Below are 72,089 nucleotides of genomic sequence, written 5' to 3'. Positions count from 1 at the left end.
TATATATATATATTGTAATATATATATATAATAATAATAATATATATTATTATTATTATATATATAATTGAAGCACAAAGTGTCTTCTCAGGCCACAGATCATTTCATCTTCTGTTGTTCTTGCCAAGATGTGATCTAAGGCCTGCATCTGTCTGTCAGTCTGTCCATCTCCCTCAGTTGTACTTACGTTAACTTTCTCAGTTGTCAGCAAACAATCAGACTTTCTCAACCACTTAGTGTTTATTCTTACCAAGCAACTCCGAGTCTTCTGCACAATGGCTTCTCATGATCTTGCTTCTAGTCCACCCCCATCTTCTTCACTGACTTATGCTGTATTTTAGATCAAATTCTTGTTTATCTTTTTAATTTTGGGGACTGAAAGTAAAGCACTGGATTAGGATTACAAGACCCACAGGACGGCATCGGGCACCCTGTCAGTGCTAAGGGAGCACACCATGTTCAGCATCCTCCTGTCTCCATACTGAAGTCTCAGCAGCCAGTGGTAGAATTGTGGTCAGGAGTATTTTTTTTTTACTGTGTTCCTTTCAGCTGATATAATGAGATGGGGGTGGCGGGAGAGATGTACTCACTTCTGAAATCTGCAGAAGTCTATCCAAAGCTTTCTCTTGCTCTTACATTTTGGAGATGGTGACTATTGGAATGTAGGATTCTTACATGTCACAAAGCCAACCTTCCAGACCCTTGGGATTAGAACACATCTCAAAGCTGTCTTCCTGCTTTGGGATTAGTGGGGCTGCAGGGGAAACATCCCCTTTCATCGTCCCTTTGACTCCATTGTCCTTCAGCTCTTCAGGTCTCTGCTTTCCCTCATCAGGTCACAGCAGCATCCCTAACCCGCCGATCTGCCTACCTCTAACTGTGGTCCTCATCCTTTGAGTGTTGATCATTCAGAAAGCCATCTGAGCAGAGCAGTCCTGCTTATAGAACAATGGTCAGGTCTATCTCTAGCCCACAAACCATGGCTTGCTCCACCTTATCTGCAGAATCGGACCTCAGGTTTTCAGATGATACCTAAGAAAAGGCAATGCAACAACAGGTGGCTCCGTCTACCTTTCCTATCTATTCCTCTCCACTTAGTGGAAAAGCCATTGTACAGAAGACTCAGAGTTGCTCTCTAAGAATAAACACTACGAGAAGGTTGGCGTTGTGACACAGTACCCCCTCATCTTATGCCAGACATGTTCCACCCATTCCCTGGCATGTCCTTCCACTTAGCTCTTCCATCTGTCTGAATGATCTCTTTTCAAGTGTCCCCAGTCAGGAGCCTGCCTGTTAAATCCCAGGGCAAATCCTTCCTTATTTATGAACATTCCCTTAGCCACCTCACTGTCTTGGTGATGTCTCTCTCTTTTGTGTGCTTCATACTAATTCCTACTAAAGAGATCCGTGCTCTGACTCATCTCCTCCTCAGTGGTGCAGCTCATTTGTAGGGAGACTGGAGCTGCTCCCCTCTGAATCTCAGCACCAGCATTTTACATTCAAGAACAACCTGAACAATGCACTTGAATCTGGAGATGTCTCCAAGTGGACTGTCTCATGGGTGAGCACCCCATTGCATCTTCCATGACCAGTGTTACTTTGTGATGATTCTCTTTCTGGAGCATGAGAAATCAAGTGGATGAATTGTTATAAAATGTAGCTTTTGCCAAATTAAACTCAGTAAAATAGTGGTTAAAGAAAACTTGGATTTATGGCATTAAGTTTGTTTTTTTCCTTTGTTTGTGTGTGTGGTGTGTGTGCGTGTGCGTGTGCGTGTGTGTGTGTGTGTGTGTGTGTGACAGAGGGGGGAGTGAGTGTCTCACATTATAGCCTAGGCTGAACTCATGGCAACCCTTCTGCCTCAGCCTCCCATGTGCTGGGAATTATAAGCATAAGCCATCACTTATGGCTTATGGCTGGTCTTAACTTCTAGCTATGTAATGACAATTTTTGGTGTGTGTATGGGTTAACAAACAAAATAGAAAACTTAGAGTACAATAAATTTCTAATTACTCTTTCTTCTATAATCCACAGCCCTCACTTCAAAGGTTGTCACAAAGAAAGACTTGGTAGCAACCTTATCAGCTCACTGTGGACTGATTAATTATAAAAACAACAAACAAGCAAACAAAACCCCTGAGAGGTGGTGGCAAGTGTCTTAAATCTCAGCACTCGGGAGGCGGAAGCAGGCACATCCTGTGACTTTATGAGTTTGGGGCCAGCCTGGTTTACAGAACTAGTTCCAGGACAGCCAGGGATACACAGAGAAACCATTTTGAAAACAACAAAACCCCACTATTTTTAAAAACACACTCATTTTAACAGCGTGCTTCTGACCCTGGGACTGAATGTTAAGCCCACTGTTATCACCATTATAGGGTCCCTGAAAAGGCTTCTTCAGGAGGTTCTAATGTCTGTTGAAGGAGTTCAGGAAAACCAGGAGTCTCTAAACTCTTAAACAGCAGAACTGAAGAGTTACCTTGAAAACAAAAGCTTAATTCAAGAGAGGCTTCTATTATGTGCCTTTATCAGCTCAAATATTTATCCCTGGAAGAGAAGACCAGTGAGGCAGGGCTGGCCTCTGTCTGTCTGTCTGTCTGTCTGTCTGTCTGTCTGTCTGCCTGCCTGGTCTGCAACATTTTACTGAGCATTGTACTGAGGTTTCAGTAGTCTGCCACTTCTTTTGACAAACTTCTGCTTGCTAGTGAGATAACTGACTGGCATCCTCAGTTTACACTTCCAGTGTAGCTGCAGATAATCTTCTCTTTTAAATCAAAGATGATAAATGGTCCATGTTATAGAATGAACACTACATCCCACACAACAGACTCATAAATTAAAGTGCTGACCTCTACTCGAAATGGAGGTGCCTAAGAAGCCAAGCCTACCCATCCCTCCCTCCAAGGCTTAGCACCGGAAATCGTGAAAACACACAAGCGTCTGCTGTTTACCCTTCTGGCCTCTAATGCTTTATTATGACAGCCCACAAAAGACGTAGTTTTAAAACCCATCCTTGAGCAGGTCTTAGTGGATCAGGCTTTGATCCCAGATACTTTGGAGGATGAAGAAGCTTTTAAGGACTGCCTAGGAAACCTGGTGAGACCTTGTGTCTTAGGGTTTTGTTGCTGTGAAGAGACACCATGACGATGGCAATTCTTGTAAAGGAAAACATTTAATTGGGGCTGTCTAACAATTCAGAAGTTTAGTTCATTATCATCATGGCAGGAAGCATGGCAGCATGCAGATAGACATGGTGCTGGAGAAGGAGCTAGGACTTCTACATTGGGATCTACAAGCAGCACAAAAAGACAGTGAGCCACTAGGCCTTGACTTGAGATTCTGAGACTGCAAGGATCACCCCAATGATACCACACCTTCTCCAACAAGGCCATAACTCCTAATAGTGACACTCCCCATGAATCTATGGGGGAAAATTTTTATTTAAATCACCACACCTTGTCTCAGAAGACTATAAAAAGGAGTCTGGGTTTCAGCTCCATGGTAGAGAGGATGCCTAGCATGGGCGAAGTCTGCAATGGCCCCCAGCCTCTCAAAGAGATCTAAATATCAACTTGGTCCATGTGCTTCCATTCACACTTTATCCCTTTTATATAAGAGAAAATATACTCTTCATTGAAAAGAGATTAGCAGATACTAATTAAATATCACAATAGATTCTATTGTGGCATTTTCTAAAATGCATATAATGTTATTTGATGACATTCACCCATCTTCCTTATCCTTTCTTGCCCTACTCCAATTTTTGCTGATCCTTTTCTTCTTTCCAACTAATTCCCCTTCGAGGTGATGCCTTGTTTACCAGAGTGTGGCCAACCTATTGGTTGCCTCTTCCTCTACCTGGCAACCCTAGCTTCCTATAGCTTCTCAGAGAGTTGCATTGATGACACTTCTGTTCCACTTCTCTGGAATCACATGGCTCCGCATTTTTCTTGGGGTGGCGATTAGCAGAGCTGTGAGGAATGCAATAAGCCAGTAGCTGTGCTGTCTTTGACGCCACAGTTCTGACCCATTCTTTATTTTAGTCTTTACTAAAATTTGCCTGTCACCAATTTGAGATTAGATGTCGTGTTTCCAGGGAAAACAATCAAAAGATCTTAAAAATATTGTCACCATGCATAGGTGGGTATTCTAGCATAGGGAATAATTTAGCAGCCTGGGACTCCACTTGGTTTGAGTTATGCACACATCCCAATGCTGTTTGACAGCCTAGGACCTTTGCCTGCATGTGTTGTGCAAACATACCTCTTCTAAAAATGCACAGAGAAACCTAGGATCCTTGCTTATACATACCATGCATACACACCCCTATCTGAACAATGCATCTAGCAACTTAGTAAGACAGGATCTCCACCTAAAGTAAGCTGCACACATACCCAATTCTGAACAATGGATAAGTTTCTCTTGAACAACCATCAAACTTGGCTCTATTCTCTCATACTCTGCTTATGTTCAGGTATAAGAATAGAAAGGCCAATCTTGCCTGAACTGGTTTTGGTTACACGTGAAATAAGGCAAACAGTGTTCAAAGTGAGTTTTAGGAACACTTATTTGCCATCTTATGTCTGTGCATAGTTGGGCATACATATGATCAAAACAAGATGCATTGTGGGAAGTAAGATGTAAAGCAGAGAAATGGTATATAACTTAATGTGTAAATCAAAATAGAGGACTGCCCTCTCTATGCCCCTTAGCAACCAAAGCCTTCTCTTGAACCCCATAATAAGAAACCTCAAATAATAAATATTTGGGGTCCCCAAATACCTTCACTCATGTGGCCTGCTGCCACACATGACAGCTGCTCCGATCTGTTCTATCAGTTTGCTTTGAATAACAGTCCCTTTGTATAAAGGTATCTTCACAAGTCTGTGTGAACTTTTATTTCAATTCTCTGAGTAAAAGGGTAAGACCTGTAGACATCCTCTGACCATTGAGTAACACAGAAAAGTAATGCTTTTACACAGCTAATCAAATAAGGTTCAAAGGATTAATAGGCTGATCTGAAATTATACTATAATCTCCACAAGAGCTGATAGAATTCCTTTTAGCCATTCCAGGATGCTTCTGCCTCAGCAAGTTGGAAATCTAACCATTAATGTTGCCTTTATCATGTCTCCTAACTCTTGTACCTCACCAGTTCACATTCCCTGGAAAGGCAAGCACGGAACTTACCTCAAACAGTGTGTAAATAAGAAAACAAAACCAGAAATAAAGTTGGAGAGCACTCTAAACTTCAGTATAGAAAGAGCAAGGGGGTTTTCAAAGAACCTGGACAAGCCTGTTGGCTGCACCTGTACCTCAATCCTCATCCACCCACGTGATGGTTTATATCTGCTTGACCCAGGGAGGGACACTGTTGGGAGGTGTGGCCTTATTGGAGTAGGTGTGAGTATGGGCTTTAATACTTTTGTCTTAGCCGTCTGGCTGTCAGTATTTTGCTAGTATTCTTCAGATGAAGACGTAGAACTCTCAGCTCTGCCTGCACCATGCCTGCCTGGACATTGCCATGCTCCTGCCTTGATGATAATGGGCTGACCCTCTGAACCTGTAAGCCAGCTCCATTTAAATGTTGTCCTTATAAGGGTTGCCTTGATCATGGTGTCTGTTCACAACAATAACACTCTAAACAAGACAACCCAGAAACATGTTTTTCTATTACTTCCCACATAAATGTAGTCCTTGAGCAGATCCACCTGTAGGGACACAGAAAAGCAGGGTGCATTAGGACTCTGAGCTCTAATACTGGTTTCTCTTCAAATCACCTAGGTCCATGCACCCTTGTCTTTCATCTTGCTTGCTTTCCTTTCCCCGTCTTGCTAAGATAACAATGTGCTTTGTAGCCATAGAAACCGTTTCCAGAGCTCTTCCATCTTGAGGTCAGCATTCTTACTTTCAAGGTGTTTAACCCACATGCTCTTGCACCCAAAGCCAAAGTGACTTACCAAATACTCATACAACTCCTTCTGCTGAAGGAGTGCAGGGAGGGAGCCTAAGGGAGGGGTGGTGACCTAGAGGAAAGAGCTAAGGGCAGTTCCTTCGCGTCTGCTATTCCAATTTCTTCTTTTGTGTTTCTCATAGAAATGGAGGCATTTTTAATAAGAAGCTTAAAACTCATATGCAGCTTGCATGTCTGAATGAAAATTGGCAGCCTATATTTGACTATTTAATGGAAAGCTTTATTCATTGCTTATGCAGTTAAAAAAAATCCATTCTTTTCTACAAGGTCAAGAGTCATCTGATGCACATAGTAAGATCAGCATTATATAAGCCGAGTATCAGTCTAGGACACATGAAGACACACACTAACACACACTAACACACACAATCATTCACATGCACCACAGAATTACAGTCTGAAGATAACCACCTTGTAAACAGCCTGTATTTGATCAGAAAGGATGAGATTCTTACGTAAAAATGGATTGAATTTTGAGTCAAGAGTTCTCTCAGTGAACACTTTGAGACTGTACCTTATATTGATGCCTCAAAATAGGGGGAAAAACCATAAACAAGTAGGGGCTAATGACCAAACCATGCCAAGAGCAAGAACTCTGAAATAAACCATTTCTTTAGTGCCTTCCAATAGGCATCAAGTTGGTGTCCTGTCCAATGGCAGGGCACCTGCTCCACGGCGGTGAATCCCCGGGGTCAATAACCTTTTGGGCAGATAATAACCTTTAAAATCTGTCCTAAAAATAGAAGGAAAAAAAAAGAAAGGAAAATGGTTAGAGATTGCTAGTCACTCATAGCCAATGAAAGAACACCCCAGACTCAACCTATTCTACATAATTATCATACGAGAAACACAATAATAAAACATGTAAGGTGGTTTGACTCTACTGTTTGTTAAACTATGTACACTGACGAGCAATGACTTGATTGGAATCATTAACCAGAGTGTAGTTGGTAGCGACGATTTGCAAGATGCCGTCGCCCATAAAGGAATTTTCGGCAAAGGTGAAGGTATCCTCAGGAATAGATGGAGGGGACATAGTTGGGACATTGGTAGATTTGGCAACAGGGTTCCCAAATAAACAGATGTGTGTATTTCTCTTTGTCTCTTCTCTCTCTGTCTCTCTGTCCTCCCTCCTCATGTCCCTCCATCCTTCTGTGCATGTCTTGAGCACAAGCAAATGAAGTTGTAAAAAGTATAAAAGCAAAGGAATACGCTCTCCCCCCACCCCCCTTGGTGCCAGCATACCCAAGTTTTCATGGCTGAAAATTAAAGACAATAGAACTTGAAACAGCATCAAACCTCTGAACACAGCTGCAAAATCACCCCCAAACTGTCGCCTTTCCAACTGGAAGCCAGTTATGCTGCAGCTTCAGAAGCACCTGTCCGTGGGCAGGGGAGACTGGCTCTGTGCAGTGCTCGCCTAGCAAGCATGAGCAACAGGAAACGGCTTCCTCCAGTACAAACATTTTGTTTTAACCTTTAATTCCCACCTATTTTTGCTTTCATTATAGATCTGTGGAATTACTTCTACACTGTGGTTCTGTATTTTCACTGCGCTGCCGCTGGGGTGTGGAATTTCGCCTAGAGAGGCTGCTTGGGGAGGTGAAATGCAGAGGCGCCAGGCTGCATTTCTTCCTCGATGCTGGGTGTCTAGCTCGAGGGACACCGACAAGTCGCTCAGAGGAGGCAAAACACAGTCTAAGATACAGTCCTAATCTATGTTTCTCCAGGTGAGAAACAGCTGGGCCTGGGACTGAAGCCGTGATTCTCAAATTCCTGGGTACCCAGAAGCCTCTGGGAACCGCAAGGAGTTGAGAACGGGGCCTGTGGGCCTGTGATGAGCCCTGGGTAACAGAAATGGGGGGGGGGGGGGCTGGGTGGGCAAGTCGGGGGGTGAGGGGGTGGAGGGTGATGGGGGACGGTGAGTGGGGAGTGAAATGGTGGGGGTTGTGGAGGTGGCCAGCTTACTTTCGAATGGTGCTAGGAGAGTGGAGGGGCCCTCTACAGGAGACATAGGCACGGTTCTGTATAATGAAGGGCCTCTCCAACCCCAACCCAAGGTCCTTGATGAAGGAGACAGTCCTTGCTTGTCCAAACTGATTTATTCATGGTGGATGAGAATGCATATGACTTACTCATGGTGAACCAGAGATTAGTTACCTTTTTAATGAGGGGATGCCTAGGAAGGGCTTCTCATTGGCTGAATACTTGGGGCCCCTAGATAACTCATTAGCATGGCGAACTCTAGGCTCTATGCTATGTGACTGGTTGTCACCGTACTCTTAGCGGGCGTTGTGGTCATATATTCTCTGGTTATATGGTCATATAAGTCTCTGTGAGGCTAGGTGCTTCTTCTCCTACTGAGACCAGACAAAGCCCAGCTAGAAGAACATATACCACATACAGACAACAGCTTTTGAGATAGCCCCTGTTCCAGGACAGGAATCTGGTTGAGAGCTAGTCTGAACTTCTGACATTCTCAATTATGAGTTTTATTGGGGTTCTGTATTTTGCCACTACCTTACCAGTTCTGTCTGCTGGCATGGTCCACTGCCCGACACTACACAGCAGTGGAAATGATTACATCAATGCTAAAGCTATTTTCTTACTTTAGATACCTGTCTTTTTGTTGCTGCAGAGACCTGATTTATACCTTTTACGTTGGCATTCCCTATAGAAATAGGAATACCTGTCTCCTTCTCTCCCTCACTCTCTTCGTTCCTCTTATCAAGACTCTAGCCCAAACTTTCAATCTTCTTGCCACAGACTCCCAGGTGCTGGGATTATAGGTATGGTCCAAGCTTAGCAAGAGCTTTTCTTTCTTTCTTTCTTTTAAATTTATTTTTTTTCTTATTAACTTTACATCCCACTCATTGTCCCCTCCCGGTCACCCTCTTCTACAATCCTTCATCCATCCCCTCCTCCCCATCTCCTCTGAGTGGGTGGGGGGTCCTAGGTATCCCCCAAGCCCTGCACTTCAAGTCTCTGTGAGGCTAGGTGCTTTTTCTCCTACTGAGACCAGACAAAGCCCAGCTAGAAGAACATATACTACATACAGGCAACAGCTTTTGAGATAGCCCCTGTTCCAGTTGTTCAGGACCCCACATGAAGACCAAGCTGCACATCTGCTATATCTGCGCTGGGAGGCCTAAGTCCAGCCTGTGTATGCTCTTTGGTTGGTGGTTCAGTCTCTGCAAGTCCCAAGGAGCCAGGTTAATTGACTCTGTTGGTCTTCCTGTGGCGTTCCTCTCCAGTTTAGGTCCATAGTCCTTCCCCCTATTCTTGCATAAGAGTCCCCAAGCTTCATCCACTGTTTGGCTGTGGGTGTCTGTATCTGTTGAGTCAACTGCTGGGTGGAGCCTCTCAGAGGATAACAACTCCTGTATGCAAGCATAACAGACTATCATTAATAGTGCTAGGGATTGGTGCTTGCCCATGGGATGGATCTCAAGTTGGTCCAGTACTGGTTGGCCATTCCTTCAGTGAGGACTTTTCTCACTTAAGGTTAGGGAGATGGTGCAGCCAGTAATGGGCTTACCTTGCCAAAACAAGGACCTGAGCTGTATCTTCCCAAAGACCAAAAAGCAAAAAGTAAGAAAAGGCCAAGAGCAGTGGTGTCCACTTTTAGTCATAGCACTGGGGAGGTAGAAACAAAAGGGTCCATGGTGCATGCACACCACTCAATCTAGCTTACTTGGCCTAAGTTTAGGTTAATCACAGATGCTATTTCAAATGAAATGAAACAAAACACAACAAACCAAACCAAACCAAACCAAACCAAACCAAACCAAACCAAACCAAACCAAACCAACACAGCACAACAAAACAAAACAAACAAAACAGACAAACAAACACACCACAACAATACAAAAACCAAGTGGGCAGTGCCTGAGTACCAACACCCAAGGTTCTTCCCTGGACTCCACATGTACCCATATACACATATATGCATATGTACACATACGAACATGGCCACAGAAGTTCTTCTCCCTTGAATGTCAACAACAAGCATAATTAGAAGTGAGGATACCTACAACATTCTTATTTGGTGTTACAGTCGTAGTTGTTCTTATGTTTCTTGTGTAATTCATTTACATATCCTGTTGTCTATTGCCATCCTTCAGGCATGGCATGGTCTCTAGCATCTTGAAATCAGAGAAGTGGTGATATCCCCCAGCAGACCCTCAATGAGGTTGGCTTTATTAACATTTGATGGTAGAGGAGTGTGGAGAAGATCACCAGACAATTTTCCTGAGATTGAAGCCACTCCCTTTTGCCTGTGCACTCCTCACCTCACAGCATACCCCAGGAACACATGGCCTCAGAGGTGCTGGAGTATGTAGGGGTCAGGTACAGGGGACCTCAGTGAAGTGGGTTTCATGAGACATATCTTGGTGTGACAGGAATGTAGGGTAGAGAAAGAGGCATCAAGATTAGCTTGGAAAGAGACAGATGACAGAGAAAAAGGCTGGAACCCTGCCCCTTTCCTACCCCCACCAAGGTCTACACATAAGGGGCTGATGGGGCTCAGTCACCAAACTCCTAACTTTTCCCAGCTTTCTGGCCTGCTTTGTTGCTCAGAAGTGCTTTTTCTTAATACATCATCTGTTTCTAACACTATCCGTTGTGTCCCTTGACGTTTCAGCAGTGCCCTCTGGACTCTAATATCAGCTATAAAAGTTGGTAAGTCACCAGGCAGATATTTATGTCTGTAATCTCTTAATGTCCTCAAAGAATGCTTGTTTGCCTGCCTGCCTCCCTTCCTCTCGTCATCTATCCTTCCTTCCTTCCTTCCTTCCTTCCTTCCTTCCTTCCTTCCTTCCATCTTCTTTCATTTTTCCTCCAAAGCATGGGGACCCCAGGGACCCAGCTGGAGAGATTGTGGGCATGGTGTCAGACAGGTGTGAAAAGAGACTTGACAACAGCCTGGGGACATCACATCCAACTCTCTTCACAGTTTATGATGTCACAAGGTCCAGAGAGAACAAGAGTCTCCAGATGTGCCCACATCCACAGCATGCCTAACTACTGGGTCCCCTAACATAACTATTCCCCCAAAGGAATAGTTTATTCTTAAACTGCCAGTACTTGCCCATCTCCACTCCCTGTTTTCATTTTCTCCCAGGACAGCCTTGATGACCCAGCTCAGGCATTTGATAGTGATGGTAGTTGCCATAGTTCATGCCTGTGTTGTGAAAGTTCTTTAGAGGACTGACTGAATCTCTCTCTATGTGTTAGTGTGATGTGACTTATGGGCTGTGATCCAGCTAATCCAATAATGGTTATCTACCAATGGAAAATCCAATAATACAGCAGATGTTCAGTCCCCAAGGCTGGATGTCTCAGTTGGTCTTCAGTATACACCAGAATCCTGGAAGCATGGGCTCTAATGCCAGTGAAGCAATGAACTTGCCTGTGAGATCAAGAGCAAGCAAGCAGAGAGCAAAGTTTCCTTCTTCCATGTCCTCTATATGGGTTTTCAGCAGAAGGTGTGGTTCAGATTCAAGGTGGATCTTCCCTCCTCAAAGATTCAGATTAGAAGTGTGTCTTCCCACTCAAAAGGATTTAACTAAGAAAAAAAAATCCATACATGTGCACTGAGTCTGTTTGGGCTTTAATTAATTCCATGTGTAGCCAAGCTGACAACCAAGAATAGCCATTACAATGCCCATGGCCTCTTTACACCCAGATGATACCACAGAGAACCATGTCTACTTTGGGAATCAGGCTGTGGCCAGAGTAGGGAGGATGCAGTGTGTTGTGAAGGCTGACTCCGTTGCTGCAGCATCTGGACCTGGACACTTGGCAGTTTCATCTGTTGCTTCCACCAGGGTTCATGAGTCTTGGTCTGTTCTTCAGGGCCATCCCCTGGCAGGACCAAGGATTCCAAGACTAGCTCTAATGGCATCAGAGACAAAAGCAAAAGACAAAATAGGAGCATTGCCTGGTAGGCTAGGCCAAATGCTTTTTAGGGTCTGGATGCCCTGGGTTGTCCAGCTCTGGGGTGTAAGGGGCACAGGTCAGGAGGTCAATGGATTCTCACTCCTTTCACCATTCTGATTAACTTTGCTTTGCACTTCTCACCCCTGTTTTGTGTGCCCTCGGGGAAAAGCAGAGGATCTAGGAGGAAGCTAGAAGGCATGTGGATGAACTATTTGGTTCAAGTCCCTAAGACCATCTGTCTGCACTACAGGCTCTCCCAGGCCAGAAACTCCCTGAATGGGATTCTCATATCCCAATAGGGAGGCACAGATGTAGGATGATGAAGGTGAGTCTCATCACAGGAATGAAAAGTTATACTGAGAAACCTGCTGACAGTGATAAGGTCAGGAAGGTTACACAAGCAAGGACAGAAAATCTTGCCTTATTTCTCAAAATTTCAGAAAATCCACCAGCCTGAACTCCATCTCAGGATCAGGCTCTCCTGAGCTAACATTTTCTCCATCAGTCAGCCCCTGCCAGATAGCCATGGAAAACTTTAGTAGCTACAGATGGGACCTCAGAAGCCATAGACTGTGTTCAACAACTGACATCTGAAGAAAATCAATAAGGGAACAGAGAAAGGGGTCCAAATCATTGTATTCATCCATGGGTCAGATTTATCTCTGATAAACCTGAGAGATGGAAGGACAGAGGCCAGACCTGCTGACAGGCAAAGGCCAGGGCACTGCACAGGTGACTGTAACTAACAGCCTCCTGCTTATGACCTGTAAGTAATGTTGCAGAGCTCTTGCTCTAGAGAGATTCTTGTTCTTATCCCAAAGCAGGAAGGGGCCAACAACCAACTGAGGGTACCCAAGGAAATAGGGTGACAGGAAGACAGAAAGGCAGTCTTACCAATCTCCCAAGATTTAACCTTGATCCCCACAAAGAACATAGATAAAATATTTCTTCTTCATTTGACAAAATGTACCCTGATTTAATGAATTTGTGTCATGTTGCCTCTTGGTAACTGTTCTCAAGTAATTGTGCATCATCCCATGCCCAAGACAACATGGATACGACTTCATCTGTCCCTAATGTTTTTCAAAATAACTGATTAGCAAATCCTATGGCCACTTCATTTTTAAACTGTGTGATGAAATTACTATTTTTGTCATGTTGGATTAAAGTGTGTGTGTGTGTGTATGTGTGTGTGTGTGTGTGTGTTGTATGTGCTTGGGGGATACAGTAAAAGGCCTGAAACTTTTATAAACTTAGGTACTCTTAGTGTTCTAAAACATATCAAAATGGGGTCTATTAAACCATCTTCCTAAAATCTTTTTTTTTTTTTAAGATGTACTTATTTCATGTATATGAGTACACTGTAGCTGTTTCAGACAAACCAGAAGAGGGCATCAGATCCCATTACAGATGGTTGTGAGCTACCATGTGGTTGCTGGGAATTGAACTCACAACTTCTGGAAGAGCAGTCAGTGCTCTTAACTGCTGAGCCATCTCTCCAGGCCTGTAAAATCTTAATATCCTTAACTGCTACTTGTTTATTTAGAACAACAACCATTGAACTATAGCATAAGTTTTACAAATATTTTAGGAATTGTTAATTATGCATGTATACATGAATGACCATAAAGACCAGAGGCGTCAGACAGTCCTCCATGGGGATGTCCATTGTGAGGTGCCTGACATGAGTGTTGGAAATTGAACTTGGGTCCTATGTATGTAAAAGCAGTTTGTGCTAGTAACATTGAGCCACCCGTCCAGCTCCATAATACGGAGGTTTTGCTAAGCAATAACATTTTGCATTGGCAGCATAATTTTGATAGGAATTTTCTCCCAAAATAGATTCTAGAAAGAAACTAGATTTTTATTTCATTTTCCTTTAATAGTCAAAGGTGACAGAAAAACAAGAATACCTAAAACTGCTTTATGCTAATCAAAATACCTCTAAGAAATGTACATTAAAATACTTTTATTAGATTAACAGTGATAGATTTTTTCCAATAATATTTTTCATTTGTAAATGATAATTGAGAGATTTTTATTGATGCTGTAGTATGCATGTAATGATGGATATATATGCTTGTCAAATATCTTTATGGTAACTTTCCTTTGTATAGTGAAAGTTATAGGCAATAGGATTCCAGCAATTAGGGCCAGGCAGAAGCTAGATAAGCTTTTTGTGTACGTGAAGGCAAAGGGCAATGTTGCTGAGGAAAGGGGGGGGGGGAGGGGAAGGAGGAGGGGGAGGGGGAGGGGGAGAGGGAGAGCACTAAAGTCTTCAAGTCTAGGATAATTGATAACTCACAATTGTGATCTTGAGGTATAAGATTTATTGCCAATCTGCCTGAGTTCTCCTATTTTAACAAAAGCTCAGTGTTTTCAAGGATCTTCTCTTGTATGATTTAAAACTAAGGAAAACAAGCTAGTTATTTTAAAGCCGAGCTGTTGACGCCCGTCCACCATGTTAAGCACTAGAAGTGATCAGGTTAGGTGCAGCGCCTCTATGACCCAAAGCCTTACACTTCATTTATGTGAAGAGTCGTGGCTTTGAAAGTCCAGATATTGGATTAAGGATTGTGTAATGCTATTGAGAAAGTAATCAGATAGTGGTCTAATTCAACATTGTTAAATGAGGGGGTGGAGAGATGGCTCAGCAGTTAAGAGCACTGACTGCTCTTCCATAGGACCCCAGTTCAAGTCCTAACACCCACATAGCAGCTTACAACTCTTTGCATATCTAGTTCCAGGGCATCTAATGCTGTCTGCAGGAACCAGATATGTACCTGGTACACATACACACATGCAGGTAAAAAGTCCATACAAATAAAAAGTAAAAGACTTTTAAAAACCCGACAAATGATAGATGTGAATAAAAGCTTCAAAGACGTTGGTTCTTAAGTCTGTCCTAATGCATGGTGTGGTGGTCTAAATGAGAATGGCTCCCATAGACTCACAGAGAGTGGCACTAGTGGAGGTGCGGTCTGTTGGAGTAGGTGTGGCCTGTTGAAAAATGTATGTCACTAGGGGTTTGCTTTGAGGTTTCAGAAGCTCTAACTAGGTCTAGTGGCTCACTTTTTCTTCCTGTGCCTTCCGATCTGGATATAGAACTCTTAGCCACCCCTCCATCACCATGTCTCTCTATAGGCCACCATGCTTCCCACCATGATGATAATGGACTAAACCTCTGAAACTATAAGCCAGCCCCAGTTAAATCCTTTCCTTTAAAAGAGTTGCCATGGTCACAGTGTCTCTTCACAGCAGTAGAAACCCTAAGACACACGGCTATGTGTTTGTATGTGTTGTCCATCTGTGCTCACACAAGTGAGCGGTCACATAAAACTACTTAGATCCAATTCCAAATAATAGACCTAGAATTTTAGAACGAAAATCCCCAGCCCTGGCAGCTCCACAGGTTAAGCTTGACTGTCAGTTCCATTGTGCCAATTAAAGAGACAATAATAATGAGGAATAAATGTTATTAATGCAGGCATGATGAGGGGAGACAATAGAGAGACTTTATGATTCTCAGGTCTGCCTTTGGGATACAACATGAAATTTACTTAATTACTTATTTGTTTATTTATTTTATAATAAGGTACCCTAAAACCTGGTGATGTTAAATGTTACCTGTTAAGTCTCAGAGTTCTATGGATTTCCTCAATGTTGTCCCTGAGCTTTTGTTGTTGTAGAAACTATAATACAGTTCCACCAGGTTCCCGGAAATTAGTGAAAGTTCTTGTCTATAGTGTCAGTTCTTCTTTGTGCATCCTGTAAGTATTCAACGGACGTGTCAAGCATCCATCTACAGCATTGCAAGATACTAATGCGAAATGCTGAAGGTAGAGCCAGTTGGTGGTGGCGCAGACCTTTAATCCCGGCACTAGGGAGGCAGAGGCAGGTGGATCTCTGTAGGAAGGTTAATCTGACATGGATTTTAAATTTAAGGAGGACATGGACAGCTACGTATACAAAATATATAATATAGTATATATAATATAAATATATAATATAGAATACAAAATATATTTCTGTTAACAAATTAACTTATAAATTGGCTTTTGGTGTTCTCAACAGCAGAGATAGAACGCAGGCAGTTTAATAGGCCTGAGGAAAGACAGATAACAGCTACCACATATCTTAGAGAAGCCCAGGCTTCAGAGAGAGGATGTTAAAGGGGCAGTGGTCACAGAGTTATGGGAAACCAGGACCCTGGAAAAGAACTGCCCTCATTGGAGTTCTTATAAATAAGGCGTTGTCTCTTTTGCAAAGAGGGACACCATTGTAAGAGATGATGCCCTACCTTCCAAAGGGAGAGTGGGCCTTCAGCTTCAGTGATGGCTGCCATTCGAGACTGATTCTGCCTGAGGTTCCCTGACAAAATACTCACTCAAGCCATGGTAGACTGCCACTAAAGCACCTTGGGTAACTCTTGACATGGCAGACAAAAATGTTCATTTTCTTTTCAATATCAGGGCTTTGTTCTCTGCCTGAATCAATAACTCAGAAGTCCTTACTAAATGAACATGTGTGTTCATTCATATTTCTATGTATTCAACAAATGTTGGATAAAATATCCCCAAACAAAGAGAATTATTGTTGTCAATCTCAGCTTTTGAAATTGTTCCATTCATGGTCCAATAACAAGGCAAAACATTGGGAATCCTCACCTAAAAGTTAGGGACCATTCAGTCTCATAGCTTACTTCTTCAGATCAGATCTGTAACATGTGGCTGTTAGAATCTGTACTCTCTAGGATGTTTATAGTCAATAGCAGCCAAAGAAATTCTAATAGGTGAGTCTTGTCAAAGTTATGAATATCTTCTGATGTTTGGTGACATTCTCTCAGGGTGAATAAAGACCTATCCCATCCAGATTAAAAGACCCCAAAATGGCCTTATCTGAAACAATACCTTTGCTTACCCCTTTGAATGCCACAGTCTCATAGTCTTAAAAGACATGACTGATTACAGAAAGAAAAGGCTAAAAACCCCTAAGGATGTCTTAACTTCTTAAATACAAAGTTAGCCCCTATTTTATAAATCAATCGTATTTTTTCACCATTCATTTTGGTTTTCTTATTCATTTTGGGGCACTTTTGGTATTTCATGATTATTAGGTTCCTTATTTTAGCCTAGATTTTTCATATTCTCAATTACATAACCATCAGTATGGTTCTTCCCACCAGGAATCCAAGGAATTTCATTTCAAGAGCAAACTGGGCAAGGGTGGCATCTGGGACAACCATAATCATGGCTTTCTTGGCTCTTGCCTCTCCTGGAGCCATTTTTGGTACAACGATGAATTGTGATCCTCTTCTCAGAACGGAAGAGGTTATGGATCATGACTCCCCATCTTTCAGCTTCATCAGAAGCTCTCAGTGGGAAATTGAGGCTGGAGAGTAGGATGAAGAGAAAGGCAACAAGATTGAGTCCTTTTTCTTAACCACCATCCAACTCACAGCCACGTCTCAGATGAGAAGTGGCAGATGCCCTAATCTGTAGGTTTAGAGAACTACATTTAGAAGGCAGTTTGACAACATGTCAATTTAGCAATGGAATGGTAGGTTGACCTTTAGGGCCTATGAGCTCTTCATCCAGTTTTATTTTTTAACTAGATTTATAGTATGAGGCATGATTTTTCTTCCATATAATAGGCCTTAAATCCAATCAGAAAGCAACTGGCTGCCCCCATGACATTCACACCACTGTTGTACCCATGGCTGGTCATTATTATGCCTTGCAGACTCACACCTGGGTAAGACTGTGTTGGGCTGTGAGTCTGACTCATTGTAGGAGTGCTGGGAGCATCACCAAAAAGCCTCTCAGAGGAGGCAGACACACAGCCTATGATAGGGGTCCCAGTCTGTGTTTTGTTTCCCCCAGATGGGAAACAGGAGGTCTGAGACAGATGCTGTGGTTCTCAATCTCTTGTGAACCTAGATGCCACTGGGGACCTTGAGTAGTTGAGAGCCTCGTTTGGAGTGAGTGCTGAGAGTACAGAGGGGCTGGAAGAAAGAAGGCCTTCTCTGAGAGATTTAGACACTGCTCTTTACAATGAAGGCCCCCCAACTCGCCTGTGATCCTTAATGACGAAGACTGGTCCTTGGTTGTCCAAACGGCTTTATTGTTATGGCAGATGTAAATGCATACATCTTACTCAGGGTGAGCCAGACATTAAATACCTTTTGCAGGAAGGGATGCCCAGGAAGGGAAGCTCATTGGGTGAGCACTCAAGGCCTATCTAGATACCTCACTAGCATGGAGAACTCCAGGTTTTTATGCTACATGATCGTTTGTCATGGTCTTCCCAGTGGGGTGTCATGGTCATGTGTTCCAGGACAGGTAGCGCCTGGCTGGGAGCTGTTCTCATTGATGAGATTTCCTGGGGGGTTTTGAAACCTCCTTCAACCTTACCAGTTCTATCTGGTGGCATGGTCCACTTGCCCCACAAGGTTGTTGATGGTTTCTCTCCCCCAGCAGTCCAGAACTATGAAAGCTAGACAACAGGGAAGGATTTCTAGGTCAGCACAGTTTGATTTCTTCAAGTTTTGTGATCAAAATGTGTATTATCTTTTGCAATGGGATCTTATCATCAAGTTCTGGTGAGAAACCAAGAGAAATGTCAATAACCTGTGTTTGGGGGGTCTCTGGGAGTGCCAAGTCCAACAACTCAAGGGGGAATATCCCATACTTGTCACTGGGTGGTTTATTTGGCAACTTGTGACTTCTGGAAAGAACATTTTCCACGGTGTTGAATAACTCCATTTAAGCACATATTTAAGAAGTTTGTCCAGGTTTCCATGTTTTTTTTTTCAAGCATCCCAATGTTAATTATACATTCCTCTAGATCTTCTTCTGTCTTCTCTTCCCACCCTTCCCCGTGTACCTGACTAGTTGCCCTTCCATATCACCTGTGCTCTGTTCAGAGTGCAGAGAGCAAGTGGCTGTGATCTGCTCAGACATGAATGGGGACTTCTACATCATACCCCTTTCTCTAAGGTTCAGAGAATATCACCAAAGAGGAGGTGGGGAGATTGTACCAGTCAGAGGTCAGGGCAGACTGGGGAGAAACGGTGTCATCTAAGTATGACAGGACCACTGTATTCACAGCAGCTGTGGGAGCCTGTGTAAGACTTGCAGAAGATGAAGCCAGTCAATGGCCCAGCATGGAGTGGAAGGGACTCATATGAAGGCCACTGACTCTGCATGGGAGCTATTGATGGCTCCTAGAGAGGGAGAGACAGGTTTTATTTTTTCAGGGTGTTCTCTGGTAGGTCAATCACGCATTGGATTGCCCCTCCCCCCAACATGTGTATGTGGGCCACATTAATTAAACTCAGTGGGTTATTGAAAAAAGAAGAGAGGACATGAAATTGTGAAGGGAATATGGGGGGAAGCTTGGATGAGTTGGGGGAAAGTGGAGGTGAATATAATGAAAATACATTATAGGCATGTATGAAATTTTCAAATAAAAATCTTATAAAAAACAAAACCAGCAGCAGCAACAACAAAAATAGAGCTGAAGTCTTTTAAGAAAGATAAGCATATGAAAGTGACCAATGTCAGGACTGGAGAGATGGCTCAGTGGTTAAAAGCACTGCTGTTCTTCCAGAGGTCTGGAGTTCAGTTCCAAGCAAACACATAGCAATTCACAGTTGATGCTTTCTTCCTGTGTGCAGACTTACATGCGTGCAAAACACTTATATAAGTAAATAAATATTGAAATGAAAAGAAAGTGACCAATGTCAGATAAAGACTGGAACCCTATGTCCATCCCTGACCAAAGTATACATGTAAGAGACAGAGCGTGTCTAACATTTAAATGAGGGGATTGGCACTATATAAATGGCTCATAAAATGTGGAAACCAGGCATCATTGAGCTTCTGACCTTTCTGAGTCTCTGCCCCTCTTTCTTGTCCTCAAGTTCTCTTTTCCTTAACAAATCACTCCTGTTTCTATTACTCTTCATGTGTCCCTGGTTCCATTCCTTGTTCTGGGACACATGAAACAGAAATCCTAGCACATGCTCTGTGGTATCCTATACTCACCCCTAATGCAGGAGAGCACAGATGTCACAGTCATTTATGTCCTACAAGTAACCCCTGTAACCACACTGGCCCACAAAAGTAGACTTGAGTGGAATCATTTTGTTGGTCTGTGATAGCCCTCACCATCCAGAAGAAGGCGCAGAATTGGACATCTCAGGAAAAGCCAGGCAATAACCTGTTGACTAAACTTGGTTCAAAGTTACTTTAAAATGCTAATGATGTTGTCTTTGTTTGTTTCTTTCTTTTGAGACAAGGTTTATACAGTCCTAGCTTGCCTGAAACTTGCCAAGTAGTTATGCCTGGTTTTGAATTTGCTCTGTAGCCTTATCTGGCCTTGAATTTGCAGGCATATTCCTGCCCCAGTCTCCCATGTTCGGGGATTAAACCGGTGTGTTACTATACCCAGAAAAATATCACTATCTTTAAATAAATTTAAGTATTGATAAATTACTATTAATTGTAACATGCTGAATACTGTCCCAACCTCCTTCCCTTCCTTTTGGTTTCTCTATCTAAGTTCTCTTTTTACTTTTGTTGTGTTTTTTAGTTTTTGAGACCAAGTCTTCCCCTGTAGGCCATGCTGACCCGGGACTGACCGTGGAATCTGGCAACCTGGTTTTGAATTCAAAGTCATTTTCCTGTCTCAGCTTCTTAAATGGTGGGATTGAAGATATAAACCACAATGCCCTCTTTTGAATTTTAAAATGTTGAAGTTCTCTCCAGGGTTCTGTTTCCCAACTTCTATTTTCTCTTAACACATCTATTTCTTTCCTCAACGGTACCCAAAGTCTGAGTCATCTCTTCCTTGCCGATGATTCCTCGAGTTATATTCCCAGCTCCCATTGGGTTGTAGAACCATTTTCATTTTTATGACTGCTAATATTTCCACAGCCCACCTAGCAGATGTGACGAATTGAATAAGCCTGATGTTTAGTGTAGTCATGCTCTCTGTCGACTTTTCTCAAGCACTGCTTCATGACGTCTTCATTTCAGTAACCATATGATATTGATCTTAATATCACCGCCATGCATAGTGTCTGTCACAAGTTGAATGTTGAATGAATACATGATAGTGATTTGTCTTTAATGTGTCTCTTGGGTAGCCTATTAGAAAAACAGAATTATTCATATATTCACAAAGCATCATTGTTTTGGCAAAACATTCCCACAATGAAATCTGGTCTTAGGTCACTCCCAGGAGCTGTTGTCATGAACACTGCTGACCACTTAAAGTTTGGCGCCCTAAAGCGATCATGGTGAAATAGTCTTTAGTCTTATTTTTATGCACCCTTATCACTCTAGGACTGAGGGAGATTGCCATTAAGTAATTGAAATGCTAGAATTAATGTTTTACCTACAATCAAAACCATCAGCTCAGTTCCTCCTCCAACCACACGGGGGCGCGATGGCGCCACAGTACGCACAGCCGAAGCCAGTCAGGCACTACCGCTCTGGGATTAGGGAAACGGACTGGCCCTCATAAGGGCGGGGCAAAAGGCGCCCGGGAGGTCCCAAGGGCAGGAAGTAAGGGGGCGGGGCTTGGGAAAGGTGTGCGCCTGCGCGGGGCCGGCTGCTGCATTTACCCCCTCGGGCTGCGGCTAGAGTGCGCGCTCACGGTGATGGCTCGGTGTTCTTCCAGAGCGGGGCGGGGAGGGCAGAGATGGGGAACGGGGCCCGGGGGTTCGGGGACCCGCGGTGGGCATGGGCGGTGCCGGAAGAGCGCGAACGGCCCGGTGGGTGGAGCTTTCTGGAAGTTTGCCTCCCGCCTCGGTTGGTGGGTCCCTCCTGAGCAGCGCTTCCTTCAGGCGTCGCCGGCCTGGCCTGTGAGGATGTCCCCTCCGCATCACCGCTCGTCCTTGTGCGGAGAGACACATGCTCTCCTACCCCAGCTCGCAGCATCAGCACAGTCCGAGCAGTTCCAGGGAGCTTACCGGTCTCCTCAAAAAACTTGTATTCAAGGATCACTTTTTATATTATTTACACTTGCGGTGTGTGACAGGGAGCCCGCTGTGCTGGGGCAAACCTCAGCCGGAAATATTAGTGCCAGGAGATGAAAATCCCATATTTGGAATTTAGGAGTTCATCGCCTCCTAGCGACTCTCAAAGTCTTGGAGCCCTCTCAAAGTCTTGCCTTAGCTTCGTAGCCGTCATCCCGAGGCAAGATGCAGGGGGTGCTGTGTGACATTAGGGAGCTTAAGAGCCAACCCTGATAACTTACTTTTTTTTTTTTTTTTTTTTTTTTTTTTTTTTAAGAAGCGATCCGGGCGGTGGTGGCGCACGCCTTTAATCCCAGCGCTTGGGAGGCAGAGGCAGGTGGATTTCTGAGTTCGAGGCCAGCCTGGTCTACAGAGTGAGTTCCAGGACAGCCAGGGCTACACAGAGAAACCCTGTCTCGAAAAACCAAAAAAAAAAAAAAAAAAAAAAAAAAAGCCGTGCATCATGTGTACTTAGCTTGAATGATTATTTTAAAGTGCATGTCCTATTTTTGCCAATCTGACAGTTGTTTCCATAGAAACTAGAGAAGAAATAGTACTTTTCAGTAAGAGTTGTTGAAACTGTCTTCTAGCCATCAGCTGTGAGTGCCAGTGAGCGCGTACTACTTGCTCATTCTGAGATGGCACTTGAAGAATTAAGGGTTTGGAATGTTCTTAGAGGCTAGCAATCCAAATTGTTTAATTTTCTCACATCATTAATTTCTGAATCCTACAAGTCTGCCAGCTATATTTGTTGGCCTGCTACGGTTCTTTGAAGAGCGCACGTCAGCTCCCATCCTTCCTTAGGTGTTGTGTGGTTGAAGTGACTGGCTCTTTGAAAATGTATAAACAGATTTCTTTCCCCATTTAGAAAAAAAATTTTAAGGACTAATCAGTGATTACAGATTAACAGCTACTGCTCCTATTCTGGATGGCACTTGATTGTCAGTGATAAAAATGATTATGATTTTAATTATGTACCTTGTGTTTGGAGCTTTTGTTTTTACCTTCTATTGACAGACTATGTTAAAAAGGTTTGCACCTGCTCTGAAATGAGCAGTTTTCTCACGAGCAGATCTGAGCAGTGTGAATAGGACGCATGGCACTTTTATTTTCTGAGGGATATCTGTAAACTAGATGTTCTGTAATTTTGCAGTGGATGAAGGAGGCTTGGAGAAGGTGCCTTTGGAACTGGGAAGCTGGAAGCAACATTAGGAAGTTTATTGAAGGCTCACAGAAAACCAGTGGAAATGACAGAAGAATTTGCTTGGCTTAGGATTCACAAAGTAACACACCCTGTACACATTCACATTGCTCAGAAAGAGGAAGTCCCGGGTCCCTCATGAGCACTGTTCTGCCGCCTAAATTACACGTAGGCCTTTTCTAAGATTTACATCTATATCTATTAGTGTGTTTTGTCTTTACTAGCTTTACAGATTGGGTAGGCATTTTTGTCTTTTCATTATATCTGCTACACAGGGTGGCGTCTGACTTGTAGCATTCACTCAGATAATGAATTAATGAATCAATGAATTAAAACAATCCTGAACCAATGAGATATGTGAATGTTTGGTTAAGATAATCAAGTTTTGTTAATTTGGTTGGCCACATTTTAAAATAGGTAAATTTCACATTAAGTCTGAATTTGTGGCTTTTGTAGAAAGGTTCGCAACATTTGGCAACCCAAAGGACAGAGTTTGTTATATTTGTTGGGCCTCCTTTGGGTGACTGTTCACATCTATCTGGGTTTGCTGAAGGTTGCCTGGGTCTATCACACCAAGCTGCACTGTCCCAGTGTTAAGTCCTCCTATTAACTTGAATAAAAACGAAGTGGAGTATGAATTCTGCTCCTCAGATGCACCTAGCCACATGCCAGGGCTGCCATAGTGGACAGCACAGGAAACATTCTGTAGGAAGTTTTATGTAGTATTGCTTTTGACATTGGACTTTGCCTCTCCTGTTATTCTTTGTTTTTAAATTGTTTTGAACAGCTCTGTGACTCAAGTGCTAGAATATGGGCTTGCTCTTCTCAGCTTCAGGGCTCTTGCAGGTAGTAGCACTTCCTGCTGTTTTTAGGATCATCTTTGTTGAGGATCAGAGCTCTGTACCTTAATTTGTGTGTGTGTGTGTGTGTGTGTGTGTGTTTCTAAGAAGGGGTTTCTTTCTGTAGCCTTGGCTGTCCTGGAACTCACTCTGTAGACCAGGCTGGCCTCCAGCTCACAGAGATCCCTGCCAGCCTCTGCCTCCTGAGTGCTGGGATTAATGGTATGTGCCACCACCACCCACCTGGTTTGATTTGCCTTTCTAAAGGATTGTTAGGTTGCTTGGAGGAGGGGTTGGAAGTGAACTAAAGTGAGGTGGTTAGAATATAGTAAAATCTACAACTCAGTCCCAGACCCAGGTGAGCTGGGCTGAGGTGGTAAGGGGGTGGATTGACAGGGCTGACTTAGAGTGGCCTTTGGTCTTTTGGATGTTAAAATCCTAGGGCTAATTTAGTATAGTTTGGAACCTAGTCTGTAGAAGATTGGGAAGTTTGTGTAGGGAGGATCCCTTAGATTGTTTCCTGACACACTTAACATGGAAATACTGACTTTCCTATGAACTTGTACAGCTGCCTCCTACTATGAAAATGTCTTTCAGATCATTTATTTATAAGACACGGAAACTGGGTGAAGAGACGGGACTTACTTTAGAGAGCACCCAAAGCTCAATCAGATGTGGAAAGCACAGTAGGGCCTCAGGCACGTGAAGGCCTTCAGGCTTCTTAAGCATGAATCTCAGCCCTGCCTTCCTGGCCTTGTTTACTCCCTTGCTCCCTCTTTGTGGTCTCTCATCTATCATAGGTACGTTCATCATCCTTTCTGTGCAAACAAGTGCAGAGCTTTTCCTCATAAGTCTAGCCTGCATGCCCTTTGTTTGCTGCAGCACCAACTATAGGCCCTACACACACGTCTTTGTATTCATATGCTAGATACAGCTTAATGTGAAGTTTTCTCTGTGCTGCCTTTGAGACCAGTGGCCATTACGGACTAACATGACTTCCTGGCCCATTCCCTAAGTTGAGGTCATGACTAGACAAGTGTCAAAGCTTTGCAACAGTAAATCAGGAGATTTGAAGGAAAGAAGATGTATTCTTGCTGTTTTTACAGTTTGACTTCTAGTAAGAGAGCTTAAATATACTTTCCTATGTGAAACAATTCAATCTTTCTTGTCTTTCTTCTACCCAGTGGTATAAGGATGACCTTTTGCCGTGTGTAACTAGCTAGCTCACTGTTGTAACACACCGGCTATAGTTATAGTAACGCCTTGAGTATCCTTGTCTACTGGTACTGCCATTTGTATTTGTTAGGCGTCAGCTTCCTTTGGTTAATATTTCTTCTTCCTGTGAATCTCATTTTCTGCTCAGTAATTTTAAATTGTGAATTATATGTTGCTAAATGTTTATTTTTTGTTTGAGTTTTTTTTTTCTTTAAGAAACTCGAAGATGTGGCTATTAGAAGCACCTTGCTCTTTTAGAGTGTTGTTTTACCAAGCTGGCTCTTATCTGAAAACTAAGAGGGTACTCACTGGATGTTTGTTTTAGTCTTCGTTATCGGGGCTAGAGCAGATCTCACAGTGTGCTAGACTCTTTGGAGTTCCACCTAATTTCTGTGAATTACAAATGAGAACTTTTCCCACTTTGATAAGTGGGAGAAGACAGTGCATCCTGACCTGTGAATTGTGCCCTGAAATTATAGTTCTCTTCCAAGCTTCAGGGGGATTTCTTACCCGTATGACCAGCTAGTACTCAGCTGAATAGGGAGGGGCCTGCACAGACCTTGAGTTCTCTCTTTCGGTTTTGTGTTCCCTTCTTCTGCCCACAATCTCTAGCTGCTGGTCCACAGGCAAACCCAGCCTCACACCTTCGGCTTAGGGCTATAGGCATAAGTCGTTCTCATGTGTGTGGTTGGTTCTCACCCGGCGGTTCTCTGGGGCAGTTGTAGGTCTAGTCTTGTTTTCCATCCTTCAGTCGTCCATTGCCTACTGCCAGGTATGTGGAAATCCTTGTTTTACGCGTTCCTTTTAAAATGTCGATTTTCGGTAGCATTAAAGTCCCTCTTTCTTACATCCTGATTCTAATCAAAAGCCCTATGGTTTTACTGGAATGAATAAATTAAAAATTTTAAAGATAACATTTTTAAAGCTAGGCTTTTAATTCCACTCTTCTCATCTTACATCAGCTGATACACAATTGCTGTTTTATTGAAGCTGCTTCTTATTCTGCCCCATGATTTGCTGATCAAATAGAGCCCCTGCAATTAAAAAAAAATGTTTTTCTTTAAATGAAACGAGCAAATTCAAGTGTTGAAAATAAGTACTGTGTAGTGAGCCGTGTATATTCCTCTGGCTTTTCCTGTTGAAGGTGCTGCTGCAGGTGTGGGTGGAACACAGGCATTTACCCTGAGATGTTCAGTACCTAAGCATTGTATTCCCAGTTTGTAAATACATATTTTCCATGGGTGCTTATATCTTATTTGTGTTTGTGTGTGTTCTAGATAATCAAGCAAAAGTAAGATGAGCCTCCTTTATGGACTGCAGTCTGCCAGGAGAAATCGTTTTCTCTTTGGAGTGAATTCCCTTGCCAACAGGAGTCAGTGGACCCTACCAGGAAGCTGTCCACTGGCACCAAGGCCCCGAGCAATAAATGCATATTGGGGACTTGACACAGTCAGTTACTGTCATTCAGTGACCTTACTGCCTGGAAACTTTCATTTCTGTAGGACTCTAAACAAAAAATCAAGATGCCTCTCAAGTGCCCAAAGCAAGGGAATGGAGGTGCTTACCTACAGATGTACTGTGCGGGGTGATTCTTTTCCAAGACAGGGAGCAAAGAAAGTGGCTGGCGGCCCAGCTCTTGGAGCCTCATGTTGTCTGAACTGCCCTGCTGCAAGAGAGGCCCGGGGTTTCCACACATCGGCACGGGTTCAGGCCGCCCCAGTCCCTCTACTGCTGCTCATCCTGAAACCAGTGCAAAAGCTCCTTGCTATCATCGTGGGCAGGTAAATATTCTTTGGGAGGAGAACAATGTTTGTGTTAAAGCTCTTGAAGTTTTATATTCACATTTGTAACAACTTATAAATAATTTTTAATAATTAAACTTTAGTATTTATAAAACTGTACTTTTAAGGAAACCTTTCCCTATGCCATATTCAGCTCAAATTTGTAAATTCTACCAGTATTATGTGTATGATTTTAATAATCTTGAAATTATTAATTGCAAAATTATTGTACAGAAATGTGATCCTTAAGCTTTTGTTGGTTGAGATATTTCTAAAAGATTTTACATTTCTAATTATAGGGATAATGGGAAATATTGGCAACAGTGTGGGTAACAACAGCACTTAAGAACAGTGCCTTTTGATTTTGTGGAATTTTAGGCAGTCGGCATGAAATGAAGGACTTCATTCATATAATTAGGGGCTCAGCCTTAGCCACATGAATAAAGCTCATCCCACCATTCTGTTTTCAGAGGATTTTTGTTACATTTCTTTTGGTAATCCTTTATAAGTGCATAAGTGCGTACTTTATAGCAATGTGGCTGTTTCTCAACCTTTTTTCCTTATTTCATGAAGGTTGAAGAAAGCAAATCTGTCTCTTCATAAAGTTTTGTTATGTTTGCTAAATATGCTGACCCTCCTTGCCATCTGCTTCCTTCCATACTAGCAACCAATCTACTTGTATTAAAAATCCAAGAATTCCTCTGTAATGTATTTAATTCTGTATGTTTGATGTTGACAGAACATAGATATCTACATTGGCTCCTAAGTAACAAACTCATCCTCGTCTGTAGGGATGATCGCTTCGTGGGTTCTGTTCATATAAAACGGTTTGATTTTGGTGTTGATTTGAATATTATAAATTTTCTCTTATAACATGTTATACATATATTATAAGTAGTAACGTTGTAACAGGAGGTAAGTATACTTCATTGTTTTATGGCCCTTCTGGTTCAGTTGCTTCCTCTAAGGCATTTCACCCACATCCCTGTGTTAGTCAGCCTCCAACACTGTGATGAAGTCACCGAGATAATAAGGAAGTGAAGACTTATTTTGATTCATGCTTTCTGAGGTTTTGGTCCATGGTTGCATAGGCTGGACCTGTTCTGCATGATGTGGGAATGCTTGGCAGAGGAGACTTGTTCATTTCATGATGGTCAGGAAGGCAAAGACAGAAACAGGCACAGGCTTCAAGGACATCTCTCCAGTGACTCCACATTCTTTCACTCGTCCCTGTTTCCTGTGGGTCATACCACTCCTAGTAGTGCCACAGGCTAGGCCAAGCCTTTAATATTGAATACCTAGACTTTTGGTGGACACTTCCAAATGATAGGAGGGGGTTAGTAAAATTATAGTAACTTCACAAAATTGTTTTGTAGAATGAATTCTTGCCAAGGGAGATTTCACATATGTGTGTGTATGTATGATAAATTTTATTAAGACTTAAAAAATGTGTGCACAAGGAAATGTTTTGTCCCACCATTCAAAACATTGGTTGTCAAAATGTTTGTATACCTAGCCTGGCACTTGAGAGAACTACTGTCCACTATTGCCAGCTAGCAAGGCCCTCCCCAGATGGCATCTGTAACAGTACCCGTTTCGTTAACTCTGATGCTTCCAATCTTTATTTACCTCACCCCATCCCTGGATGATAGTGGAGCTGCTTCTTCTGAGCAGTGCTGCTTAGTGCTGGTCAGTGCTGAGGCAGTGCCTCCTGGTTCCTTGCTGGAGCACTGGTAGATTGTGCCAAGATCTGGGGGGGGGGGGGGGGGGGGGGCAGAGGGAAAGGTACAGTTTATCCTTCATGACTCCAAGATGCTTGTCTGAGGACTTCATCCTTGTTAAGTGACATTCCCCCACTACTGGGTTTTCTTCTTGCTACCTCTGAGGCCTTGGTTTTTAGGTTGTTCTTTGTAAGAACAAGGTATTAGAAAGAGCAAATGAGGTGACGCATGCATAATGATTAGAACAGCACTTAGCATATGGTAAATAGTGTTATTAGTGGGAGTTGTAACAACACAGTTCCTCATTCTAGGGTTTGCCTTCACACTATCTGATGTGGGAAATTCAAGTGAGCCTTAGGATTTTTAATTATAATTTCATAGAGTTGATGACTTTCCGTCCTCTAGCTAAGAATTTTATAAGTTAAAAAAGCTTTGTGCACAGAGAAACATAATGGTGGAAGGGGTTGGTGACGTAAATCCTAGCATATGTATCTGAGGTCTGGTAAGCATGCACTTACCAGACAGGCCGTTTCTGATTTGTCACAGGGGCATAAGGAAATGGTGGCAAGCACTTCCCCCTAACAAGAAGGAGCTATTTAAAGACAGCGTGAAGAAGAACAAATGGAGGCTGCTTCTTGGTCTGAGTGCATTTGGACTGCTGTTTGTAGTGTTTTATTTCACTCACCTGGAAGTGAGCCCTGTCACCGGAAGGAGCAAACTACTGTTAGTGGGCAAAGAACACTTCAGACTTCTTTCGGACCTGGAATATGAAGTAGTAAGTAGTAAGAATTGTCTGTTACTACATTGCACAAGCTAACACGCAGAGCAGGAAGCTTTTTTAAATATGGAAGATGCACTGCTTTTAATTTTAGTTTTTGACACAACACTAGTCCTTTTCTCGAAGGTTTCATACTTGGGAAAGGCGTTTACAGTGTGCTGGTTGTCCTGCCAGCATGGCTCAAGTCCGTGCTTCACGGTGCCCTTCTCAGGAAAGCCTTCCCTGATGCTCAGACTCTTCCATGCTTGGCAGGACTGGGGTTAGGTCCTAGCTTTTCTTCCTCAGTTTTATTTACATTATAGAACTTTCCATAGTCTGTGTCCATCTCCCCTTTTAGGTTAAACTCTGTGGGGCCAACAACCTTGTTGGTTTGTTTATTTTATCCTAGCATCTAACACACCAGGTGAACTAGTGCTTAGTTTTTATGTATCAAATAAGTAAACACGCTGTGAGAATTTTTATACCTTGAAAGTCAGGCATAAGATAGTTGTTTCCCAAACATCAGTTTTGACTGAAATTTTATTGTATTTTCTGACATTTGTTTTTCTTCTTAAAAACAGAGTTTTGCTGTGGAGCCTGGGGTTGGCACTCAACCTGTGGCCTCCTAAGTGATGAGTCCCCTGGTGTGTGCCCCCGCAATCACTTGTTTTCTGAATACGAAATAATGGTAGGATTTGGAAATCTCAGCTTGGGGAGAAGTATGGTAACTCAGGGAGAGACAGTACACAATGTGTCCTCATGTGTCCTCAAGGATGGGACCATCATTGTATTTTAGTAATTACCACATACAGGGAAGTGCTGGATGCCATTGTTGAATAAGTAATGGCTTCAGGTCTTCATGATTGGATACACATGGACACATGAACTTATCAAAGGAAAGTTGTCATTAATAGCAATGACTTTTTGCTATAAAAGTTGATTTTAGCTAAGATAATAATAGTCTCGTAGAAGAATGTAAAGAGGAATTTAAACTATATCTTAGAATTTAGTCTTAATAGGAAGATAGGTTTGAGAAAAACATACTGCAAAGATTGAAAAACCTTGTAAAATTTTAAGTATCTTCTACTATTCAGATAGTTTAAAATTTAAAATACATATATGAATGGATTTGCATATATGAATATGCTATATATATATATATATACACACACACATGGATCTGTATATATATCTAAGAGTTCATGTGAATAGACATTTTTATTGCTTAATTTATTGGTCTGTGAATTTAAACATTCTTAGAGAGTTGTTATAAAGTACTCTAATTACATAGTGTGCAAACTAGTATGTTGTCAACCTGACACAAGCTAGAATCATCTGAGAGGAGGGAGCCTCAACTGAGGAAATGTCTGCATAAGATTGGCCCGTACATAGGCAAGGTAAGGCATTGTGTTGATTAATGATGTGCAAGGTCCCTGCTTATTGTAAGCGGTGCCACCCTTGGGTGGGTGGTCCTGGGGTGTATAAGAAAACAAACTAAGAAGCCATGGAGAACACCAGAGCATTCTTCCAGGGTTTCTGTTTCAGTTCCTGCCTCCAAGTACTTGCCTTGAGTTCCTTTGATGAGGGACTGTGGCCTAGAGTTGTTAGCTGGAATAATCTCTTTTCTCCCCAAGTGGCTTTTGGTTGTGGTGTCTATTACAGCAATAGGTAGCAAACTAAGATATAGTTAGAGTCCCTTGATTGTTTTAGAAGAGCTATTAGAGGACTCTTATTTGCTTACAACTGTTAAATTATTCTTTAAAGATGACATAGTGTTTAAGTTCATATTCTATGAAGTCATATTTTATTGCATCTTAAAAAGGTTATCAATTTAATTTATATGTTAAACTATACATTTTATGAAAACTAAGTATTTGTAGAATTCGATTTTTTTCTGTATAGATTAGAGAATCTTTTAGAAAAAAACTCAGAAAAACTGTTTCGATGTAAGAGATGTTCAGGCATTTGAATCAGCATCATGTGAGGAAGTGATTTGCCCATTGGCTCTGAGATCTTAGTGATTTTCTTTCAGTCTGTGTGGATCAAACACTTTACAGTTATTGAGATACTGTCCCTTTTTGTGAAAGCTTAAGTCTGTAGCATGTTCTCCATTTAGTGGATTATAAAAGTAATTAATTTTCTATCACCCTTCCTCCCTCCCTCCCTCCCTCCCTCCCTCCCTCCCTTCCTTCCTTCCTTCCTTCCTTCCTTCCTTCCTTCCTTCCTTCCTCCCTTCCTCCCTTCTCCCCTTTCTCCCTCCCTCCCTCCCTCCCTCCCTCCCTCCCTCCCTCCCTCCCTCCCTCCCTCCTTCTTTCCTTTCCTCCTTCCCTCCATTTTTCTTTCTTCTTTCCTTCCTTTTTTTTTTCCCTTTTTGTTTGTTTCTTTCTTTCCTGGCACTGGGTTTCTTGTATCCCAGGCTGGTCTTGAATTTACTGTGAAGCAGGGATGACCTTGAATTTGTAATCATCCTGGTTCCCTGTGTCCAGTGTTTGGATCACAAGGATGTGTAAGCACACTGGGTGTATGTTGTGCTGAGGATCAAACTGTGGCCTTGTACATACTATGAGAGTGAGCACTCTACCAACAGTTACCAAGAGATACAGTTTTCTCTTTTTATATGAAAATTTTAGTATAAAATCTAGGCAGCTTTGGTTTCTGAAGTTCTTAGGAAAGTAGATATATTTCAGCATTTACTTGCATGTAGATTAATAGAAAAAATAAAACTTGGATTAAATTATGTTTATATAAAAAATTTATAATTTATTCCTCTGTGAAAAACCATACTGCTTTTCCATGAATAATTCAAATTTTGGAAATTTGAGTGTTTAATATATGTAAATTTTTTTCACAATTCAAGATTAAAATGCCCAATACTCATCAGATACCCCTCCATGGAACAGCATAAGCATTTTGTAGTGCAAAATCTCTTAAATAATACTTCTAAAAAAAAAAATCTTCTAGTGGATGGAAGAATTTAAAAATGATCTGCTGCCTGAGAGAGACCCCCGATACCTGACTGTTAAAGAAGTGGTTTGTCATCTGACACAATGCAATCAAGACGTCCCAGGGATCTCTGAGATCAAATGGGTGATTCATGTGGTCAATTCCCCAGATGTCAATGCCTTTGTGCTCCCAGTAAGTAAATCCTTTATATAGATTTTTATTGTTGTTGCTAGTTTGAGCGACTTTAAGTTTTACCGTGGATTAATTGCTTATATTATTCTCTTTATGTACAGAATGGACAAGTGTTTGTTTTCACTGGGCTCTTGAATAGTGTAACTGACATGCACCAGCTTTCCTTCCTCCTGGGCCATGAGATTGCACACGCGGTCCTGGGGCATGCCGTAAGTACCCAAGTGCAGCTGTTGATTGCTTTGATTTTAGCAAATGGAATCCTTTAAGGAACTCAGTCTTTTCTTCTTCTTTTAATGATGGAATGTAATTACCTTATTCTATACCTGAAAAAATGTGATTAGCTTATTTTGAGACTTTTTGCAGTCTTTAGTATATGATCCTGAATAATTAGTGTTTTTCTTAAATACTGTTTTTATCGCCTGTCTCTTTTGCTAAAAAGTAATTAGGCTCAGTCTCTAATTATTTCACATTAAGTTTTAAATTTCCATAATTATTAACATACTTGTAAACTAGTCAGAAAATTAATTGTTGAAAAGTGATAGTACTATTTAAGTGGTAAATCAGTTTTATTTGTACTATTTTTAAATGATGCTTGGAATATTGTTGAAAAATGTCTAAATTATATGCAATATGAATTTAATGCAGAACAGTAATGACACGGCCAGATTAGTTCACAGAACTTCATATGATATGTTCCTTCCCATTCAGAGCTTTAACATATAAGTATATGTTTATCATTCCTGTTTTTAGTATTAGGAAATTAGCATTTGAAAAGACTAATGGTGGCCATGTAGGTCTTTAATAGTTCATTGATGTATTTGTGTACTTACTTTTGATTTCTGATCATTAAAAATATGAATGAATCTTTTGTGCATGTAACTAGAGATAAGTATATTTCTTATTTTTTAATCAGAAAATTTAGGTAAATATTTGTAAAAGGATTACTATATGCCAAATAACAAGTGCAAATATTGTTAACTTCAAATGGAAACTATAGTGTTTATTATTAATCTTCCTCAATGTCTTTTAAAATTCCACTATTCCTTAGAGGAATGATAAAGTGAGATGGGCCAATGTTGTTCTTTTTTGAAGCATCCCTGATTTCTTTTGATCTACAGGAAAAAGAAATGTTTCCTAAATAGATAAAAGAGTAAATGTAAGCCATAGAAAATAGTATTGTTATAGTGTAACTTCTCCCAAATAATGGTGTCATAATGCATCAGTGATGGACTAATGAGTGACACAGAGACTTTCTCTTGTTTTGACAAGTGTGGGCCCGAGATTGATTTCTCCACTTCTCTGCCTGTGTCTTCCAACTGCCTGGAGTGCACATCTTGTGTGTGTGTGTGCTTGTGTGTGTGTGTGTATACACGTGTACACAAGCATGCGCACTTGCATGCATGTGTGAGAGACAGAGAGAGAGACAGAGAGAGAGACCTATCTGTCCCTGTTACCTGTGTGTGTGTTTGAATCTGTGCTTGTGTCTCTCTTTATGCTTGTCCATAACAAAGGACTTTGGTTTGTATTTATTGAACAATGCAGAAAACATGGTAATCTTTAAACAGAAATCTTTAATGGTTTTACAAGAAGAGGAGATGTCAATGACCCAGTCTGACCCAGAGTAGCAAGCACCCAGTGTGGCAAACAGGTGCTACCATCCTATATCTACATGTTACTTTCAACATTTATAGGGCATTTTTTGTTTAAGGCTGCTTTCAACCTGTTGCCTGTTTTCAGCAAGCAATCACCGCAACACACACACACACACACACACACACACACACACACACACACACACACTATTCTGGGTCTGGCATGGAAAGTAACAGCTTTAATGGAAAGCAGTTAACATTGCGATGACAAGGGGCTCTTTGATCAACACAGTGTTTTCTCTTTTGGAAATCCTAGTTTGGATTAAATCAGCTCTTATACTGTTACCTTTTTCTATAAATACACAGTTTAAAAATATTTCTAGGTCAAGTGTGGTAGTCCATGCCTTTAATCCCAGCATCCAAGAAGGCAGAGGCAGGCATATCTATGTAAGTTAGAGGCCAGGCTGGCCTCTAAATCAAGTTCTAGGATAGCTAGGGCTACACAGAGAAATCCTGTCTCAAACAAACAAGCAGACAAAAAGACCAAAACCAAAAATAACTAAAAAAAAAAAAAATTCTATTTTTGAAGACTAATAACAATTATACTCTTAATAACTCATGGCAAGATGTTTCTCTTCACTTTGTAATTTTGACTTCAGTCTTTTGCGGTAAAACAGTTTAATAGTTATTTTACAGCTAACAGCTGTTATAGTGTGGTAATTGGTTCTGTGAGAGACTATCTTGATAGAGTCCTAGTCTGATTCTGGTGTGTGTTTAATAAGCCCATGCATTTACCTTGTACTAGACATTATTGTGCAGAATGCACATTTTATATAGATCTTTACTCGTTAGTGCTGTGATTCTGCCTGAAACAGAACCCAGCTCTCAGTGAGAAATACCAAATTTACAAAATCAAAAACTTGTATAAATGCATTATGCTTTCATGTATTAGGTCATAAACCCCAAAACTTTGAAATCCTTTCTGAATTTTCATCTGTTAAGTGGATTATATATTATATATATACTTAGGCTTTATGTAACAATATGAGTGCAATAAATACTTTTATTTGATTTTTAGAATATAGTGTCTACATTAGATACCAAAATAGCCTTGGTTTGGATTTTTGATCCTTTTACTAATTAATAGCTGTGTGAATTGGGACAGTCATAAAATTTCCATTTCCATTATCTATGAAATGAGGCTTATTGAACCAGAAGAATTGTTGGATTTGCTCATATAAGAAACTGTACTTTATTGTCACTGTCTTTGATGATGAATAATTAGCTCAGCAACGGTAGTAAAATGTCAGGTAAAGGCTTAAAGGGCTTACAGTGTATAAGAAAAGGGATATTCTAGGAGATGGCATGGACACAAGGGGAGAAATTTGGGTTTTTAGTTGATGTGGTGGCCTGACAGATCTCTGGTCTCACACATGGAAGCAGAGAGCTGAATTTCACAAGTTGTCCTCTGACCTCTTTGTACTGTGGCATAGCTATGCCCAAATATATACACCACAAAAAATATGTACAATAATTTTTTTAAAAATCAATCTTGGCTTGTGTTGACCAGTTGAGCACACATAATGATTTAATATGATTAAATAGAGCCTAGGAAGTATAAATATGTACTCTCTCCATTTGCTAAATGTGGTTGTCATTATTTTGATTATTCTTAGGCAGAAAAGGCTAGCTTGGTTCATTTACTGGATTTCCTTGGTATGATTTTTCTCACAATGATTTGGGCCATTTGTCCACGAGACAGCTTGGCAGTTCTGGGCCAGTGGATACAGTCAAAGTTGCAGGAGGTAAGTCTGAGATAGTCCGTGGTGAACATGCAGCACTGTTCATGTAAAGCAGTGTGTATCAGAATTATTTTAAAGTCTATTCTAGTTGACAGTACTGAAGTTTAGTGTTTGTTTTTTTTTAACTCTTATAGGTACTGTTCCCTTATAGCATTTAATTAAGAAATACTACATCTGTGTCGTGATTTTTTAAGGATTAATTAAAAGATCTACTGTTCCATCTTTGGGCTAATTAATTTTCTTTTTTAAATTCTTAGTTATTGATATTACAGAAAGAACCTAGTTACTGCTCCTTCTCATATCTCAGTGACAGTGGTGTCCTCACTGATGTTACCACAGAGAGCTCTTCTAAGAAGCCTGACGTTTTAAAGATGATGGGGCTGGCTGAAGCCTCATACCTTTCTCCATTGCTGCTTATGCTCAGTTAGACCAGCACTTCCCAGAACACACCAGGACAGTTTTCCTGGGCGCTTTAGTGCTGGTAATGATAACACCTCAAGATTATGTCCTTCATTTTGTTCAGAATACTATGTTTCTGAAGGTCAGTCTTGTGGTCCTCAGTTAACCAGATTAATTATTTTATTTTACATCTTCAAATATTTCCTCCTGTTCTGGGAAGTTTGGTTCTTTAGGGACAGACTTTTATTGTCTTATTTAATCATTTTCTGGAACACCCATCGTGTACCATTTGGGACAGACAGCTTCTACGACTGGAAAGTCATCTATGTGAATGTATCATTTGGCTGCATTCAGATACAAACAGTGGTTCCCAAACTGAAGAAGAAAGAACAGTTGGGCTTAGATTGTAGGACTTCAGTTTGGAACTTTGTTTTGTCACTGACCTACTGTGCTGTCAGTGGAGTTGATGATATTACCCCTTATGTACAAGTAGATACTTGTACATAAATAAGCATTTATTTATTTTAAAATAATAGAATCATAAAAGTTGATGATAACAAGGGCAATGTAGCTGTTTTTCTCTTGAAATACTAAATGAGCCCCACCTCTTGAGCATTATGTAATAATTAAACTGAAGATAAAACTGGGATTCCTTTTGTATGGATTCTTTTCTCCTGAACAGAGTCCCTCAGTGGCTGTTGTCAGGAGACGCTTTTTTCTTTGTAAGCCCTGCTCACCATGGTTGGGAGTAGAGGGATACTGGCAGTGCTGCACTCTAGGGTGGAAACTGCTCACCTTCCTTGCCATTTACTTACCATGGTGACTGAATGCTACACTGTGGCTCTGGGAAAACCACTGATGTTTTGTTCTGGATTGTTATTGCTATGTGACCTTGTCCTGGTATTGTGGGTTGTTTTTCTGCATATGCAGCCTCTATTCAGTAGATGCCCATGGTTCTTGCTCTACACAGTGGCTCATGTGATTTAGAGCCTGTGTTCCTCTTGCAGAAGACCTGGGTTCAGTTTGGCTCCCAGAACCCATATGGTCATCTGTAAGCAGGGGATTATATGTTCTCTTGGCCTTCTTGTGTACCAAGCATACACATACTGTATTTACATGCAGGCAAAATTACTTATACACATAAAATAAAATAAATCTAAAAGTAATAATTAGAATAAATGCCTCTGCGAGCTGGCATAGAGAAGCTAAGGCAAGAAGGAGGTTTTCTCAAGTTCCTGAATTTGAGAGAGCATGGCCTTATAACTCCAAACATTTACAATTATCTTCAAGAGTCAAAGTCACTTACCTACCCAGTTACCCACATGCCCATCCACCCACTCACTTACTCATTCACTCACCCACCCTCCACCCACCACCAACCCACCCACTCATCAATTCACTCACTCACTCACTCACATACATCAGCTTGAGAAATACTTTTTAAAGCATTCTGCATAGTACCTGGTACAAAGTAAGAACTCAGCTAATAGAGATGATTGTTTTTATTATTGGCCCATGTAATACTCTGTACAAATTGAGGGGTTTGTTACCCTTATTAGCTTCACTTTGCATATTGCCCTATGAGTTCTGTTGAAGCTGGTGCTTTATTGGGTTAGCACATTCAGTGGCACACACTCAGCCTGCTCCCTGAGAGCTGCCGCTCTGCCATGCAGCGTTTCAGCTTAAACAGATGTAACTGAGCAGGAAGGAAGTCATGTTCTGTGCTCACATACTGTGAACGGCGGTTTAGGTGGCTTGTATCCATAACAAGTATGTTGCTGGGTTTGAAAAGTTGCTTCATGGATAAATAGCTCCTTTCTCAAAAGTCCTGGTATTGATCCAGCTCCTACAAAGTTTTAGTACTTACTGCAAATTAGAATTTAATTGGAAAACATACTCATAAATACAAGTAATTAGGAAAATTAAAGTTAGGATAGCTGTTTGTGTTTTCTAAAAAATTGAAGTCAGGAGAAAATTTAATTTTTCTAACTAATCAATATTTAGAAAAGGAAATGAAGATAATTCATCATAGAAGAGCCTCTGCTCTGTGGTTAGTTTTCTCACTGAAGTTTTCTGCTAGTGTTACTGGCTTTAAATACCTGTGTTTTCTTAATTTCTCTTTAAAATTGTAAGATTAATATTTCTTGGCCATAGTTAAGCGTGTACCAGTGTGTGCACTTAGGCAGCACTCTGTTCAGTCACGGTGATGATGAGTGGACAAGGAAAGAAGCTAATGACAACCAGGCTCTCCAGGGAAGGCACATGCCTATTTGTCTTTAAAGTATGAGTCTGATGGCAGAAACAAAGGCCACGTTTACAGTTTATACCTTAGAGGATAGAGATTTCATACTAGTTTGTCTATGAAATTAATTTAACATTCATTTTTAAATTCCTTTGATCATGAAATGACTTCACTTAATGGAGTTTTCTGTCCTGTTTCTTTTTAGTATATGTTTGATAGACCATACAGTAGAACATTGGAGGCTGAAGCTGACAAAATTGGACTACAGCTGGCTGCAAAGGTGAGGTGATCAGTAGCTGAAATACAGTTGACAATAATATATACTGTCTTAACATGGCAAGACCATGTGTAGAAGCAAATCAATTACATCCAGACCAGGGAAGAGAAAAAGAGATTGTAGTCGGGGAGGTATAGTCCCCTTTCAAGGGCATATCTTCATAAGCAATCTCTTATTTAGCTCTACTTTTAACTGGTCTGCCACTTCCCATAGCACCTTGGGGATTTGCTTTTAGTCACAATGGACCTTTTGAGGTTACTTAGATCTCACCAAGCCATAGTACTTTATAATTTTCATAAATCTATAACACTTGAAGATTGTGTCTCTTAAAGGTATGGAGGAATATCTGAAAATATTCATCAACTCTCTTCTCTATATGAGGCTGTAATTGGTACTATATATTAAAAGTCCTTTTTTTTCAATAATTTATTTTTTATTCACTTATATCCCTATTGGAGCTCCATTCCTCTTATCCTCCCAGTCCCTCCCTTATAAATCCCCCCCCCCCATTACCATCTTCCCTTCTCCTCAGAGGAGGGGAATCCCCCCTTGGGTACCACACAACTCTGGGACTTGTAGTCCCAGGAAGACTAGGCACATCCTTTCCTGCTGCAGCCCAACCAGACAGTTCAGTTAGGGGAAGGAGATCCAGTGGCAGGCGACAGTCAGAGATAGCTCCTGCTCCAATTGTAGGGAACTCACATGAACACCAAGGTGCGTATCTGCTACAAATCTGTAGGGCCTAGGTCCAGCCCACACATGCTCTTTGGTTGGTGGTTTAGTCTCTGTAAGCACCCCTAGCCCAGATTAGTTGACTCTGTAGGTGTTCTTGTGGTATCCTTGACCCCTCTAGCTCATTCAATTCTATCCTCCACTCTTCCCCAAGACTCCCCGAGCTCTGCCTGATGTTTGGATCTGCCTCTCTGCATCTGTTTCTATCCAATGCTGGACGAAGCCTCTCAGGAGACAGTTACTCTAAGCTCCTGTCTGCAAGCATAGCAGCATATCATTAATAGTGTCAGGAGTTGGTCTCTCACATGGGATGGGTCTCAAGTTTGGCAGTCATCGGTTGGCTGTTTCCTCAGTTTCTGCTCCATCTTTATCTCTGCATGTCTTGTAGGCAGGACAGATTTTGGGTTGAAGGGTTTGTGGGTGGGTTGATGTCCCTTTCCCTCCATTGGAAGGCCTTTTTGGCTAAAGGAGGTGACCACTTCAGACTCTATATTCCCTGCTGGTAGGAGTCTCACTCCTAAAGCCTCCTGGTTCTAGGCCTCCAGCTAATCCCAGAGATGCTCCCACTGATATCCATTCTCTAAGCCCCTCCCACCCTTCAACATTGTTAAGTTCATCTATGAGGCCATAGTCACCCTGATACCTAAACCACACAAAGACTCAACAAAGAAAGAGAATTTCAGACCAATTTCTCTTATGAACATTGATTCAAAAATAGTCAATAAATACTTGCAAATCAATTCCATGAATATATCAAAAATATATCATGGAACTATGATCAAGTAGGCTTCATCCCAGGGATGCAGCGATTGTTCAGTATATGAAAAATCCATCAATGTAAGCTACCATATAAACAACTGAAAGAAAAAGAATCACATGATCATCTCATTAGATGCTGGAAAAAGCTTTTGAAAAAATCCAGTACCCCTTTGTGTTATAAGACCAGGAGAAATCAAGGATACAAGGTACATACCTAAACATAATAAAAGCAATAGCCAACATCAAATTAAATGGAGAGAAACTTAAAGCAACTCCACTAAAATCAGAAACGAGACAAGGCTGCCCACTCCCTATCTCTTCAATATAGTACCTGAAGTTCTAGCTAGAGCAATAAGACATCTAAAGGAGATCAAGGGGATACAAATCGGAAAGGAAGAAGTTGAAGTATCACTATTCACAGATGATATGATAGTATACATAAGTGACCTCAAAAAAAATCTACCAGAGAACTTCTACAACTGATAAACACCTTTAGCAAAGTGGCTGGATACAAAATTGATTCAAAGAAACCAGTGGCCCTTCTTTGTACAAGTGATAAATGGGCTGAGAAAGATGTTAGAGAGACAACACCTTTAACAACAGTTCAAATAATATAAAATACCTTGGTGTAACTCTAATCTAAGCAAGCAAGTGAAAGACCTGCATGACTCTTCAAGACTTCAAGACTCTGAGGAAAGAAGTTGGGGAAGACATCAGATAATGGAAAGATCTCCTTTGCTTATGGACTGGTAGGATTAAGATAGTGAAAATGGCCATCTTACCAAAAAAAAAAAAAAAAATGCAATTCTCATCAATATTCCAACATGATTCTTTACAGACCTTGAATGAGCAATTATCAACTTCATATGAAAAATAAAACAAAACAAACAAACAAACAAAAAACCCAGGATAGCTAAAACAATCATGTATAATAAAAGAACTTCTGGAGGTACCATCCCTGATTTTAAGCTGTATATACACCACAGAGCAATACTATAAAACCCACATCCATTAGCATAACAACAGGTTGGTCAGTGAAATAGAATTGAAGGCCCAGAAATAAGCCCACTCACCTATGGGCACTTGATATTTGACAAGACGAAACTATACAATGGAAAAAGGAAAGCATCTTTAGTCAAAATCTTAATCTTTATTAGAAATAATTTTTTGCATGTATGAAATTTTTAGTTATAGAAATGAAGTATACAAATTAAAACTTTAAAAGCATAATGGATATATAATGCCCTAGGCCCTTATTACTCTGTGCACCTTCTGGGAGGCCAGTGACGCCTCTGTCCTACACCCCTTGTTTCTCCATCCTAAGGGTTTTTGAGAGGACTGGACCATGTATAGCTGTTTTCCCTCACTTGGAGAAGGGTAGACCTATTGCTGTTATGATTCAGGCAGAGCATCTGAGTGTCTGCCACTGAGATGTGTCCTGGTGAACGAGGAACAAGCATGGTCTAGTGGAACAGCTGGCTCGCTATGAGCTCCTGAAATGGCCCTCAGGCTTCACAGGCGTCATGCTGTTCTCTGTTGGGAAGGACCCTTCCCACCTAATTATTATTTTAACTACCTGAGATAGTTAAGTTATCATTACTAGTAAAACATTTTTTAAAAGAGCATAAACTATAGTTTATATATTAAAATATCATTTGGCTCTTTGTTGAGTTTCCAGTAGTTATTAATTATTAAAACTTCTTATTAGAAGTTTATTATTTAAACTTCTCATTGTGAATATTAATGGATTTGACTCTGTAAATGATATTACATATTTACAAAAGTAAAGGTGTTTCTTGGTGTGTTAAGTAGGATCAAGTGAAGTATCAGGCTGCATGCATTAAGGAGTTACCAAGTAAGGAACAAAGAACCAGTATGTATGGGCTACTACTATGGATACACTGGTCTGTCAGGTTTGTTTCCCTTTAAGCATGTTTTGCACTGTGGTTAAGAAAGTTTGATTTACCTTAGTAAATTGCTTCTGTTTTATTTCTAAGAAAGTTCATTATATTGGCTCTTTTATGTCACATGCAGAAGTGATCCAGGTAATTCTGTGTGGATAGCTAATAAACTCAGCCCCAATTATTGAAAGATCTGGGGGTGTGGTAGTATAGCACCACCTGTAATTCCACTACCTTGGAGGTGGAGGCCAGAGGAACAAAAGTTCATGCTAGCCTGAGCTACATTAGACCCTGTCTCAAAAGAGTTATTTTGGTCATAATAGTTAATTGCCACTTTGGAGATTTGCTCCTTTGTGACTAGTCATTCATCCATAGCACATGAGCTCGGTAGCTTTGTAACAGGGTTGGTATTGTTGCTAATAGCTCTGCCCTTTAATGTAGTTGTGCAATGTGGACTTCATGTTCTTGGATCTTTGCATACTTGTATACATTTTATAATGGACTCATTAAATTATATGTCCATATAACACTGGCCAGGGCATGGATGGGATAGTTGACCAGTGCCTAACACACTGAGTTTTCCTATCTATGAACATGATGTATTTGTCATTTATTTAGCTCTTCCTTAATCATTCTTAATAATGCTTTGAACTTGGTTTTGTATATAAGGATTATGCACATTTTGTCTGATTTATTGTTTGATGTTAAGATATAGTCATTTAAAAGATTACTTTCTTGCCTATAGAAATATAATTGACTTGTGTAACTTACCACCTGCCTGCCCTCCTCCCTCCTGCTGTCCTCCCTTCCTTCCAATGCTTCTCCATCCTATTAGTGTAATGTCCAGATAAATTAGCACTAGCTGACGGCAGGCATCTTTGTCTTCCCTGTCTTATAAGAAAAACAATGTCTGCTTTTTTTCTCAGCTCTCATGGTTCTTGTAAGCTCTCTTAGAGGCCATATTAGCTACTCTTCTGTTGCTCTGATAAAACCCAAAGACCAAGGCAGGAGGAAGGGCTTATTTGGCTTATGGTTCCAGAAGGAAAAGAGCCCAGGGCATGCTAGTGAGCAGCAGGTGTGGCAGGGGCAGGAGCCAAAAGCTCGGATCTCAACTAGAGCATGAAGTGTAGAGTGCCACCTGGAATGGCTCCAGGCTTTTAATCTCAGAGTCCCCAGTGACACACTTTCTGCAGCAACGCTGTGGCACCCAAACCTCCTTACAGTGTGCAAAAGCCTGAGCCTGTGGGGATATTCCTTATTCAGACCACCACAGGGCTGTCCATCAGATTGAATGGTCTGTCTTTAGTTCCCCATGGTTTGGGAAATGTTTTTTAATTATAAAAAAATATTGTATCCTGTCACATGCATTTGTTGAATTTATTGAGATGGTTATGTTTTTTCTTTTATTTGTTAACATGGAAAGATACATTTTTTTTAAAAGTTAAGCTAACCTTTTGAAAATATGTATGTATAAAACATACATATATGTATGTATAAAACATGTGTGTGTACTGCAAGTATTTTCTCTTCATTCTGTGGCAACTTTTTATTTTATAATGGGTTCATTTTGAAGAACAAAAGTTTTATGTTTTTGTGAAGTTTAATTTTTTGACTTTGGGTTTAATTATTGTTCTATCTTTCTAAGATGGGAGCTCAGGTAATTAATTTTAGACTTTGTTGTTCTTTAACACAAGCAGTTAAAGCTCTAATTTCCACTCCTCATTATTTTACCTGAACTTGAAACATTTTGATACATATTTTCATCATCATCATTTTAGTAAAAATGTTTCCCAGTATTCTTTGTAGTTTTCTTCTCTTATATACAGATTTTAATTCAGTTGATATCTAGATATTTGGAGTTTGTCTAAATGTTTTATCATTGTTTATTTCTAATTTACTGTCTTGCAATTCAGAGAGCATGCTCATTAAATTTTAATCTCTGTGCTGGCTGCTTTTGTGTTAACTTGACACAAGCTAGAGTTATCTGGGAAGAGGAACCTCAGTTGAGAAAATGCCTACATGAAATTGGCCTGTAGGGAAGTCTGTTGTTCGTTCCCTTAGTGATGTGGGAGGGCCTGTGGGCTGCCGGTCTTGATTGAGCCACAAAGAGCAAGCTAGTAAGAAGAGCTCCTCCGTGGTTTCTGCATTTATCTCATAAAACTGGATTTGTCTGGAGTGCGTTTATCCAGCACAGTGCTGCTGTCTAGGACAGGCCCCTCCCCAGCACACCACTGATAGTGTATGCTGGAGTTCTCCTCTAGACTTTGTCCAGGAACAGCAGCCCAAGCGTTATCTTCTGTTCTTATGGCACCAAGTGTCTCTTGGTTTGGGGGTACCTTGTCTTTAACTTTTAAAATTTCTCTTTAAGAATGTGTAGATGTTTTGGTGAACTCATGCTGTCCTTGGCTGTCTACCTTGTCTGTCTTCCCTTCCCCTCTGTCTTCACTTTTATGAGTTACAGACAAACAATATGCAGAGTAGACACCAACTAGCCCCTTTTCTTAGTTATCTCACTACTGCTTTCTCCATAAGCTTCTATATGTGGTTTGGGAGCATGGATGGAGGATGCATGGCTGTGAATTAGGAACCATTGCTGGGTTCCTAATCAGCAATAACAAAGGGCAAAGTTATTCCCATTGAGCGAGGCGCCAGGTCTCTAGATTCGATGCTAGTCATTCTTCCTCCTCAACAAATACCCTTGCTCTGTTTTTACTATCTCCTCATGTTATTACCATTAATAAACATTTGGATCATTTCTAGGAAATACTAATATTGTAAATAATTTTGGAAAAGACACTGTATCTTTAAACTCCATGAGTTTTTTCTTCACTCCTCATTTCTTTCTTTTCTCTTACATGGTTGCATTTTCCAAAGCATACTACATGTGTTGTGTAGCGTGAGACTTCCAGTTGTGATAATATGGTCTGTTTATGTCAAGCACAAAGAAATGTTGCTACAGATGTTAAATCTGTCTTTGTTATGAAACACACAGGATGAAAAATGCCATCTCTAAAGTACAAGTATTTATTTCCTGTCAAAAAGACAAGCAGTATGAAAGCTCTGAATATAGTATTTATACTGCTTTTATTCTGTGAAAGCATCCTTTGAGATAATGGCACCTCTAGCTCTAGTTACTGCTTGCTCTGCCAGCACTGTGCTTGGTGCTTCAGGTATGCTGCCTGCTCTTATTCTATGAAGTGGTTACTGCTTCATCATCAGCTCCTCTTTGCAAGTGAAGGACTTGAGGCCCACATGGGTTACGTTAGCTTCATTGTTAAAAAGACAGTGGTAAAAGATTCAAACAGGAATGGGACAGAGATTTGTTTATCTTTACCAGCTCACTATGGAACCATGTATTCTGTTATGAGATACAGTAGTCTCTTCCCTTGTTGCTGTGATTTAGGTACCTGGCAGGAAGCCAGCTAAGAGAGAAGAAGTTGTGGGGCTTTTGGCTTATGGTTCAAGGACTGTACTGGTTGGTTTTGTGTCAACTTGACACAAGTTGGAGTAATCACAGAGAAAGGAGCTTCAGCTGAGGAAATATCTCCATGAGATCCAGCTATAAGGTATCTTCTCAATTAGTGATCAAGTGGGGAAGGCCCATTGTGCCATCCCTGGGCTGGTAGTCTTGGGTTCTATACGAAAACAAGCTGAGCAAGCCAGGGGAAGCAAGCCAGTAAGAAACATCCCTCCATGGCCTCTGCATCAGCTCCTGCATCCTGACCTGCTTGAGTTCCAGTCCTCACCTCCTTTGGTGATGAACTGCAATTTGGAAGTATAAGCTGAATAAACCCTTTCCTCTCCAACTTTCATCTTGGTCATGTTTTGTGGAGGAATAAAAACCCTGACTAAGACAAGGACATATAGTCATGGTGGATACAATACAGCACAGAGGTAGGAAAATGAAGCAGTTGATCTTGTGTGTCCCCAGGTAGGAAGCAGACAGTGGACAGGAAGTGAGGCCAGGCTAACTCTTAATGACCTCCTCCTTCTAGTGAGACTCTACTTCCTAAAGACTTCCTCACCTTCCCAGTTAGCACCACTAGCTAGAGACCAGTGTGTAAACATGCACTTGGACTACAGTCTGAACTTCATACTGTGGTGTGGAGGAGCCAATGAAATCAAGTAGAGTCCTGACATGAGCATGGTGGCTGAACTAGGCTACCCACATTTGGGACTCTGCTTTGCTGCTTAGCTGTGTGATCTTAAACTCAGTAGTTACTTTTACTTTTTTTTTGTGTGTGTGTGTCAGCACTTTTCCTCACCTGGGTGATGGTGCTTGGACATTTCTCATTCAGTCAATGCAATTCAAGTTCCTGGAGCACTAGGCTTCTGCTTGGGTGTGTCCTGATGTCTGCTTTTGCTAGTCCACAGGGATCTCAGACGGAGGTTTTCAATACTGAATCCTGGAGTTTTACCTACCTACTTCTGATACTTTTTTTCTGACAAACGTTCCATCTTGTATTCAGTTGCTATTTTAAATGCCTACAATCTGTTGTCATTCTTGCTCATTTAAGATTTGCATCTGATCTTTCACCAAGTCCTGACAATTCCATGTATAAAATATGTCTCAGCATGTTTCCATGTCCACTGTCAGCATTTTTTACTGGAATGAACTTCTGCTGCAACTTCATTATGGCTTTCACTGACTGCATTCTGACTCCCTCTCACTCCATGCTCCACCCAGCTACACATGATGAAGCAGGTCTGGTGACCCAACACTGGCCTCTGAACTTCTACTCGGCATCTAGGCTGACAAGCCTCTAATTCTGATGGGTTTTGTTTTCTTTTGACATTACAACAGTCTTACCCAGTCCTGCATGATTGCTCTCCTTTATTACATGGTTTTCATTTATGAACTGAACATGTATTTGTTGTATGCCTTGCTGTCTGCCAGGTAATTGGAAGTCAGAATGTTAGTAGGACACAAATATAACTGATTAATAATTTTAACAAAGTTTGGAACATTGTGGCAAAGGCGTGCAGGCAGGTTCATCCCATGAAAGAATGCAGCAGAATGGTAGAACTTGTATCCATGCTTGAACAACAGCCCAGGAAAGGGTCGGAGAAAGAAGCATTTAAAACAGAGCTCCCTGAGATAAGTAGGAACTACCCTAGTGTGGTGCTGGGGGAGGTCTTGGGGAAGATTTAGTGCAGAAAATAGTTTGTTTAAAGGTGAGGAAAACAAGGCCTATTCTGGAGTTAAAGTCTCTCTGTGACTAAAATATAGGTAGTTCAGGAGTGACCATGCAAGATGGGGTAGAAAAGGTAGGCAGAGAATTTGTTAGTGGTCTTAAGGACTAAGCCTTGACTGAGCTCACTGATGGAGACTTAGGTGTCACAGAGATCTTGGAACTCTGATTTCCTGCATGTGACCACAGACCACAGGCAAGTCCTGTCTGAAAAGATGATAATGATGCTTCTGCTTGCAGTGTTGCCCTTGGTGTCTTGGGCTTGATTCCTATATGTGATGTGTACCCCTATCCTGTACCTTTTGGACATTTACTGACCAGATGCTTTTGTGTATGTGTGGATTCAGGTGCCTCATGCTATGAGACAGGTAAGTCTCTAGAGTTGAACAAACTCCCCAAGCCTGCCCTGCAGTTCCCATCAGAGTGCCAAACTATGATTAGATTTGTTTGTAATTATGATTTGTAGCTTAGTGTCCTTTGTCACCCACCTGTAAGAGAACAATGTGCTAACCCAGGGACAGACACATAGTCAGCCTGGCTGCTGTAAGTTGCCATTACAATTCTGCACGGGACTTGTGTGGCTAAGGGGAACTTTCTTTTTTCTTTTTCTTTTTTCTTTTTTTTTTGAGAAAGATTTATTTCCTCTTCTTTTTTAAATTTTTTTTTTATTTTTTTATTTTATATTTTATTTACATTTAAGATGCCATCCCCTTTCCACATTTCCCCTCCCTAGAACACCCCTGTCCCATGTCCCCCCTTTCCTTTTTGCTTTTATACGATTTTTTTAAAATGTTAATCAAAGGATTTATAAGTTTGGTAATGCTCAATCAGAAGTGTAACCCAATACCCAACCTGGATATAAAAACTATCTTGGACTGGTGGAGACACGTGAACATCTGCCTCCATGCCCCCTCTCTCTTTCTCTCTCTCATCACCTAGCTTCTCCTCTCCTTCATCTTCTCTCCTTACTCCATCTCTTCCTCTCAGTACTCCTTCCCACTTAGCTCCTCCTACATATCACTCTTCCTGTTAAATTAAAACTTTTCTCCCAAAATAGAATTAGAGCATACTTATTCCTAATTGTACCAGTGAGGTACAAGATAGTCCTAATACCCAGTCCATCATTCTGTTGACTAACTAGAACCTCTGTCATCTCTTCTAACTAAAACACTTGCTTTTGATCCTGGCTTTTTGGCTTTAGAATGAATGTCAGCTGAAAACCATCTACTCAGATCTTTTCTCTCAAAGTAAATAGCCAGGATTGGTTATGAGACTATAGGTCTTCAACCCCATCAGAAATCTAGAATGACTGAGTTAACTGAAGTTATGGGAAGCATTAAGCATAGCTTCTAAAACTTAGTCAATTTATAGAGACCGCTGAACACCTGAAAAGCCCCTATACTACCGAATGTTGGAGCATCAAATCTTCAGCCTTCTGGCCCAGAATCATCTGACAGACCTTAGTGATGCAGGATTATTAAGGGCTGATTACTCTGTCTAGGCAGATATAATCAGTCGACTATTCTGCATGTGTATCCTTTTCTGGACAGTAATTTGTCTGTAGATGGAGAGAGGCAATTCTTGCCTAGTGGCACAACTGGAGTATCTCAAGGATGCTCAATTTCTTCTTAGAATCCACAACAGGAAGCTGTCAGGAGCAGACAGGTCTCTAATCAGAATGAACATTAATATATAAATATTTGTAGCGTCAGTTCTATGGACTTCTGATGTTTTGAAAACCAACTATCCATGTAAGGTAACCTGGACTGTTATCTGTTCACTCCTCTCAGCTATTTCTAAATAAAATATGGAAAACACCCTAACAATAAACTCAAAACCATGAATTTGCTATAGTCTAAGGGGAACTTTCTGTGAGGGATCTGTTGCTCATGTGTTACCCCATTGGATTCAAGAGCACTGGAGGCCAAGAAGCAAACAGAATATAGAAAATTCCCTAAGTAACATATAAGCAATTTTCCAAACAAGAAGCTGTATTTCCTTAAGATTCTTTCTGCTTCTGCTCCACCACTGACTGTGAAGACGTCACTTTTACATGCTTATATTTTTATAGCTTACATTTTTATTTGGGAGATCTGTGAGTTATCATTATAGAAATGATCAGGATGTTTAACTTAGAATTAGTGATTAACTTGTCAGCCTACTTCGGACTGAACATAGAATAAAAGATTCAAATCAGCTGGGCAAAAAATTTGACTGTGGGTTTTTTTTTTGATACATATATTCATTTTTCATTGTGAGGAATTTTTGACACTTGGCAGTCATTTGTAGAAATGACTGTATTTTTTAATTTCACAAGCAACCAAACCATCTATATTCATTTTTGAGTATCCGTACTGAAATCTAAAAAAAGAAAGCTAATTTTCTTTTAATGCTTCTAAATTGGGGGCAGGCTCCTTGGAGGGTATTATGTATGATTGCTTTTGATTATTCTGGAGACTGGGGAGGTGTGGATGTGTTATTTGTTCAGTGGTTGGGAAGTAAGGATGATAAATACACTAGAGTGGTTTGAGAACCCTCCCTGGGAGAGATTGTCCAGTCCCAGAACTGCTAAGGACCCTTCAGGAAGCATTGTTGTTTTTTGCAAGTGACTTGAGATAGCTGTGCTCCTAGCACCATCTAGTGAGGAAAGTGGGTAACAGCAGAATTCCCTTTATCACAGAAATAAGAACTCAAAACTTAAAATTCCTGTAAAACAGTAGATTATAGAACCATAAGTGTTGGGGCCGGAGAGGAAAACTGGAGCTAATTTAACTTAACTTCTCCTTTTACAGGCAGGGAAACTAGCATCTAAAGTGGTGACATGATTTACTTAATAGCATATTTGGTTAGTAACAAGATTCCTGGCCCTTGTTTTCCAGGTTAGTACTGAGTCTTCATCATAGCGAACTGTCTTTGTGTTGTACTTGGATGCATGTCTATGTTCTTCAATTAGTCATTTAAGAGTGAGTAAACAGCAAACGAAAAAGTTTCCTTCCATAGACATGCTATATAGTAACTTCCATAACACATATGCTGTGCCCAAATCTTATTTTGAACTCATTTACTCCAGAGAATGAGTATTTGATTATTAGTTGTTAGATTTGCATTGAGTACTGAGTTTTATGATAAAACTACAAGAGACAAGAAAGAATTGTGTGTAAAATCCATTTAAGATTTTACCAGCTGTATTGACCGATGAACCAGCACAGTGGCAGTCAGAAGATGCAGAACAGGGCAAGGACTTGGAGTTATTGAACCATGAAATAACAACCCATTTGTCTTCTGTGTTGGCATACACTAAGTATTATTAATAAACACAATTTTCTATTGACAAATCCTGAGAATGATCCAGCTACAAGTATTTATATCACATTTGATCAGAAAAGAGCAGTTTTAAATTATTGACTGGAAAAACTTGTTAAAGAACAAGTGACTTATAGCAAAAGAGTGACTGTAGACAGGAGATACACTGGGACAGGCTGAGCCCCTGTGTGCAGATAAAGGGAGCTGGCTTCCAGGAGATGCTGAGGATGGTGCAGGCATGCTTTCAGCACTGGGACACCTGAGCCCATGCACAGAGAAGGAATGGCTCCCTGTTGAGGGCTGTACAAGTGACGCTGTCGATGGTGTTCACAGTTGTCTCAGTAATATTTATGTGTTAGGTCTGTCCTGAGTGGGTTACATGTAGTAATTCTTATATTCTTTGTTTCAGCCATTGAGGTACAGATACTGTTATTTTTCTTGGTTTTACAAATGAAACAGAACAATAGAGAAGTTAAATGACATGGCATCTCTCACTGATGGTGGGTTTCTCCCCGCTCCTATGGGATGCAGAACTTCTTTCTTCTAAGCTGCTGTAAACCATTGTTGTCTTCTACAGCATCCCCTCTAAACAGTGCTTGTTTTGTTCCCTCTAACTATCATAACATTCCTAGTGTATTTTCCAGCTCTCAGGCCTTCTGTAACAGTCCTTTGTAGTTCTGTCTCAGGTTATTGACTTGCCTCTGACATGTCTGTGTGGAATACAGAGAGGATGCTAGAACATCTGGTTTAGATGCACAATGCTACTGGCATTCAAAAAAAGACTCGTAACTGCTGATCTCAGGCTTTTCCTCTTGAGGGGGTGATGGCTAAGAGGAGTTGTATTCGGGAAGCTAATGAGTACAGTTACAGTTCCGAGCCCCTTTCAGTTTGTACTTGGTAGTGAGTATTTTGGTCATAGGTGGGATAGAGGTAGCCTCAGCTTGGTCTTTCTCTGGTGTGTTAGCCTTGGGAAATGTACAGGTTTTAAGGATGGTTCATATAGTACTGTATGCCTCATGGATATCATATCCTGTAGAGTTTATAATCAAATAAAAGAAATTCATTGTCAATTAATGCTTTTTACTGCATATTCATGCACATTGTTAGTAAACTCTTGATTTAACTAGATCCTTTGTTATTTATGAATTTATAACACTATTTCTTATGACTAGACATAGCATCATATAATTATCAAAGGTTCCTGTCTACTCGGCAAAGGAGGACAGAAACACTGTCTTCTGGGCTCTGGACTGGCTGCTTTTCATCCTGATGATCTGCAGCATTAAGTTGCAGAGGGTGAATCTGGTGGCCTTGGAGACTGAGTTGTTGGTCCAGGGCACTAACTGGCACCTGACTGTTGGAGTTCAGATTGTGACTCAGTCCCTCACTCTCCTCATCTGCTCTGTAAACTGATGTAAAATAGCATCACTCATCACCTAAAGTCATTATGAAGACTAAGGGAGTTAACATAGTTAATGCTTATAGTCTGCTTATAGTTCATTATTAATTAACTAAGTGGATGGGACTTCAGTTCCATGTCTTACTAGTTGTAAGCCTGTGGCCTCGGCATTCCTCTAATTCTGCAGCATTCTAGAACACACTTCCCACCAACATCTTATGTTTTCTGGGGCTTGTGATCACCACCGGCTCTGTTTGAATAAGGAAAGGTAGTCTAGAAAGAACTTTATCTTTTCTTCATGTGCTCCCACAAACTTGGTAAATGGATTCTCTTTTATTAGATAATTTTTTAAAAAAGATTTTATGCCAAGTATGATGGTACACACTTTTAAACCCGTCAGTTGGATGCAGAGACAGGAAGTGTTCTGTAAGTCCAACCCCAGAAGGGTATATGAGCAGTTCTAGTCAGTCATGGATACATAGAGAGATCCTGTCTTTTTTTTTTTTTTTTAAACAGAGTTTATTTATTTTTATTTTATGCATGTAACTTGCCTGAATGGTTTCAATGCACCGTGTCTGTGCAGTGCTTACACTGTCCAGAAGAGGGCATTGGATTCCCTGGAACTGGAATTGCAGGCAGTTTTGAGCAACCTTTTAGGTGGTAAGAATCGAATCTGAGTCCTCTGTAAGAGCAACAAGTGCTCTTAACCACCAAGCCTTCTCTAGCCCATTAGGTACTTTTGTGCTTGCTTGCTTGTTTGTGTATCTGCTTGAGCCTTTATTCGTGTGCCTGTTTGCTCATGCAGGCCCCACGGTGCATATGTGGAGGTCAGAGAACCTCTTGAAGGCATCAGTTCTCTTCTACCACAGAATCTCTGGGGATTAAATTTACTTCACCAGGCTTGATGGCAAGTGCCTTCACCCACTGAGCCTTCTTGCTGCCCCTTCTCCCCTGCCCCATTTTTGTGGTAAAAATAATTAACATAAGATCTGTTCACTTATGTATTTAAATATGTAATACAGAATGACCTCAGGGAACAGTATCATAGAGTAAGTATCTAGAACCTACTGTCCAGGGACCAGTGGCGCCTCATCACCTCCTCCTGCGTCCCTCATCACAGTCCTGCCTGTTTTAGATGACTCAGGTGGTATTTGGTCTGTGCCCAGTTCGTTTTTCTTAGCCAGATGTCCTCAGTGTTTATCCTGGTGTTGCAGGTGGCTTTGTTTTATGTACAGCACTGATTTTTGACTTTTGTTTCACGTTTACTTAACAGCTATATTTGAATTTGTATTTCAATCTAAATAATTTCCTTTGCAGTTCCTGTAAGGTAAAGCTGGTGGTTGTGAACTCCTTTTGCTTTTGAGACAGTGTCTTACTGTGTGGTCTCCCTCTTTCCATCTCCTATGATGCATTGTAGGCATATATATATGGCAATATATGCCCAGTTCTATAGCTTTTGTTTGTCTCACAAATTTCCATTTCTTTCTCATTTATGAAAGGCATCACTGCAGGAAAAAAAAAGCCTTTTGGTTGGCAATTATTTCCTTTATCACTTGAATCCATTGTCATTACTCTCTGAGCTAGTTTCTACTGAGACATCTCTTGATAGGCAGTGTTGAAATAGCCTTTTAAAGGGAAGCGTATGTTCTTCTTTGGGTTGCATTTGACTGGTGACAGCTGTACTTCCTGCCCCTGCGTGATGGCATTTGGAAGTTTCCAGCATCGTTTCCTTAAATTCTCTTTCTAGTCCTTCTTCATCTTCCTACAGCTTCCTAATGTGCATGTTTGCTTTCTTGGTGATGGCCCATGGTTCACACAGGTGTCCTTCCTCATCCCTTTTGTTCCTGTGGATAGTTTCAAGTGTTCTGTTTCTCAACTTACTCTCTTTGTTCCAGTAGAATAACCATTGAAGATTTTTGTTACGTTTTCTATTTTAGTCATTGTATTTTTAATTTCCAATTTTTTTCTTCTTAAAATTGTTAGATTTGGTTTTTTGTTTTTGAATTGTTAGGATTTTATTTTTATAGTTTACTGAATTTCTTTATCAATGTATCCTAAATTCAATTGTGAATCATTTTATAGATCTTCATTTATTTGGGGTCTATTATTGTAACCTTTCAAGTTTCTTTTCAAAGTGCTATGGTATTCTTTGTTTGTTTGTTCATTTTTTTTTTAAAACATAGGGTCTCATATAGCTCAGGCTATCCTCAAACTCAGTGTGTGACTAAGGATGACCTTGAGCTTCTGACCCTCTTTCGTCAGCTTCCCACGATATAGGATTGCCGGGATGACCACTGTGTCCAGTTTATGAGCTGCTGAGGTTCACTCTCAGGCCTGCAGCTCTCTTATGGCTGAGCTACATCCCAGCCCAGTGATTCTCTTAGTTGTGGTTATACTTTCATCTGTATCTGTATCGATGTCTGTACTTTAGAGAAGCACCCAGAGAAGCACCCACTTCTGGCTTTTACAGTATTCTTTGATATACTCTGAGGGTCGTCAGCTATATACAAACACAATGAGGTGAAGCTGTTTTTAGTTTGAAATACTTTTGTTATCTACTGGGATAATTTTGCCTCTATTTATACATATCAAATGTTTTCAATATTGCCGTCAACTGTATTGCTTAGATTGACTAGGTAAATATCTTACTTGTCTTTTAGTTAACATTTGCAAGGCAAGCCCTGACCCCTAAAAGTATGTTTTTGTTTTTTTTCAGACAGATATAAAGTGAATGTTCATATCTACTTACTAGGATAACACTTTGGGTTCTTTAAACTTAATTTTCAAATTTGTTTTCGTATATATATATATATGCATTCATGTGGGGGCTCACTTGCACACAAGCACGCATGTCCCACAGTGTTAATGTGACCATTGAAGGGCAACTTTTAGGAGTTGGATCTTTATCTTCCTAGCTGACCATTTCCAGGTGGTTTTCCTGTGTACAGTCTCACTGGGGGCAGTGCTGGGGTTAAAGATGCTGCTGCCCCATTAGGAAGTGAGACCTTCAGGCTAGCACTTCATGCTCTAAGACATTTGTCCAGCTCTACCTTAGGTTCTTTTATACCGACAGTACTTAAAGTGCTTGAAGAATTACACTGATTTGAGCATTGAATAGAAATTGAGTTTCAGATCATTTTTTCTCTTTTTTTCCTAACCTTGAAAAATGTCTTATTAGTGTTTTGTGAGCAAGGCAGGCCATGTATCTTGGTTAGGTTCCTATTGCTGTGTTAAAACATCATTGCCAAAAGCAACCTGAGAAAGAAAGAGTTTATTTCATCCTATACTTCTTCACTGAGGAAAGTCAGGGTGGGAACTCAAGCAGGGCTGGAGCTGATGTGGGAGCCATGGAGGGGTGCTGCTTACTGGCTGCTTCATATGGCTTGCTCACTCTGCTTCCTTATAGAACCTAGGACCACCAGCCCATGGGGTGGACCCTCCCACATTAATCATTGTCCAAGACAATGCCCCACAGGCCAATCTGGTGGAGACATTTTCTTTCTTGAGGTTCCTTCTCCCCAAATGGCTCTAGCCATGTCAAATTGACAAAACACTAACATTATGGTGTGTATCATTTTTCTTGCTGTTTAGGTATCACAGTCACACAATTTAAGTCTTTTTGTTTCTACACTTTGGCCAGTCTGATAGAATTTTGTCCTTAATATATTTAAAAGTAAAATAGAAAATGTAAGCACTTGCTTCCTAGTATTTATAGAAAGAGTAAATTAAGACATGAGGAAAATTGAACAGACTTCTAAAAAAACCCTCTAAGTCCTCTTATGGAGGATTTAAAAAGAATTATTAGAAACACTTAAATATAGTTCAGAATTAAACCTTTATTTCCTTCCCACCTCAGACACTTGAGTTAAACTACCAGGACAATGACTGCTAACAGTTCTGAAGTAGCCTTCCACAGTGCTCTGTGTACTTAAATGTATGTGTAACATGTGTATATGAGTTAGAGATGGAATTTTGTCCCCTTCTCACTAGATCCATACACATTCTTTAAAAATAGTTTGTTTTGAATGAGCTAAATGTATTTTTTCTCATGTAGTTGAGAAAATTGGACAGCTTAATACACATAAGTATTTTAATTTTTCTAATTATATCGTTTGGTATAAAATTTCTCTAGTGAAGTTTAATAACAGATTATTTTTTAATAAAAATGTTAATTTATATGGAAGATTTCCCCCTTAATACATGTTTTTGATGTCAACTGGCCTATTGAAAGTGTTTGCAGGGTGGAGGTCCGGGCGGTGGGCTGGTGTTGCTGCAGTGCAATATTGTCTGAGCTCTGCTTTTCTCCTCACTCTGTTTTTCAGTACTGGGACCAAAGCCCGAGCCTAGTGTGCTAGGCATGTTACTCCACTGCTGAGTTCAGTTCCCAGCTTGAGATTTTATTCTTTTAAGTTGTGAGCATACATTACTTTTTTGTTACAGTGGTGACAGAAAATTAGAATAATTTCAAAATGTATAGCGACACAAAAGTAAACTTAGTATTTCTTCTCTCTCCCTTCCCTTCTCTCTCTTCCTTTCCTCCTCTCTCCCCTATCTCCTCTTCCCTTTGATCTCCCTCCTTATCCCTTTAAATATCTGGCTGAGTTTTTTTTTTTTTTTTTAAATTGAAGTAACTAAACTCATTATGTGTTTTATTAACTCTGTGTTTAGGCATGTGTGGATGTAAGAGCTAGTTCAGTGTTTTGGCAACAGATGGAGTTCTCAGAGAGTCTTCATGGCTACCCCAAATTGCCAGAGTGGCTGTCGACACATCCTTCTCACGGGAACCGAGCTGAGTACCTGGATAGACTCATACCACAGGTGAGCTAACCCCACTAATGCTGTTACTTCTTTAGTATAGAAAAAGTGAATTTCAGTATGTAATTGTTTCAGTTACTATAATTACTGGTGTTTGGTTTCACAGAGTTAGACTGAAAAGGAAAGTCCTGTTTACCCAAAAGTCTTGGAGAGTAAACTGCTCTGTACAGCTGAGTTTTCTCAACGTAAGGTCTAACTCTCATGTCTGACTTTAAATTATTACTAACTTGGTAATGTCTTAAAACTTGAGGAGTCCTGGAGATGTGGTTCAATTGGTGAGTGCTCGCCTATCATACAGGAAACCCTGTTCTGCACCTCTAGTACTTTGCAGACTGGGTGTGGTGATGCACTCCACATCCATGCATACATACTTGGGAGGTAGGGATGGGAAAATCAAGAGTTCAAGGACATCCTTGGCTCCATAGTGAATTTGAGATCACAAGACCTTATGAGACATCAGACCCTGTCTCAAATGAAAAAAAATAAGCAAAACAGGAAAAGAAGACAACTTTAAGCATATTTTTTCAATATATTAATTATAATTTGGTCTTATTTGGTCATCCCTTAACTTTTGGTTTTGGAATAAATGGGTATTAACTCTTTATTTGTTTGTTTGTTTTTGTTTTGTTTTGTTTTGTTTTTTGAGCCAAAGTCATACTACAACGGCCTGGCTAGCTTGGAATTTACTATGTAGACAAGCCTAGCCAAGAATTCACAGAGATCCTCCTGCTTCTGCCTTTGCCTGCCAAGTTCTGGAATTAAAGATGTGCTCCCCCATGTCTGGCTCTTGTTAGGTTTTTGTGTGTTTGTCTGAGACAGTCTTTATGAGCCTCAGCCAGCTGCAGACTTTTGTGTAACTGAGGCTGACATCAAACTCTTGAGTGTTGAGAGTATACACCTGCACTATTATACTGAGTTTTGTACAGAGCTGGGGATACAACTCAGACTTCATGTATGCTAGTCAGGAATTCTACCAGCTGATCTGCATTTCTATCTCTGAGTGGCTTAGAAACAGTGGGAATTTGTTTCTAAATTTAGAAACTTGGAAATCTTAGATCAAACTTGGTATCTTGTAAGGACCTACTTTCCAGTTTATAGATGGCTGTCTCCAGTATAACCTTACATGGTGAACTAGGAAATAAGGTCTCTAGAGTGAGTTTGTCCATTAATCCATCCATCCATGCACCCATTCATCCTTTATTTATTGTTGTGTTTTAAGTCAAGAGTCCCACCATGGAGCTGAATGTGGTCTTGAACTTGAGATCTTCCTACCTCAGTTTCCCCAGTGTTGGAAATGCATGGACTTCTATGCTAGGACTTTTGATAAGAGCAACTTTTAGTAAGGCATTAATCCCATTGATGAGGGGTCTACTTTCATGACCTGCGCACACCTCAAAGGCCTCTCATTTTATAAGAATATCACATTGATGTGGATTTTTTTTTTTTTTTTTTTTTTGGTTTTTCGAGACAGGGTTTCTCTGTATAGCCTTGGCTGTCCTGGAACTCACTCAGTAGACCAGGCTGGCCTTGAACTCAGAAATCCGCCTGCCTCTGCCTCCCAAGTGCTGGGATTAAAGGCGTGCGCCACCACCGCCCCGCTGATGTGGATTTTGAAAGTCACAAACTTTACTTGATTAGCGCCTTGTATCTGACTCAAATTTTATTTAGATCCTTAACATAAAAGAAAAATATAGCATAAATGGTAGTGCCGTTCACCTGATATAATCTATAGTAATTACTCACCTAAACAGGGCAGTGTATCTGTGTCACCAGTAATTGACTCTACTGAGGGTCAGCGACAACCCCAGTGTTAGATGCCCTGGAGAGGCCATGGCTTGTCTCTAAAGTCAAGACACACAGAAGTTTTTTTTATTTTAATTCAGTGGAGTTCTAAATGATGTGGCTTGTTTAAACTAGATAACAAATTCTACTAGCCAGCTGTAATTTGAAGCCTACCCTAAATTCTGAAGTTGTCTTTTCACCAAGTCACTGAGAATCTTCAGACAGACTAAAAAAAGTGCTTCAGGGAGGTCTGTGAATAGTCAGGAGTTGATTAGAGAACAAGGGAACATGACTAGAGAAGCAAATGTTATTTGGGAGCCAGTGAGGAAGGAAAACAGGGCAGGTTTTTCTTTTCTTCTAAAAATAAGCCATCCCAGTTCAGAAATTTAATTTGAAAACTGCAGGTAAATTTCTTATATTTCCCCCCCAAGTGATTAAATTCAATTTGAAAGCAATAAAACTCTACTACAACTTTGGGAATAATTCAGTGGTTGAAGTGAGAGTGATAGTTAGTACAAGGGTATACTGTTAATTAGAACACACAGTCGTAAAGATTGGAACATGCTACTCTCCTAGGCCTGATTTCTGTAATGGAAGAAAGCAGCCATGTATGTAAGATGTACGTCTACATGCCACGAAAGACTGCATTCTTTTTCTTTTCTTTTTTAAAAAAAATTACTTATTTTATGAATATGTGTGCTTTATCTACATGTATACCTGTGTGCCAGAACAGGGGATCAGACCCCAATATAGATGGTTGTGAGCCATCCTGTGGTTGCTGGGGATTGAACTCAGGACCTCTGGGAGATCAGCCAGTGCTCTTAACCACTGAGCCATCTGTACATTCTTAACACGAACATTTACTTGGAATGTTTTTATTTCTAAAACGAGTCCAGGGTTGAATTTTACAAATGGCTCTGTCCCCTGACATTTGGATAGTTAGTCACTCTGTGCATTTCTGAGGTCTACAGCACTGGTGCTAAAGCAGACACAGGTCTTTCAGTTTGCCCTCAGAGGTGAAGTGATGAAACTGACAAGTTCACCTAGGAACTGAGTAGAGAACCAGGGGGAGGGCGGAGTTTATCCAACATAGGAGCCCTCTGCTTACTTGTAGGGAGGAGGACAGAGCCCGCTGTGGCTCAGATGTATGGGGAGTAAACCAAGAAAACAGGACCGTGTGGCTCTGTGACAGGAACATAAATATTGGTGACTTTAATTTTTAACTTCATGTGCTAAGGATTATAAGTATTTTATCAGATTCTCTGAATGCTATTATAAAATATATTTCTTACTATAGCTTATTAACATTAAAGATATTTAAATGTGTTATACATTTAACAGATGTTGAATCACTTACTATGTTGTAGGTTTTGTGGTGCAGATGAGAGATCCACATCTCCATCAAGCTTATTCTCCAGTATAGGAGACAGACAGTAGGGGAGTCTGTCTTTGTAAAGACACCAGTCCTGCTGGATAAGGAGCCTATCCTAATTAGGACCCAATTTATCCTAATTACCTTCTTGTAGACTCTGTCCCTAAATTTGTGTATGTTGGGATTAAGGCTTCAAGGTAGGAATTTCTGGGAAAAATAATTCATTCTTGGTTGTATAGCTACTGTTGGAGCAAAGATGGGAGCGCTTTTGGGAAAGCAGTTGAAAATGCAATGGCTAGGCTTGGGGAGATAGTTCAGTGGATTATGAGTTTGGATCTCCAGAACCTATGTAAAACTGGGCATGGTCTGTAATCCCAGCACTCCTACAGTGAAACTGGAGGCGGACACAGGAGAATCTGAAGAAACTCATGCCAGCTAGCCTGGTGTACACAGCAGTGAACAAGGAATTGTTCACTTTCTCTTTTTTGAAAAATGGTGCTAACCAACACCTGAGAATACCCTCTGACCTCCAGACGGTGCCTCTATCTGCATTCACAAACATACGAACACAGGTGCACACACACACTCTCTCATACGTTAAAAAAAGAAACTAAAAGGTAATGACTAGAGAAAGTGGTCCAGTGAGCACTCTGCCTTTGCTCAGGATACAATGTTAATGGAAGGTTCTAGGCAGAGACTGGAGATGTGTCCTGACTTGAACACTTACTTTATTTTGGAGGAGTTTGGCGTAGTATATTGTTCAGAGAATAAGCTGTTTCCTCTCTTGTTTTGTTTTTAACATAGGGTCCCTTTATGTAGTCCTGGCTCTCTTGGAACTCACTCTGTAGACCAGACTGGCCTCAAACTTAGAGATCCACTTTCCTCCCTCTGCCTTCCAAGTGCTGGGATCAAAGGCATATGTCACCATGATGGCTTCTTTTTTTATTTTTAAATAAAGATAGGACCCCCAAATTAGGAAAAAAAATACCCTTACTATTTTTTATAATGTGAATTCTTGAAAATAAGCAACATGTATAAATATAATCATGTGATCCACTAGTATTTGAAAATGATAAATATAGGTTTGTAGTAATAATATTTTATTTGTTGTTGATAAGCTGATATGATATAATTTTATTTACTTGAAATAATCAGTTAGATTTAGGAAACATACTCCACATATTTTGGTTACCATAACAACTTGAGTGAAAAACTGAAGAACAGATGTTGTGCCAACCTGTTGATGTTTCATAGCGTGGGCTTCAGAATTACAGTTATGCTGTTTAGACTTTGAGTTTATGTACATCATAATTTGTCCTTGAAAGAAATACCTTATTTAAGTATTTTATGAAATATGAATTACTGTGAATAACAGAAATTTTGTTGAAAGGTTTATTTTAGAATCAAAAGCCTTCAGATTATTTTTGTGTGTGTGTTCTCACTGGTTTTCTTTCTCTTTGCTGTTGCTCTTTGTGAGGGCATGAGGGGTGAGCAATGATAGCAGAGCTGGAAACATAATCTGGAACTGCTGTTTAAGGTTATATAATTATAATTTAAATGGAATTTGTTTCTAAGAATTGTCAATGTAAACAGCATTGCATTTCTAGGCATGAGAGTCACTTGGTAGCAGGCTGTAAATGCATTCATTTTAACCTCATTTTGTTTTTAATCCTTTAAACTTTCAGGCAGCTGGGAAGTTGAACTCATGCGTAAATCATTCTTATGCATTTGTAATTGGATAAAACAAATGAATAAATCATTAATATTGTTCATCTCATGAGCACAGAATGTAAGTGTTAGGAATTACCATGAAATGTCATTGTTGGCCATGTGTAAAAACATACACTGTTCACCTTACTAAATCTCATTTTGTCTGGCATGGAGAGTGTTGAGGAAGCGAACAGCAGCTACTGTAATTGAATCGGCCTCTGAATCATATGAAGCCAGAAAGCCTGACAGGAACATTGTCTGAACCCTTAAAAAACAACATTATGGCTGAAACGAATGGACCATTAGAAAAAAATTGCTCAGAAGGATAAGGCAAGAAAGAGTAATGATAGATGTTTAAAATGGAGGTGACTCCCCCTTCCCCACACCCACCCCACCTCTGCACCAATAGCTTGCTTTCTGTTCTCAGTAGAAGCCTTTAATCTAATCACAAAGCCCTCTGGCATTTCCCTTTTTCTTTTTCCTTTTCTTTCACTTAGTTATCATTTGTATTTTACAGCTAAATAATTTCTGTTTTCCTTGATGTGTAGCATGTAGAAAAAACCCAATGTATGCAGGCAGTTAGTTCATACTTAGTTGTTACTGGACATAAATGCAGCCAGTGCCTTAAAAAAATACGTGTGTGCTCATTGCTCCTTCCTTTTAACCTTTTGTTTATGGGCTGCATCATGATGTGTGATGTTTGTACCCATCGAGGAATGGTCAGCTCAAGCTAACAAGCAGATCCATCGCCTTGCAGTTTTGGAGGGTGACAGCCCATGCCCTCACTCTTGACAGTTTCAAGTGTGCACTGTTACTGGTGCTGTTGTCGACTGCACAGCGGCATTCAATGTCCTTCTTTCACCTCACTGAAGTGTCATTCCCTGACTAGCCTCTCCCCATCTCTTCTCTACCCTGGTGGTTACCGTGCCCTCAGCTTCTGTGAGCTGCTTTATTAGATCCCTGTGTGAGGCCACACTGTGTCCTTCAGATTCATCGGTGTTGGGCAGACTACAAGACTGCATCGTTCTGTTTGCTTTGCTTTCCTGGAACTTTGCTCTGTAGAGGAGGCTGACCCTGATCTGAGGCAGTCTCCTAACTCTGAGTTCTGAGTGCTTCAATCAGAGGCCTGTGCCACACTGCCCAGCTAGGACGTCCTCATTCTTCTGGTAGGAGGGGTTGACTATAGAAAGTTTTATTCAAAAACTTTGCCTTTCCTTCTCAGTCCCGAGAGCAACTTCCTATGTCAAAGCAGCCTTTTAGCCTTCTTTGTTTATTTATTGGAATTTTTGTTACTTTTACTGCCTAACATTTGGCTATTTCAAAAACTAGTCAGACTTCAGTTTACATTGCAGTTGTTGAAAATAAATTATTTGTAAGATAAATATTTTTGAGAAGTGTAATCCTGATTTATATAGATATTTTTAAATATTTATTTTATGTGTATGAGTGCTCTATTTATTTTATATGTAAGTACACCTGTATGCCAGAAGAGGGTGTCAGATCCCAGAATAGATGGTTGTAAGCTGCCATTTGGTTGCTGGGAATTAAACTCAGGATCTCTGGAAGAGCAGGCAGTGCTCTTAACTGCTGAGCTATCTCTCCAGCCCATCATATAATTTAATGAACCTACCTAAGTATTTATTTAAATCACTAATTAATGAGGAAAATGGTAAAATGTTATAACTAGTATAAAGGGTAATTCAATAACAATAATGTAAAATAACTCCTATATGAAATGGAAGCCTGTTAAATCCAAAGACAGTTATATAGACTTGCAGATAGAATGACACATCTATACCCAAGTGAAGTTCTACTGAGAGTGAGTGAGCCTGGATTTATCAACTCCAATAATGGGAACTGCCACCAAATAGGTTGGTCATAAATTCTGTGAATCCATGGGACTGTGCGGGTCAAAACAAAATGCTGTTTGCTCTAGCATTTCTCAAACCTTGCAAGGTATTGTTAGGTTTCAGAAAATTGTTCCCTCTGGCAGATTCAGTTATTGACGTGATGTGATCTTCCTTCTGTCAGTAGACCCCTAAGCCTCAGGAAAGGATTCATCTCTCCTTTCTCTCTTCCATCTCTTCTCCCTCCCTTTTTCTCCCTACCACTCTTTAGCTGTTTTGCAGCCATTTTGATGTGTCTCAATAGGTATATAGTCAATAAGAAACATAACTAGCTATGGAACAGCTCTACTCATAGGGCAGCAAGCAGTTGCTTCCCACCAGGCATAGTTTGTTTCAGTTCCCATGAACAAATATAATTTTCATTATTATTAATTTTAAGATAACAAAAGAAGGCAAATATTTGGTAATATTTTTAGCCAAATGATTGTAGTTAATAGGTCAGGTTAAAATCAGGATTAAAATGTGTATATAGACATGAAGCCTGGTTTCAAAAAATGTATGTGTTGTGTGTATGTATGTTTATGTATGGACTTACACATTAGGTTCAGCTAACTATAAGAACTACCGTAAACTACAATGAACCTCTTTAGGCTAACTTTAGAAAGAGGTAAAATGTCAATAAGTCAAATAAAAATTTATTTTAGAAACTTGTAGAGTCATAGCCAATTAGCTGAGTAAAGGGGTCTAAGCCACAATGTAGTTTTACTTCAGTCTTTGTCCACAAGCACAAAAAACAATTACTTAGTGACTAATTAATTCTAGCATCAAAATATAAAAAGGGACATCAACTATCTGATTTATTTTATGAGCACAGATGATTTTGTTTCAACAATTTGATTAAAACGTCTTTAAAAATTTATGAACTGGGATCATTAATCAGCAAACAAGGCAGGGCTGTATCACAATTATTATTTACTACAAGCAACTAAATTGTTCTCACATTCACAGGTGCCATCTTAAAGGCACATGAGAGTGGAACCTTTGCTACCCCTCTTTCCTGCGTCTCTGCATTCTGTCCATGTCAGTCTGTGCGCTTCCCCTACTGTGCATTTGGAGCCTCCGTGGTCCTTCACCATGGCTACTACCTAGGACACGCCATCATCATCTCTCCTAGTTCCTGCAGCTCTCTCCCTTCCAGGCTCCCTGGTTCATTGTTTCTGCCAATGGCTCGTTGTTACCATGTAAACAGAATGATCTTTTAAATGTTATTCTCTTGCCTAAAACCTTCTGCTGTTTTTTCATGTAGTGTAGAATAAGAGTCTACTCCATTGTAGCTACTTTTCTGTTGCAGTGATGAGACATTGACCAAGCCAGTTTCAGGGAGGAGTGGGTTTATTTAGCTTACAGGTCACAACCATCGCCAAAGGGAGCCACAAAAGGAATCTAGAGTCAGGAACTGAAGTGTGTGCAGGGAAGTGGGGTGTGAATACTATTTACTGGTGTGCTTATCATGGCTTGTTCAGCTTGCTTTCTTATGTAATCCAGGACCAAGTGTGTAAGAATGGTTCTGTCCACAGTGGCTAGACCTTTTCATATCAATCATTAATCCAGGTTAAATAGCCTGTCTCCCATGCTGTCATTCTCCCTGTTCAAACTAGAATAATTTTGTTTACTGTTGATTGACTGTCTTCTATCTTGAAATGTATGGCCCGTGTTCTCTGTGGTCTCCCTGGTCACACCCACAGCTGGAGATTCCAAGTGAATACTTAAGTGACCCTAGGATATAGAATAATAATGAATAATAGCTAAAAATAGGACACTTTGCAGTAGAACTGAGTAGTGCTTGCACTACTTAGGTGATATTAGCTGTAGAAAATTATGGCCAGTAATGAGAAAAAGATGCTCACAGGAAGTGGCAATGTCGAAATAGTGGTGAGCTTAGGGGTCTTTGCTTTAATTCTGCACAGGTGACCTTACTTTGAGAAGGTCTAACCATTGCTTTTCTCCATACCCTGTTAGGTTAGCAGACTCTTCAGAGTTCTGCCTTATGAACCCGTGTGTCTGTGGGTAAGGCCCTGCCGTCCTCTTCCCCACTCACCTCTTGACACTTGAATAAAAAGTTGTTTGCATTATGGCACACGCTTAGATAATGTTTGTGAGTTACTGGTGCAAAGTAAGGAACAGAATGAATAGTGGCTGCCTATGGCTCTCCCAACTGTTGGATCTTTAAGGCTGGCCAGTTTTACACTTATCTTCAGCCTTCCCCCAGGAGTCTCCAGACTGTATATTCTTGCTATTGGATTATCTTTCTATTTTCTCAAAAATTGTAGGCTCTGCATAATATTTTTACAGCATTTATTAAAATGATTATTTATAGTTTTAAATCCAGACTGCGTTAATGAAGTGGCCCTTATGTGCAATGCATAGTGTCAGAGAGAAAAGAATGGCAGTGGCAGTGGAAGGCGTATTCTAGGTGTGAATGGGGAAAGTCTTACTTTTGAAGAAATGTGAAGATTTATGTAATAGGATAGACTTGAATTTATTAAAGAGAAAAGATGTTAGCACACTGAAATGTAATGAAACATATAGGAAGAAAGCCAAAAATTGAGAAATTCAGAAGATTTTGCATATATATACATAATATATGTATATATATGACCTATAATTTTTCTTGAGAGAAAGTGGAAGTCTACACATGAGGAAACAGTGATAGGAAATCTTTATGAAGAAACAGCTTTCCTGGCAATTTAAGGAAACAGCTCAAACATTTTCAAAGTGCATTTATTCAGTAGAAAATTCATTCAAAGAAGCATGTGGTACAAAATTTATTAGCATAAAAAATAATAGACAAAAGCAAAAATTTCAGCCTTTTTATTTTCAAGCTAACTTTACTTTTAAAAAAGTAATAGATTTTTTTATTTTTAGTGAAATTTTCAGTACATATTTTAAAAAGCATTTGAGACAGGACCTTATCTAGTCTAGGCTGGCCTCAAACTCATTCTATAGCTGATGATAACCCTGAAATTCTGAGTCTACTTCCTAAGTGATTCAGTTCTAGGCGTTTACTTCCACACCTGGTTCACCCATGGTGTTACACAGTCTGTAGGTTTGGACATAATGCTACAGTCTGTATCCAATGTTATAGTAGATAGAATTTTTCTCTGTCCTGAAACACTCCATGCTTGTTTATCTCTCTATCTCCTTGTCCAGTACAGAGCTAGGCTGGTTATGTGGAGCAGAAGTCAGAGGCCCTGCCCTGTTTCAGTAGCGACTTTCTGCATGCTGTTCCATGCTGTTTGGGGTTTCCCAGCATATGTAAATTACATGCTTATGTTGCTGTTTCCTAATGTTCCAGTTTTAAGCCTTCTATTTATTTTCTACTGCAGAGAACTAGATCAGGCTTTCTTCTCACCACTGTCAAACATCCCCAGCCCTGACACATGCATGCTGTTTTCTTCCTCCCCAAATGATGAAATTGTGATTTGGGTTGATTCAAGATTTGGTATTTTAAACTATAAACACTAGTTACAGCTGAATTCCACAGTGTGTTACAATTACTCTTCCTTTCCCCACAGCATTTATTCTCCCTAGAGTTAAAAATTGTTGTGATCTTGATGTCTGGCTCCTTCTCTGTCATTAGCAGCGATTTCACCCTAGAAGGTCACAACAACTTTGTTGTTGTTGGTTTTCTTCAGTGTGTCCAGACATGGACATTCTATTATTGCTCTTGTGTTGAAAAAAAAATCTCTTATAGAATCTTCAGAGCCCTGTTAATCTGACACTGTTCTTAGGATCTGCTAAGGGTGACTGGAACGGTTTGCTCTCTCTGAGACCTGTTTACACCACCATGTGGCTATTGCACATACACCTGCTATATAAAAGTGATGGATATGAGTCAGATCATGGAACATGGTTGCACACTTACCTGTGCTGCTTCTGCTTGTGTTATGCTTGAGCTAACTTCTATTTAAATATACAGAAATGTTCTTTTGCTTTTTGTTGTTTCATGCAGACCATGTGAGGAATTGCATTGTATGCTTCTTTGTAGGCTCTCAAACTTCGGGAGGTCTGCAATTGCCCGCCTCTCTCTGGACCAGACCCTCGGTTACTGTTCAAACTTACTGTGAAGCGTTTTCTTGAAGACTCGGAGAAAGAGAACCTAAACATCACTGTCAAAAAGCAGAAAACTGATGCTCTCCCCATCCAGAAGCAGGAGCAGATACCACTGACATACGTACTTGAGAAAAGAACTGCAAGTTGAACTGAAATGGATGAATCTTAAATTCCGTGGGGAGCACAGTGAGCCTTTTCATCCTCATGCAACTCTTAAAAATGATGTTTCCAAGGGAAAAAAATAGATGTTCAAAGGTCAAGTCACATATATTACAGTTATTACCTGAATTTGTCTAGATTTTTATCTTTCATGAAATATTGATGTTTTTCAGCCTATTTTAAAATACTGCCAACAAAGAAAACGTCACAGAATAAATTGATGTTATGCATGTCACTGTCATCTGTTCTCGCCTTAGTTTGTAGTGATTGCTATAAAGAGTTTCCTGCCCAGCCTAAAGTGGGTTTTGGAGTCTGGGTGGTTATGAAATGGGAACTGACAGTCTGTAAGTGGTAGACTGTGCTGGGCTGTAGGGAGTGTGGAGAGGGGCACCTGAGGGAGAACTCTCAGGGAGATATAGTTCCAGGTGGTGCTGGAGGCTGGTTCTTTTCAGAGGCACAGGAAGTGCTGGTGGTCCAGGTGACAGAGTGATCAGTACAGTAGGAGGGAGGTTGGTCTTCCTGTTATGGTGATGTGGGAATTAGGATGCTCCCACCAAGGGCATCACCTGGGAGACAGGATCGAGTGCTGCCCTCAAGCTTCTCACTAGCCAGCTGACAGCAGCCAGGTACTACGGAAGAACATGGGGGAAGGTGTCAAGGTGCATCTCCATGGAAGCCAGAAGTTGATGACCATGTGTAGGAATGGAAGTAAATTTTTATTTTTTAATTTTTATTTTTTAAAAAAGATTTATTTATTTATTTATTTATTTATTTATTTATCTATCTAATGGATGAGTGCTCTATCTGCATATACACCTATGTGCCAGAAAAGGGCATCAGATCCCATTACAGATGGTTGTGAGCCACCATGTGGTTGCTGGGAACTGAACTCAGGACTCCTGGAAGAGCAACTATTGTTCTTAACCACTGAGCCATTTCTCCTGCCCCATAAATTTTTGAAATGTAAGTTATTTAGGCACTTTTATTTGTACTTTCACATTGGTGAACATCTTTTAGAGGGAAGGTTTTCTTGAGAAACATTAAATAGATACTTTGTTGGAGAATTAGAAGTGCAAGAAAATACTTTTTATGAGTAGCTGTTATGGGCTAGGCCTTAAAAGATTTGTTTTACTTTTAATTACATATATGAGTGGGAAGTATATGCAGTTTCATGAGATGTGCAAGGCAGCTAGAAATGGTATTAGATCCCTAGAGCTGGAGTTATGGTAATAAGCCACCTGATGTGGGTTCTGAGAACCGGACCTGGGTCTTCTGAATGAGCAGCCAGTGTTCTTAACTACTGAGCCATCTTTCTAGCCCCTGAGCCAAGCCCTTTTTATCTCAGTTATTCCAAAATCATAAGAGGTAAGTTTGATTTTTTGTTTTATGTTTATACATGGGCTTGGAGAGGCTTAACAGTGTGTCCACTTACCTAGAAAGAACAAAACTGTATCTCTGGTTCTAGTTTGCCCATTTGCACAACTCTCATGTACCAAAGGCAAAACCATAAAAGGACAAGGAACAAATTGCATTCTTGACTATCTGTTAGTTTCAATACAGGTGGACATATCATATAAGTATATAATCAGAGAGCACTTTGTTGTCTGCAGTTTTCAAAGTTATCTTAGATCCTCTGTCAATCTTCATGAAAATCTTGGGGTATGGTAAAGTGACACAGCAGGCCCCCCATTGCTGATGCTTGTGAAGTCTCACTTGGGATGTATCCTGATTTTTAGTTGTCAGGAAGATAGGTTTGAATCAATTTATGTCTTGTTTATAAAGTATTTCTTGATCTGCACACAAAACAACAGTTGTAAGAGGAGTTTCACAGTAGCTAGTACCTGTGTTGCCATTCTTCACACTACTCTAAAGTTTTGTAATAGGCACCCATAATGTGCAAAGATGTTTGGAGAATATCACGCACAGGTAACCAGTAAAGCATACCATTTGATTTCCCTAAAAAGTTTCTAAAATATAGTATACCATAGTCCCTAGTCTTAGCTTTTCTTCTGTCCTCCTGGAAAAGCTAATTGTACTGTTCAGACATCTTAGAAATTACATGCAAGTTGATACCATGTAAGAAAGAGCATGAATAAATTAAAGGTAACGTCTTTTGGTATATATGAAAGTTTTTAAGCTATGGAATAAGAGAAACACTTGATTTCATCTCAAGACACGCTGGAGTCTCAGGAGAAATTAAATAGCAGTTGGTTGTAAGATATATTCAAGTTCTTAAGTGTTACATGCTTTTTATTGTATAACTTCTGTTACTGTTCTTGCTTTTCATGTGAATATAACATGTAGATGTTGGGCAGTTAACTCAGCTGTTAGGACCATGAAGACAACAGATCCCAGGTACAAACTTAATCTACCTTCTCCTATAATCCAGATGTATATATTTACCACTATATGTTTATACCCAACAGTGCTTGACACATTATAGGCATCCAGTTAATATTTTATTTCCATTATATGATCAATATAAATCATTTGTTCAAAAGATTATTTTTAAAGGAGAGGGAACCATACTTTGTGAAGTTTCTGCCTGATACCCAAGAAGTACCTGTGGGTCAGAAGAAATTTCTTCATTTCTCCATTGGTAAAGCAGGCACAGTAAATCCTCAGACTCTAAAGCAGTTATTCAATGAGTGATGCCCTTAAAGCACTCAGCATAGACTAGAGCTCGGAGCACAGTACAGTTCACACTACTTTCATTGATGCTCACTTTGTGCTAAGTGCACTGCTGAAAACACAGTTGGACCTCACTGAAACCTCATAGAGGGTCAATGGATGCTGTGCCCATTCCCACTGTGGATCAAGAAACTGAAGTTTAGAGGGATAATAAAAACTCATTTGGATTAAACTATTAATAGATAAGGAACAATTTTTTTCTAGCAAGAACAGACAGACAAACTCAAATTCTATCAAGAAAAGTCTCACCTAATAAAACTTCCCAGAAGATATTAGTTTGGGATACAGTTTAATACATAGCATGATGATGTCATCAAAGTGGCTCATTTTCTTCAGGTTTTTTCCGAGCTCTGGCTTGGATGATATCTAGATGGCTGGCAGTAACTCCCAGGGCTACATGCTTCATCAATATGAAGAGTGTCTGCCCATACAGCCATTGAAACACACGCTCAACTCTGTTTCCTGAAGCAGTCACTGTGGTAGCAGCTGGGATCATCCTGACTGCCTTGGACCTCATACATAGAATCCAGCTGTGACTGAGAATGGGTGCAGTCTCCAGCACCCAAACAGAATCACATTGCAGGGTTGGAGGTTTGCAGCCACAGTAAGTCTAGATTGGTTAGTGGGTAGCAAGCCTAGAATTGAACGATGTGTTTGGTCTCTTTCAGCAGGCAAAGACACAGCTCATTTTTTTTTTTTTTTTTAATTTGGCCTGAGATGCTTAACCTGAGCAATAATAGTGTAGACTAAGTATCCCATTGCTGTAATAGTAAGTTTGCATTTGTATACTTGCTTAACTATATAGGTTAGGTTTGTTTTAATCTGAATCATGCCTTTGAAATCAGCCTACAAGACTGAAAGGATAAATGCTCTCGACTCCTAGGGAAGAAAAAAGCTTACTGGAACTGGGTAAGTTGTCTAGCATCACCTTCAAGAAGAGAGCTGACCTGGGTTGGAAGAAAAGGACTGCTCATTTGTAAACCACTGTCCTTTCTACAGTACTGCATTCCTGTGAGGAGCGGTATTGCTTCCATTTTTTTCTTTTTAAATTGAGGATACCAAACCAGAAGGCATTAAGTAGCATGTGTCCAGCACTGCGCTTGTCGATAGCACAGCTGTGAGTTCAACCCTCATCTTCTGACTCCGAAGCCTGCCACTTCCCCTGGTGGACCTCATAAAGGCAGAAAGGATGGGAAGTGTTTCTGTTCTCTTACTTTTGGACAGCAGGGCCAACAGTTCTTCTCCATTATTTAAAAGCATTCATTTTATTGCTCTATGATGTGTGGGGGAGAAGAAGCTCTCCCGATCATTTTCATACCTGTAAAGGGTAAAGTCCTTGCTGCTCCCCTTCTAACATGTTTTTATTGGAGCCTAGAGAGTTCTTTAGCAGTGGTGAGACACAGTTCTCATTT

The 72,089-nt window shown here is 40.4% G+C and overlaps 2 protein-coding genes across 7 annotated transcripts in view; one reads left to right on the top strand and one right to left on the bottom strand.

Moving 5' to 3' along the window:
* C5H1orf141 (chromosome 5 C1orf141 homolog) overlaps window positions 1–662 on the bottom strand; it is a 61,179-nt gene extending 60,517 nt beyond the window's left edge. The window contains exon 1 of one of the 2 annotated variants that reach the window (XM_034503763.2): window positions 591–662. The gene's annotated coding sequence lies outside the window, so the exon portion shown is untranslated. Of the gene's footprint in view, window positions 1–250 lie in introns of both variants that reach the window. The other variant, XM_034503762.2, reaches the window with a different exon arrangement.
* A 20,806-nt stretch (window positions 663–21,468) lies between these two features.
* On the top strand, window positions 21,469–68,216 carry Oma1 (OMA1 zinc metallopeptidase). Of its 5 annotated transcripts, XM_076934564.1 has the most exons (10): window positions 22,218–22,315; window positions 23,095–23,310; window positions 26,474–26,977; window positions 29,245–29,473; window positions 32,417–32,590; window positions 32,692–32,799; window positions 35,859–35,987; window positions 38,831–38,905; window positions 56,857–57,006; window positions 67,763–68,216. In XM_076934564.1, the coding sequence occupies exons 3-10, from the start codon at window positions 26,493–26,495 to the stop codon at window positions 67,973–67,975; spliced, it is 1,563 nt and encodes a 520-aa protein (XP_076790679.1). In that variant the 5' UTR covers window positions 22,218–22,315; window positions 23,095–23,310; window positions 26,474–26,492; the 3' UTR covers window positions 67,976–68,216. The 5 variants fall into 5 exon arrangements, 4 of the variants coding, with proteins under 4 accessions (XP_034357535.1, XP_076790679.1, XP_076790681.1 ...); XM_034501644.2 differs by lacking the exons at window positions 22,218–22,315; window positions 23,095–23,310 and adding an exon at window positions 21,469–21,581; XR_013110559.1 differs by lacking the exons at window positions 22,218–22,315; window positions 23,095–23,310; window positions 67,763–68,216 and adding exons at window positions 21,498–21,581; window positions 47,727–47,854 and having other exon boundaries at window positions 56,857–56,989.
* Window positions 68,217–72,089: the final 3,873 nt, after the last annotated feature.

This window comes from Arvicanthis niloticus, chromosome 5 (genome assembly GCF_011762505.2).
Source record: "Arvicanthis niloticus isolate mArvNil1 chromosome 5, mArvNil1.pat.X, whole genome shotgun sequence".
NCBI classification, from domain to species: domain Eukaryota; kingdom Metazoa; phylum Chordata; class Mammalia; order Rodentia; family Muridae; genus Arvicanthis; species Arvicanthis niloticus.
This window is presented reverse-complemented; position numbering and strand designations above follow the sequence as displayed.

Excerpts from the sequence above, each read along its gene's own strand:
- Oma1 (XM_034501644.2), top strand. The coding sequence starts at position 26,493 with ATGAGCCTCCTTTATGGACTGCAGTCTGCCAGGAGAAATCGTTTTCTC. Across the intron at positions 35,988-38,830 it reads TACAGTCAAAGTTGCAGGAG|TATATGTTTGATAGACCATA; the intron begins GTAAGTCTGAGA and ends GTTTCTTTTTAG. Across the intron at positions 38,906-56,856 it reads GACTACAGCTGGCTGCAAAG|GCATGTGTGGATGTAAGAGC; the intron begins GTGAGGTGATCA and ends CTCTGTGTTTAG.